This window comes from Mesoplodon densirostris, chromosome X, assembly GCF_025265405.1.
Source record: "Mesoplodon densirostris isolate mMesDen1 chromosome X, mMesDen1 primary haplotype, whole genome shotgun sequence".
Taxonomy (NCBI): domain Eukaryota; kingdom Metazoa; phylum Chordata; class Mammalia; order Artiodactyla; family Ziphiidae; genus Mesoplodon; species Mesoplodon densirostris.
In genome coordinates, this window is record NC_082681.1 from 23,264,411 (window position 1) to 23,325,358 (window position 60,948).

General features: G+C 42.0%; 2 protein-coding genes across 3 annotated transcripts; one reads left to right on the forward strand and one right to left on the reverse strand.

The window, feature by feature from the left end:
* Window positions 1-29,826: 29,826 nt before the first annotated feature.
* On the reverse strand, window positions 29,827-44,103 carry RBMX2 (RNA binding motif protein X-linked 2). Of its 2 annotated transcripts, XM_060086616.1 has the most exons (6): window positions 44,047-44,103; window positions 43,754-43,869; window positions 42,356-42,407; window positions 37,606-37,735; window positions 35,745-35,922; window positions 29,827-35,280 (listed from the first exon to the last, which is right to left on the reverse strand). In XM_060086616.1, the coding sequence occupies exons 1-6, from the start codon at window positions 44,049-44,051 to the stop codon at window positions 34,778-34,780; spliced, it is 984 nt and encodes a 327-aa protein (XP_059942599.1). In that variant the 5' UTR covers window positions 44,052-44,103; the 3' UTR covers window positions 29,827-34,777. The 2 variants fall into 2 exon arrangements, with proteins under 2 accessions (XP_059942599.1, XP_059942600.1); XM_060086617.1 differs by lacking the exons at window positions 43,754-43,869; window positions 44,047-44,103 and adding an exon at window positions 43,548-43,592.
* A 15,238-nt stretch (window positions 44,104-59,341) lies between these two features.
* GPR119 (G protein-coupled receptor 119) lies at window positions 59,342-60,349 on the forward strand. The gene has a single exon (XM_060088098.1). It carries the CDS (start codon window positions 59,342-59,344, stop codon window positions 60,347-60,349), a length of 1,008 nt encoding a protein of 335 aa, XP_059944081.1.
* The last annotated feature ends 599 nt before the right edge of the window (window positions 60,350-60,948 follow it).

Genomic DNA, 60,948 nt, shown 5'->3' on the forward strand with positions numbered 1-60,948 from the left:
CTGAAACCCGTTATTTTAATCTATCATTGTCAGTGGATCATCCATAGATCTTTTCCTACTGTGGGGCAAGGAGAGGAGATTAGGAATTTTGAGGAGATGGGTAGAAAGTGAATTATCAAAAAGCTCTGACCAAGCAGGACAGGCAAAAAGGACTAGCCCATCCCCTCTTTCTCCAACCCCATCTGTGCTCCTCTCAACTCACTACAGAACAAACATGGCTAAGGTGGATCAAGAGTGGTTATATCAGATAGGTGTTAGTTTACTCAGCACCTATTATTCTACTCTTTATGCAGCAATTACTCTACTCCTCTGAGTAATTAATAGAGCATGTCCTACACCCAGGGGCCAATTTCTAAATAAGAGGCTAAATAGGAGGGTTAGATAAAAAAATAAAGCTTATTCTTCTCTGTGAATTGCTGGGGAGGAAAAAAAACTCCCAAGCACAAAGTGGGTAATCTGATTCAATGATTAGGAATTTGGAGGAAAGTTACATAAATTATTAACCATAAGAAATAAAATCAATCTCTTTTTACTTTTTCAGGCAACAAGACTACCATCAAAATCACTGTCAAGAAAAAGTATATACGATGAAACTCACTGATAAAGCAATTAAGGATATTTTCTAATATGTTATTAGAGAAAAATCTGTGAATCAGACAACCAGCAAAATCATCTGCTGATATTAGTCAGTTTCCCTCTTTGCCTTTTTCTCTTCCTTGCCTTTCACTCTCAGTTAATCTTGAGTTTTGCAGAGGTCCAAAATTATTGTTAAAAGAGTTATTGTTAAGGGGGGTACAAAGTTACTGTTATTGGTCTTTTGCCCAGGGAGCTCAGGAGGGTAGACTGGGGGAGGCTTAGGAGGTTTAATCATCACGGGGAAAGCATCAAATACCACAAACCCACTCCATAATGGGAAGACATTAAGGGAAATAACTTTGCAGACCCCTGCAGATCTGGCTCAGGGCTGAGCATCCTGCCCCTCAGGCAGGTGAGCCAGGATGCCTAGATCTGTCTCTTAATTCTCCTTGGAGTAAGAAGAGTCTTAGGATGGCTACTCCATCAAAAGAAGGGACCTGGTCACAAGAGAGCTGCAACTTGGGCCAGGCAGAGAAGAGGGTAAATTTGAAAAGCCCCAACTCTGGGGCTAGACAGAGGAATCATGAACAAGAAAGGGGTTCAGGGGAGTAGCACACTCACACACTCTTTCACACATACACCTGATCAATTCATAGAATGTGCAACAAACACAAAGGCTGAGACATACTGGCACCAAAATGGTATTTCTTGGTTTAACAGTATAGTGAAAATGAGCTGAATAATCAGATTCTACTTATCGCATTTCGCTTCATTAAAAACTTGATGAGGGCCTCCCTGGTGGCGCAAGTGGTTGAGAGTCCGCCTGCCGATGCAGGGGATACGGGTTCGTGCCCCGGTCTGGGAGGATCCCATGTGCCGCGGAGCGGCTGGGCCCGTGAGCCATGGCCGCTGAGCCTGCGCGTCCGGAGCCTGTGCTCCGCAGCGGGGGAGGCCACAGCAGTGAGAGGCCCGCATACCGCAAAAAAAAAAAAAAAAAAAAAAAAAAAAAAACTTGATGAATGTCCCAACTTTATATGTCAAAGTTGGACATGCTTCTTCTCAGCTACGCTAAGAGTAGTAATGTAGGTCTGCTGTACATTATCTCTGGTGATAAGAAAATAATATATATTGAAATTTTTAATTCATATGTATTGGAACGGATTTAGATCAATTTAGACCAAGAAGGTGAGTAACTTACTTATTAATGTTTAAACATTATTCTTAGAAGTGTTTGATTTAGGACATTTTACATAAGTAAAACAAGTCTTTTTCAACCATATGCTGTCATTTCAAACTATGTTTTTCAAACTCAGTAGCCATTTTCTGGTCTGCACAATAGGTGAAAAAAAATACATTACGAGAGCTAGATAGTAGTGATGTTTGTACAACATTGTCAGTGTACCTAATGCTGCTGAACTATACACTTTAAAATGGTAAATTTTACGTTATGTGTATTTTATCACAATAAAAAAATGCATTAGGAGATTTGGGAAATGGACTCGAATAAAACAGCTTTTCCTTGAAGTGTCCCTCAAACCTTCTCTAATGGGTCAGGAGAGAATATGCTACATATGGCAAGGTGTTAATTTTGATTGTTGGCCTATACCTGAACAACATGGGGCTACCTTTGGAGATAATTCTGAGGCAACAACAACATTATAGGGAATCGGGTGCCCAAATGCCAGGACATCAAACAATGCACAGCTAAAATGCCAGGCATCCAGCCTTTGCTGCCACTGACTTGTAGCCACAGCCTTGAGAAATAGAGTTCCTGTGGAAGGTACACACTCCTGGTCTGGCTGTCTTGAGGATAACAACTTTAAAAAGAATACTGTTTTATTATAGGCAAAAGGATTTTTATGATCCCAAAATATATCGGCAATAAGTACACATACATAAACAGTTATAGAGTTTGGCAGGTGCACTTTGCATCTGCCCCTGGTCCAGTCTAAGCTGTAATAGTGAGCATAATTAACCATGAGGAAATGGCCATTCAAGTCTGGTCCCTGGGTTTCTACTTCAGCTCATACTAAAAGAGCCCCAACTTCCCTCCACTGCTTGGCCTTCTGGCTCTCTGAATATGAGTTCTGGCTCAACCTTTTTTCCTTCCGAAATTAATGTGTTTCTTTATTTCTTTTTTTTTTTTTTTTTTTTTCAGTACGCGGGCCTCTCACTGTTGTGGCCTCTCCCGTTGCGGAGCACAGGCTCTGGACGCGCAGGCTCAGCGGCCATGGCTCATGGGCCCAGCCGCTCCGCAGCATGTGGGATCTTCCCAGACCGGGGCACGAACCCTCGTCCCCTGCATCGGCAGGTGGACCCTCAACCACTGCGCCACCAGGGAAGCCCTGTTTCTTTATTTCTTGAGCTGTCCTCTGCCTCCCAATCCAAGACAGTTTGCACTGATAATCTTCTGTTGGACCTAAGCCTGTTCATTTCCCTTAAATAATCAGTGATAACCGTTGCCCACTGATTAAACTTTAACAACTAGCTGTAGTCATTTGCATATACAAACACAGTCAATTGACAGAGGAAGGCAGCAACAGGCCAGCCACAGAACCCACAGGCTGACCCCTCCACTATGGGGCTTCATTTTTTACCCTCATCTCCTAGCTAAATGGATGCCTAAGTAAAAGGAGGCTATATCCACAAAGGCACATAAATGTTTGAACTGCAAATTTGTTTCATGAAATAGTTTGTTAGAGGTAACCTGGTTTGTATTTTTAAGAAATATTGCTTGGGTCATAAACACAGTCTTACTTCTTGCCAGGGCATTTGTTTTCTATGAGCCTAGACACCCACTTGGCTGTTTTTTTTTAACCAGGAAGCCATTTAACCTCAGCAATAAACTTTTTTTTTTCCTTTTTTGCGGTAAGCGGGCCTCTCACTGTTGTGGCCTCTCCCGTTGCAGAGCACAGGCTCCGGACGCGCAGGCCCAGCAGCCATGGCTCACGGGCCCAGCCGCTCTGTGGCATGTGGGATCCTCCCAGACCGGGGCACGAACCCATGTCCCCTGCACTGGCAGGCGGACTCTCAACCACTGCGCCACCAGGGAAGCCCAGCAATAAACTTTTATAGTTCCAAGAGATTTGGAGGTTTTTTTCTGCTTTATTTTATTTTAATGGGTGTACTATTTTATTAACATTTAAATTTCACCAACAGTGAGCTCAAGTATATGCTAGCCATATGTTCAGATTTTTGAAACAAAGATAAAATGGACAGACAGCTTTAAGGGTGCAATGTATTTAACACTACACAATATATTCAACAATTAGACAATCTAGGTGGTGGTATAACTATACACTTAGGAGCACAAGTATAGGGTCCAAGGGATTTTGAATCAAAGAAAATCTTATTCAAAAAATAGATCACGGGGCTTCCCTGGTGGCGCAGTGGTTGAGAGTCCGCCTGCCGATGCAGGGGATACGGGTTCGTGCCCCGGTCTGGGAAGATCCCACATGCCGCGGAGAGGCTGGGCCCGTGAGCCATGGCTGCTGGGCCTGTGCGTCCGGAGCCTGTGCTCCGCAATGGGGGAGGCCACAACAGTGAGAGGCCCGCGTACAGCAAAAAAAAAAAAAAAAAAAAAAAAAATAGATCACGGCCACAGTGAATAAACCAACTTGAAACTAATCCGGTGTTCTAAATAGATTTCCTATGTTCTCTCTATACACTGTGGCTGGATTGTAGTTATGCATTGTTTGATAAAAGGAATTAAAGGTTAGTCCCTGTCCTTAAATAGAGTAAATTCATATGTAATTTCCCTTGTATCCCCGCTCACCTCCTTTCCAGATAACTTCTGAAGAACTGAACAGTATAATTCAAAATATAATGACCTGCGTTGTGGCTGCAGTGACCAGTGTATTATATCCAGCCATCACAAAATATGAAGAAAGGTCGCGAAATATTACATACCCAATGCCTGATGACTCTACCCTCTCTTCTGATAGTGAGAGTTGCTGTAGCACATGCCGTGAAACATTTCTATATGAAACAAGTAAGATGGTTCAGGCAGAGCCCTGTGCAGAGGCAGCTGACAAGTCAATAGGGCAACCAGTGGCACCGTCAAAATCATCTTCTGCCCATAAGGAAAGAACAGATGTAGAAAGAACACATCACAGGAAAGAACACTCAGAAAAGAAACCTAAAACCCCCGAACCTAAATATAATGAGAAATTTGAACCCCACCCCCAAGCTTAAAACCTGTAAATCCAATAGTCACCTTGTTGCACTGATTGAAACAGGCACAGGGAAATGTAAAGATGCTACCACTGGGCTTCCCTGGTGGCGCAGTGGTTGAGAGTTGGCCTGCCGATGCAGGGGACACGGGTTCGTGCCCTGGTCCGGGAAGACCCCACATGCCGCGGAGCGGCTGGGCCCGTGAGCCATGGCCGCTGAGCCTGCACGTCCGGAGCCTGTGCTCCGCAACAGAAGAGGCCACAACAGTGAGAGGCCCGCATAACGCAAAAAAAAAAAAAAAAAAAAAAAAGATGCTACCACTGAAACAGATGGCTTAGAACGCCCACTGTCTCCTGATGAAAAATCAAAAGCTGTAAATGAGATGCAGGAGTTAAATGATGTTTTAGTTAACTTTAAATATCACCTAAAAAAGGAAACTGAGTTGATTTTAGAAAACATTTTTCATGAAATGGTGTCTGAATTAACCCAGACCATCCCCACCCTTTCCTTTGTTACAGCCGAAGCTTTAGTTGACCAAACTGACACTGACAAAGGAGACTTGCTCTCCAGTTTTGATATTTCCTCAGCAGCTGCTGAAATTATGGAAAATGTGCTTGAGAAGCTACAGTCTGCAGTTGAGAAAAAATGTACCGAGGAATTTTCACAAGAAAATGTATCCGTTCACTTTAAATCAAACTTAGTCAGTGGAGAACATTTCATTTCTCCAAAAGAAAAAACTTCAAAAGCTTCACTGCCCTATGCTTTGGAAAACATGAATGATATTGCAGAGAATATGGTTCATGTGATTTTAAAAAAGCTGACGGCTCTTGCATCTTCTAAGCAAAGTGAACTTGTTCATCTTGGAATCACAACTGAACTGGCTTATCAGCAACACAGGGAAGATCCAATATATACATTCCTTCAAAGAGCCAGCAAAAGGAAATCCAGTGTTGAACCTGATGCTGCCAACTTGATTGGCAAGGAAAAAAATACAAAATTTAGTGTCAAATATTTTTTCCCAGTCCTCTCTGGTTGGTTATATAGAGGAAGCAATCAGCACTATACTAGGCTATATACAAATTGGACTTAATAATGAAAGGCTCATTGCAACTGAAGAAACAGTGATCATCCTACTTGATGATACTTGATGATATCTTGGCTCAGCTACATCAGACACCAGTGAAAACAGATGTCCGAAAGAGTAGACACTCCAGAATGAGCAGTCCTTCTGGCACTGAAGAAGAGAACAGACTCACCAGCACTAGAGTAACTAATGCTCCTAGGTATGTGTGCCTATTTCCACCTATTAATGTTCCTGGCATGGTCCTTTATTCTGAAGATGAAAATGAAGAAGTAGACAAAACTGTAGAAAATGTATTGATTTCATCTATCAAAGATGAAAAAGCAAAATTACAAGAACAGGTTCCTGATCACTGGTTAACAAAGGAAAATGCTGGTTTTAAATACAAAAGCAATATGAACTTAACTACAAAGCCTGCTTATCAAGACAAAGTAGCATTTCACGATCAGGGATTAAATACTGACCTTCCAACTTTTAATAATAAGGACCTTTTTAAGGACAAGCCTGGTGTGAATAAAGACATTTTACTTTTCAGCCAAGATGAAACGTATCAAATACAAAAAGCTTCAGAAAATATAGTTAGAAGTCTTTTAGCACAGATGCTCAAAGATATATCTTCTGGGCTCTCTGAACACTTAGATTGTAAAAATGGTAGAGAGGCTTCACTTCTTACCTCAGGAAAACCACAAGATCTGTCACATCAAGAATGGATGGACCAGATGTTCTCTGTGTCAGAAATCCATATGGTAGCTCAAGATATTGTAGATGCTGTATTAAAAATACTTCACATGGCTTCTAGTCACATTATCGGACATTCTTCATCAGTACATCAAACTTCTCTAGATAATGCTGACATACCAAATAAAGAGCCATTAGCAACATGGTTTGATAGTAAAAGGAAGAAATTTTTATCTGCACTTGGTGTAGACTCTACAAAACATACCTAGTTAGAACCTGGAGCAAGTGGCTCGACATCTGAACCTGTAGATCACATTAATGATAAGATCATTAACACAATTTTTAAGAAGTTGAACTCATTTGTTTGTCCAAAATTACAAAACTGCTTCAAACCAGAAAGCCATGCTGCCCATTCAAAGCCTGTGCCTGACAAGAAATCTTTGTCTCGATCTCACCTTAGTGTTTATACAATTAAAGTGATAAAAATTGTTTTGGATGCTATCCAGGAAGAACTACAATATAATAAGAAAAATCTAAATCTTAGGAAGAGTAGCCCTCCCAAGAATTTTAGAGATAGAGGATTTTTCACTGACACCGAAAATAAATTAGACTCTGTTGTCACAAAGCTAAGTAATGACATTATGACAAGTTCATTAGCAACTTGCATTTGTGAGGTGTTAAGTGGAAACACAGATAAAAGCAATATTTTACTCCCTTCAGATAAACTAAGGTCTAAAATCTCATATGGAACTGGTGGCACTGATCAACAAAAACTTTTGCCTTCTCATTGCCAGCACATGCAGGAGGAAGTTCACCAATGTACTAGATTGCAAGTGTTAGGTAGAATTGGAGATACCTTATATGACATGTTATGCAAGCTCATAGGAGACCATCCACATTCTCCCCTACCTGATGAGCAAAATACAGAGGGGATCAATGAGAATTTGAGAACAACCAGTACACTGCAGTCCAATATTAAGCTAATTTCTCATACAATTCTAGAAGGTATTGTTTCAAAATTATGTGGTGTTGAGATAGATTGCATTTTCAAAAATTCAGAATTTAAAGCCATCTCAGAGTATATTGACACTGACAGCCTGTCATTTGCTTTGCTTCTTGAGGAAATGAGCAGAGGCTCTGACATAATCTCCAGCATGGTGCCCAATGTGACCTGGCCAGGTAGCCAAGAGGTGACTAACAAAAAGGGAAAAACTACTGCCCCCAAAACAGGAACCACAAAAGAAAAGCATCTAAATAAACTGAAAATCATGGCTTCAGATATCCCTAAAATGGTTTTTGCTAAATTGGAAGGGTTTGCCAATGGAAATTTAGAAACTCTGGACGCTATAATCAGTGGAAATAAAAAGAACAGCAGGACATACTGGGAAAGTGAAAATACCAACATTTGTGCTAACACACGTGAAAAACGATCGCAGTCGACTTTACACATGCATGCAAAGAAAGTGTCAAGTACTATTTTGAAAGCTATTCAAACTGAATTAAACGTGAGCTTGCCAGATTTGGAAACAGATATAAGCAAGCCACTACAAGAGAAACAAACGCTTAAGAATTTAGTCAATTTCATTTTGGATGCAATTTCTCCAGATATGTTTAATTTAACTGAACCAGAAGAGAGAGGCATTGAAAATTATAGATACAGGCCAAACTATGGAAATTTTCTTCCTAGAGGAGCTGACCCAGAGTCATATCTAGAAGACCCTGCAGAAACAGAGAAAGAAAGTACTGAAGAGGAAAGCCCAACAGAAGAAGAAACTAAATCAGATTCTCTTAAGCAACGGGAACTCGAAAGAACATTAAAAAAATTTGAAGTAGAACTCAAAGAGCTACAAACGTCCCCAGTCGTGCCCATTATAAGAAATATTTTGAATGAAATTTTTCAGAATGATTTAATTGATCAACCAAATGTGCTTCCTCTTCTCCAGTCCCATTTATGTGACATTCCTCATGCTGGTGATGAGCCACTTGCTCAAACATCTGTTAAACCCCTGGATAAAACAATAGGCCCTTTAGTGTCTGAAGCGGATGTAACCATTGTTGCAGATAATGTTGTTAGAACCATATTTCAAAAACTTTATTCTGCTGCTATGACAGATAGAAATGAAAATGAAAATAGGTATAATACTATCACCTTTCCAGCAAATATCTCTTTTACTGAACATACCAGTAGAGGAAAGTCCCATTTATTCTACCATACTGGACAGAAATCCATGTACACTTCAGTCCACATTCAATATTGGTAAACTGACCAAAATAAATGTAGTTGAAGATATTATACAGTCAGTATTAACAAATTTAGAAACATTTGCTAGTACCAAAGTAAAAGCCCTCTTTTGTCCTCTTATCAATTTCACCGTTCCAATGGCTTTACCTTTACAGCAGGATAAGACTGCTTCAAGCCAACCATGCTTATCAACCAAAGATTCATATTCTGATGACCAATTTTCTTGTTGCTCAGTGGATCATAATAAATCAGGGAAGACCACCTCAATATGTCAACTGAGTGACTCTAAATTAAATATATATGCAACAGAAGTGGCTAGACAAATTTTACAAGGAATCAAACGTAAGTTAGATAAAGAAATAAAACGTCCATTCTTAACTCATAATGTTGTGGCTTCTGAAAGTATTCCAAGTCAGGTTGTTAACACAATGTCAGATATTGTGCCTACTAAAGGCAAATATGAAAAGAATATATTTGACAGAGAGACTGATCCAGGTCGGCCAGAAGATATTGTTGAAAAGCTGTTCAATAAAAGTGATTATCGAGAAAAACTTCAATTTCAAATACTAGATACCATTGAAGGTATCTTAATTGACATCTGTTAGGAAACAATAGATGAGAATAATCTCCCACTTGCTGTATCCACTCTTAAATGTAATGTAAGTGAGAGACATTTACAAACAAACTCTGAAAGGGACCCTGAGTATGCAAATAAGGCTATTCTTAGGCTTTTAGTTCCTAAGGAGTATGTTGCTATGATTTCCAACGGTATGGTGGATATTGTTCTTCAAAATCTCACTTCTGCTATCATGCTTGCAGTAAATGCAAAGGATTCTATTTCTCCAAGACTTCCTCTGATATTTTCTGACGCATTTCCCATAGCAGAGGTCAACAATCTCCTGTTATAGACTCAATGAATGAAAGGAAAAGGGAGAGATTTCCATTTGCAAGAAAGGAAAGAGATGTACAGCTGAAATCAGCTTATTCTGATGATAATCAGACAGCTGTACTTAAGAAACAAGATGCCAGGGCCTCCCTGGTGGCGCAGTGGTTAAGAGTCCGCCTGCCGATGCAGGGGATACGGGTTCGTGCCCCGGTCTGGGAGGATCCCATGTGCCGCGGAGCGGCTGGGCCCGTGAGCCATGGCCGATAGGCCTGCGCATCCGGAGCCTGTGCTCCGCAACGGGAGAGGCCACAACGGTGAGAGGCCCGCATACCGCAAAAAAAGAAAAAAAAAAAAAAAAAAAAAAAAAGAAACAAGATGCCGGACTTCCCTGGTGGCGCAGTGGTTAAGAATCCGCCTGCCAATGCAGGGGACACGGGTTCGAGCCCCGGTCGGGGAAGATCCCACATGCCACAGAGGAACTAAGCCCGTGCACCACAACTACTGAGCTTGCGCTCTAGAGCCTGCGTGCCACAACTACCAAAGCCCAGGCACCTAGAGCCTGTGCTCCGCAACAAGAGAAGCCACCACAATGAGAAGCTCATGCACCGCACGGAAGAGCAGCCCCCGCTCGCCACAACTAGAGAAAGCCCGCGTGCATCAGTGAAGACCCAACACAGCCAAAAAATAATAATAAAATAAATTTTTTTTTTTAAAAAAGAAAGAAAGAAACAAGATGCCAAGAAATCTGCTCCTGAGCCATGTGAGGAAAATGCTCATTTCATTACTAAAACTATTTTGAATAGATTAAAATTTTTGCCACAGAAAGAATAGATTTGCTACTTATTCCTGATACGGAGACTAGAGAAAAACCGTATGTTGGATCAGAATTTACAAATTGTAAACAAGATGACAGCGTATTTCTTGAATCAAACCAAATGCCATTAGATATGATTATCCTGAAAATATCAACAGCTAAAACCGTTCTCAGTCAACAAGTCACAAATTACGTATTTGCTAATTTCAGAGGAAAACATGGACCTGCAATTCGTGTATCACAAGCTAGTCTTAAGGAATATGCTGACATAATCGCCAGTACCATTTTGACACATAAAAAATGACATATACCTAGACATCCAAAAGATGTATACATATCAAAACAATACTTCATTCCAAGAAAACATCATTGCAAGTGAAACTGTCAACAACATCTTAAACAGTTTACATGATAAAATATCTTTAAAGGCAAGTAGCTTTTACTCAAAGCAGGACCCTGGTCTTTTTACACAACTAACTGTACAAAATGAAATATTGCCTGGTCAAAGAAAAATGGAAGACAACACTCAACTGCCTCTCTTTTCAAAATGCTCAGATCAAAACCAAATTATATCAGAAGCAGAAAACCAGAGAAGGACTTTGGAAGAAATATTTAGAAATGGAGAATCTGGACAGGAAAAAATAACTTCTTTGTTAAGTGTAGTTAAGGATATTTTAAAGAAGGTATATCAAAGGGTAATGGAAGATACAGACCATTGGCCTCCATTTAATGAACTCCCCCACTTTACATCTGATTCTAAAATTAAAACATCAGCACAAAAAAAAGCCTTCCAGTCACATATAAACAATGTCGCAAATGACATAGTTGAAAGTGTTTTCAGAAAAATGTTCTCAATAATTATGACATCTTTATATGAAAACAGTGAGACCAGGGGAGAACTGGAAGCATCTGGCAATGATGAACTGCTGATGAATCCATCGTGCTTTAGAGAATTGAAACAAGCAGAAAAAAGAAGCGTTCCCCCTGAACCTGTGATACCACAAGTTTATCCTTAGACAGGTATTGGAAGTGTCACTTCATTGGAAAACATTTTATTGCAATTTTCTCCATTGCAACTGGGAGAACAATTGGTCCAAAAGGTTCTCAAAAAGATCACAGATTTTGCTTTGCTGAATCTAGAAGAGAGTTCATCCCTTAAAGGTCAATCTGATGAAATTCAATATCTGAGGCCACGCAGTTCTAAAGCTAGCCCCAAGGGCAGCCCTAAGGCAAGTTTTAAAACAAATTTTAAAACAAAATCAAAAGTTACATCTTTGGCTAAATTTGGAACAAAACCACAGCTAGGACCTGGTGGAGCTAAAGCCAAAAGCAAAACCAAGTTAGGTCTTAGAGAGAAGACTCTAAGAGGCAACCAGTCCAAAACTTCCATTGGGCTACCAGGCCTGCTATCCATAGGGGATGCCAAAAATCCCTCAGTGAGAGCAAAATTCCCCACTGTGGAGCTAAAAATATATTCCAGGGATATAGTAAGTAATATTCTGGAAACAACTGTGAATGAATTTCAAGAGGTGAGGCAAAACAGAGCAATGGTAAATGCAAACACTTTACCTTCTGATCAAATTGAGAGAGCAAGTGAAATAGTTGATGCAGTTTTGCAAGGATTATACGGTATAAAGAATAATTTGGCCCATCCAATAAAAGGCTCATACTCAGATGATCTCAAACTTTCACAGGGATATTTTAGTACAATCTCTTTTGCAAATCCAGAAGCCCATTTCTCTTCGGAGAATGTTCCTTCACAACTAGAAAAAATCTTTCCTAAAGAAAATATTTTTAAACAAATTTTTGATAAATAGCAAACAGAACCAAGTGACATGGATAACGAAAAAAATAAGCTATCGACGATAGCTGAGGCTGCTTTGAATGAAATTTCAATGAAAGCAAAAGAATTAGAACAATCTGTTTCACTTTTAAGTTTGTCAGTTCTTGAGCCTTGTGAAAGCAGGCACCATAATTTTAAAAGAGCTGCTTCTAGAGTTGAGGATTCCCAAACACAAATTAATACATTTGGCCAGGAAATTGTTGAAAAACTATTCGAAAAATTAGAGTTGTGCTTCTTGACTCAGATGTTCACAACAGATAGTAAATAAACACTAGAAAGCAAGAAAGAAACTGCTGCTACAAGTAAACATAGTTCCTTGAGAACAAACAATCTCAATTATGTACCAACTTATAACACAAAGTTGAAAGACAGAAAACTGGGGAGCTCTGGCCACCAAATTGCTCAAGAGATCTTGGAAGGGGTTCTGAACACCTGAGTCATTTGTAGACCTACAGTTTAAACATGTCTCTACATATGCTTTTTCTAAAATTGTGAGAACACCTATTGAAAACTTTTTTGCTGTGCAAAGGAAACCATTAATGAAAACAATATTGCCCAAGTTACAAACACTGAATAAATTTCCTGTTGAATCTAAATCAAGTAGTATGATTTCCCAGGAAAACATACAGAATACCCTTCAACAGCTTTACTCATTCCACTCAGAACTGCTTACTTATACTGTTAATACTGTCAATGACATGCTTAGTATAATTAAGAACAAACTAGACAAAGAAAAATGCCATGAGGAACCATCTTCAATTAGCATGTTTGAAGAAAACATTGTAGCAAGTCAGATCATCAGCACACTGATGGACCAGTGCACTTATTTCTATGAGCTGATGAGCAAAAGCCACCCAAAGGAAAATCTGCTCCAAGGAGCTAAAAATGCCTGCACTGCTAATTGGTCCAGATTTGCAACTGGAATGGGAATGTCCACTTCAAAGTCAAAGGGAATTAGCTTCCGGGATGATCCTCCACAAATCCCTGCCTTGTCTTATTCAGAGAAAGATATGAAAATAAAGGACAAGACTTCCTCAAATATACCTTCAGATGTCAGATACTCTGCAGGAAATTCAACTAAAACCACAGAGCCAATGGAAGGGCTCGAATCAGACCTTAAACCATCATCTTCTAGAAGTGAAGCTCAAGTCTTCAGCCATTTTGATCAAGCTGTGAAAGGATACTGCTCTCTCCTCGAAGGCACTGTCTTACAAAAACCATCTCAGAAATCTAGTGACTCTGCACAAGCAGCACTAGAGCACCCCATGTCCTTCAGAGAAATGGAAGAAGGTGAAAATCAAAGAGTGCTTCACTACGATCCCCCCAAACCAGTTGTTAATCCAAACCAAATACAGACAACCATTTCTCCACTCAAAATATGTTTAGCTGCAGAAAATATTGTCAATACCATGCTGTTGAGTTATGGCCTTTCAAGTCAAACCCCACACACTAACGAAAGTATGGAAAGTATGAAGCCATTTTTTGTATCAAAGGAAACACCTTTCTCTGTGTGAAGAACAAAAGGATGAGAAAAGCTTGCTTAAAATATGGGGAAAAAGAAACAGCTATGGAATTGAAGAAGAAAACAAAAGATGTGTGGCAAGTGGAGAAGATTCCACTTTACTGGAAAAGTGAAAAAATAAGTACCCAAAGTTAGAGAAAATAGCAACTCTCAAAGAGGCTGAGGTCATTGCTTTTGCAGATCAGGAACTGGGACCACATGAAATCCACCTAGTAGCAAGATATGTTACTGTATCTGTGGTCACACATTTCAAGAACTTTGAAACTAGAGGTGAGTGAGGAGTGACTTATAAAGAGTTGGCATCATTTTAGGGAAAAAAACTCATTGATAATTTTAAGAGTTTTATTTTTAACCCTCACATGCAAGAAGCTACATTCACTGCTTCTCTGAAAATAGCCTTAGATTTGGGTTGGCTGTTTATTTACTTGTGTGTTTTTCAACTGGTCAGTATGCTAAAAGAAAAAATGTTACCCATTTACATAATTTTTATATGGAGGAGTGTTTTTCAGTTTTCCCTATCTACAGATGAGATTAAATGGGCATAATTTAAGGTGGGATATTTTGGTTGGGCATGAGGTATGGCTATGAAATGATGTTTTGCTTGGGACATACAACTGCTCTAAAGGCAATTCCCAAACAGAAGTTCCAAGAGGGTTTTTTTAAAGTTCTTTAAAAAAAGACTTCTTACATTATAGTCAGACCTCATGAATAGTTAATTGACTGTAATGATCCAACTTCTTTTTGAGGTATACAGTTAAAAGTCTTTACAATTATTGATGATAGCTTGTAAGAACAGTGGCATTAAACTTCTTGTTCTGTTCATGTTCCAGTGTTCTGACCTAAATCCTTTTTAGGTATAATACTGTAAACCCATGCTTACGAGTATGATATTTGCACTCCCTTTCTGTGAATGCTTACTTGCATATATTGGGTTGAACCATATGAAATAGCCATTTTTATATGTCAAACATCAGCAGTTTCATTCTGTTCTATTTATTATATACTATTTAGTCCCAAATGGGATAATTAGCTGAATAGCCAAAAATGTTTTCAAGAATTATATGAGATCTCTAGATATCACTGGAATCACTCTAGGGCCTTGTAACACTAAAAGCTAGAAGTCATTTCTCTGCCCCAGGATTTCAGCTTCTTAAAGCAACATAGCTATCCAAGGAAGAAACCAGCAATTAGCGATTTGAATTCTAAATGGGCTTCCCAGCAGAAGTAAAGATTCCACAGGTGGGAAATAGAGATTTGAAGAAAACCCAGCTCCTTTCTTGACTAGATTTTCCTATTTTTTGAGTGAGGTACACCCAAAGTGAAATTCATATGTAAAATATTGCCAGTATTTTGAATGGTCAACATTTTTCCTTAATGCATGTTAATAATACCAATGTTTTCTGTTTCAAGGTCCTCTTGATGAAAAAGTGTCTATTATTTCCATGATGTTAAGCAAAAAATACGAATCAAAACAGCCTCTAAGAAGCATAAACAGTGATTCTTCACTTAATCAACTTTGTGAACGTCTCACTGAATTGGTTATTTCCTATATAATTTCAAGCATTTCTGATTGCACCAAAGATGGTGGAACAATACAGAAATCACTGGAAAACCAAGATGCAACTTTTAGCAAGGTTATTTTAGTTCATTCCCAAGTGTTTGAGAGTCTGTCAATTTCTATCAGAGGACTTGCTTTAAGCATTTCTGAAATCATTATTCGAAGCCTTTTAAATAGTGACATTTTAAAGGCAGACGTTACACAAGTGGTTTCTGTAAAAGCAAAATACATTTATTGCCCAAAACCAGCTGTGGCTGACTTCAGCGATCTCTTTCAGGATCTCTTAATAGGAGTAACCCATGTTCTGTCCAAAGAAATAGGAATAAATCATCACCTTGATAGCAAAGGAAGAAACAAATCACCGTCCACACCTAAAAGCCATAGTTTGCCCATTTGCAACAAAACCAAAACTATGAAAAGACAGATAGGTGCCAGAGGTTGGAAATCAGCTCCTACTCACCAAATTAATCAACTAGCACAGAAAAATAAACTAAATTCTCTAGCATGTAAGTTAGACATTCTGGTTGGCAGCCTAAGAACTCATGAATTCAAAGAAGTAGTCAACAAAATTTTCAATATTGTTTTCAATTTGTTTTTGCCAGATGAATGCCCAAATTGGGATACAGATTCTGGTAAAATACCAAGAGAAATGTTCCTATCTTCAAATAACCAGCAAAGTCATAGAATTCCTAGAAATAACCTAGGGCTCTCCCCCAAATCAGCTTTTCTTCTGAATGTTGTGTGTGAGAAACTTATTAGAATACTCTTGGAAGAATGCACAACCAACAACTTCCTTACAGATGGTCCCCTTTCTGATGAAATATCAACAGAATGTCAACTGTTCAACATACTTCAAAATGTAGAGGATTATTACAGGGGAACAATGGACTATGGCTTACCAGTTGAAGGATATGACATATTAGACCTTTTGGAAAATCTGGTGGAAACAGATCAAGAATCTATGCTTAGTATTATTTCCCATAGCTTGGTAAAATCCTTAATGGAAAAATTGTCATGCGGTATACAGCAACCTCCCAGAAGTCTACCACTTACAAACAAGCATTTAGCATATAGGACAAGAGAGAGACCTAGTTTCCCAAAAGCAAAAAGGCCAGAATTAAAAGAATCAGGACAGGGTAAAGACTCTGAGAGATTCATGAGTTATGACAGCAAGCCTCTGACAGGACCATTGAATAATCGTAGGGTGATTCATTCCAAAATGCAAACCCCATTTCATAAGCAATTTTCAGGAAAATTCCCTCTCTACCTCCTCTTCGAAGACCAGGTAAAAAGGAATTGAATGCAACAGACTTTCTTAACATGCAATATCCAGGAGGCATAAACACAGGAGTATACTCTGCCACATTTCTGGAGGAAATAATTGCAGACATTTTTCTTAATGTCACCACCTCAGTGCAGGGCAAAAATGTAAATATCACTGAAGCCCAGCTCAACGAGATGAATATATTAGATGTCAACTCTGTGGTGAATGAGTTTAATAATGCTCAAGTCACTGTTTTACAGGATGTTGAAGAAAGGATATGTTTTCCACCAATCTATAAAGAAACTGTTAGTAAGATTGTTGACTCTTGTTTATAATGATGTATTGTGGGACTATGCATTTCAAGTTACCTGTGGCAATCATCTGGCACATGCTGCCACGTCAATAGCAGAACAGATAACTAATGGCATATTGAAAGAGAGTATAGACTACCAACTCCCATTGTGCTTTGTTGGAAAGCTCATGCCTAATTCATATTACCCTCTCAAAGCTGAAAATATACTACAGAAACTTCAAAACAACCTGAGTGAACTTAATTACCAAGGTCAACATTCAACAGGCTATACTACCATCCTAACACACGCATTTTTAGAAGATGTCATCAGAAGACTATTATCTCAGCTCATTCCTCCACCCAGTGAAGCTTCATGCTTGGGAAAGAAATACTTAATGACTTCAGATTTTAATGAGATGGCCACCTATATAGTAAATAAGGTTTTGTTAGCCATTTCAAAGCATAAGATTTGGCTCACTAAATACGACTGTCAATATCTATATACAGAAAACAACCTTCAAAATATGGTGGAGTCTGTTTATAATAATATTTTGCAGATGTCTGGCTTGCTTGCGTCAATACAGAAAAGTATAGAAAGCCAAAGACCAATAATAGTGGACCAAATGGCCAGTCTTATTATTCAAGAGATTATTGAAAATCATCTTCAACCCTTTTTGTGTGAAGAGGGCTTACCTCATTCAACGACTCCATTGGATGAAATATCAAATATGGTTAAAGAGGTTCTCAGTGAAGTCACAGGGTCACACAGACCCCAGAAGCCATCATCACTAGGTATGGACTTTTATCCTAATGCATTTGTAGAAGAAATTGTTGCCAGACTACTTTCAAAGCTCTTCGATCCAAAATATAACACTGAGTGTGATTTGGATAAAGTGCAACAAAAAATAGTAAACTCAATAAACAACCATTTTAACAAAGCTAAAATCTGCATTCTTCATGAAGACCAAGAGCAGCCATTCCCCACTGTAGATACAGACACTGTGGATGAACTTGTCAATCCAGTTTATGAAAATGTTCTGAAACAGCATGGGCTGGCCCCTGAGGCTGATAATAAAGAACTCAAAGACAGTGATATTTTTACGGAAAACATTACCAATTTAATCATAGCAGCTATTTCTGATTATCTTTTTCACCCACTGTTTTCTGGGGATTTGTCGGCTTCTTCCAATGCTACTTTAACAGCAGAAAACATTATTCAGAACATCTTTAGTGGCATCACCGAACCTACACAGCCAAGCCAGCATTTATCTCCATATAACACCTTGCTGCCATACACATTTTTAGAAGACATAATCAGAGTATTATTATCTAGAATCTTTCCTTCTTCATCTAACATGGTTCTATACAGTGAAACTCCAAAAGATAGATCAGGAACTAATCGCAGTGAAATCTCTTCAAAGTTAATCAGTGATACTAGGATGAAAATTTCCCAACATGAAATTCGATTTTCAAAAGATTGAAGATGAAACCGAATCTGTTTATTCAGAGGATGATGCTCAGCGTCTCGTTGATTCCACATTCAGAAATATCTTGCAAAACTCTGGGTCTCAAGAAGCAGTTGAGCAGGATAACACAAACAGTGACAATATTCTTATTGATAGAGTAGCAGGTTTTATCATTAAAATTATCTGTCAACAACATCTTCATCCATTTGTGTCATTTCCCTCATCATATGCATACTTTGATAGTATGAGAAGAAGGCAATGTTTTTTTTTTTTTTTTTTTTTTTTTTTTTTTTTTGCTGTACGCGGGCCTCTCACTGCTGTGGCCTCTCCCGTTGCGGAGCACAGGCTCCGGACACACAGGCCCCGCGGCCATGGCTCGCGGGCCCAGCCGCTCCGCGGCATGTGGGATCCTCCGGGATCGGGGCACGAACCCGTGTCCCCTGCATCGGCAGGCGGACTCTCAACCACTGCGCCACCAGGGAGGCCCAAGGCAATGTTTTTTTGCCAGTGGTTACTCCTCAGCCTTTTTGGAAGATGTGATCTCTGGGGTTTTAAGCAAAATATTCCACAGGGTATTAGGTATTGTGCAAACAAAATCACTAAGAGATTCAGAAAAAGAACTGTTGGAAACAGCTGAAAAACTCATATATTTGATAATGGAAGAATTCTCAAAAGTTCAAGTTAGCATCCTAGAAAATGCTAAGAAACAACTGTGCTTGCCCCTAGTAGATAGAGACATAGTGATAAAAATTATTGACACGGCATATAGCAAAGTTTTACAAGCATGTGAACTGGAACCTAATAAAGGCCTTCTCGGTCACACCAAGACACTGGCTGAGAGGGTAACTAAAATTATCCTGGCTGAAGTTTTTGATTTCCGAATTCCTCCACATTTCATAGCAAAGCTGCCTTTTAAATCATATTCAAAACTCAATGCTGATGTTTTGATAAAGAGAGTTCATTATGCGATCAGTAAATCAAGACTCTGAAGACAGACTTGTACAATACATACCACCATATTATCATATACACATTTGGAAAAAATAGTCACTCGGGTTTTTTGGGGTTTTTTTCTGTGGTACGCGGGCCTCTCACTGCTGTGGCCTCTCCCGTTGCAGAGCACAGGCTCCGGACACGCAGGCTCAGCGGCCATGGCTCATGGGCCCAGCCGCTCCACGGCTTGTGGGATTCTCCTGGACTGGGACACAAACCCACGTCCCCCGCATCAGCAGGCAGACTCCCAACCACTGCGCCACCAGGGAAACCCAATCACTCGGGTTTTATCTCAGATATGTCCATTGAACTGCCGTGCAGAAGACCCATACCTTTCTCAGTCACACTTCAGCGACACAGCTGTGAGAATGATCGATGAAATCATGTCAATAATTTCTAAACATGCAATATGCATTATTAAAGATGGAAGTGAAAAACAAAATGTGATTTCAGAAAAAGATATCCAGGCTATGGTTGATGCCATTTATAATGACATTTCTCATTCAAATCTATACCAGTCTCTTTCAAAAGATAAAAAAGGCATAAGTAATATACCTGTTACAAAAATAGCAAGTTATATTAAGAGGGAAATATTTAACCATCATCTTGAGTCATTCTTTTTTTTTTTGCGGTACGCGGGCCTCTCACTGTTGTGGCCTCTCCCGTTGCGGAGCACAGGCTCCAGACGTGCAGGCCCAGCAGCCATGGCTCACTGGCCCAGCCACTCTGCAGCATGTGGGATCTTCCTGGACCGAGGCACGAACCCGTGTCCCCTGCATCGGCAGGCGGACTCTCAACCACTGCGCCACCAGGGAAGCCCCCATCTTGAGTCATTCTTATCTGGAGATAAAACTCTTCCTTCAGGTACAGTGGATCAAACTTATCAACAGAGAGCAATAGATCCTAAACAAAGAGAATTATCTTTCATTGTGAATTCGGCCGTCTTTTTGGAGGAAGTAATTTCTGAGATTTTATGCAAAATCCTTTATGTATTCTCACATAATGTCCTGGCTGCCGAAAACCCATGTAAAGCAAAAGCCAATGTTACTGATATTGTTACAAGATTAGTAAAATCTATTGTGCTGGAGTTCACCACATCACAAATTTTAGTTGCAGATCACTTGGATGAAATCTGTATTTTTCAGAAGGATATAAAGAAATGGTTAAAAAACTGTCAACATTATTTATGAAAAAATATTAGATGATTATCAATCTCTGGTTCATGTTTATAGAGCTATACAAAATGATGCTGTCAATTTGGGGAAAAATGTATTATTTGCTGTTAGGAGAAATTTATGATTATCAGGTGGGGCCACTAGTTACAGAAGAATTAGCAACTTCTTCCTATTCCTCCCTCCAAGAGGAGAACATCATCAGAAATGTACTTGACACCATCAATGATGATAGCCATGACTTGCCATCATGCATCACTGTATTGCCTCGTTCTCTTTTAGAAGATATGATTTACGAGCTTCTAGCACATATGTTCCCTTCATCTGAGACTGAAACAGAACCAAATGAGGAAGAGGTACCACCAGATTATGAGTTTGTGAACAGTGCTTCAAAACTGACTGATGATATCATAACAGAAATTTCTGAACATGAGATTAGACTTGCCAAGGCAGAGGAGCATGTGGAGAGTTGGCAATTAGGGGTAATCGATAACTTCGTTGACTCCATATGTAACAATATTATTTAAAAAATTAAGTTTGAAGATGAAGTACAGAAAGATACATGCAAAAGAGGAGGCTCATTTCTCGGGAGAATAGCTGGTTTCATTATGAAGGTAATTGTGGACCACCATCTGCAGCCATTTTTATGTGAGGAAGAATCATTTCCCAGTGACTTACCCCAAAATGACCATGTCACTTAACTCTTGAATCCCATGAAAGAAAAAATACAGTCCTTCCCACAGGTTTCTGTATACTCTGCTGCATTTTTGGAAGATGTTGTAATTGACCTTGTTCGCAAATTTTATACTCTACCAAGTATTGCTGAAAATCCTAAGGACAAAGAGATATCAGAAAGAGGTATCATGGGCCTAGCTATAAAATTTGCAAATGCCCTGATAGGGGAATTTAGGAAAAGTGAAATTAAAGTTCTAGCAAATGCTGAAAAAATGTTTTCATTTCCACCGATAAAGAGACAAGTCGATAAAGTATCTGATTCTGTGTATGATGAGGTCATAGACATATATGGATCTAAAAATGTTCAGAAACATGATAGAAGTAACATTGTTATAGAGATGATTGCTGTTTTGGCCAAGAAGGCAATCTCTGCTTTCCAGATTCAACCACTTTTTTCGGGAAGCTGGTCTTCCACCTTCTTTTCATTTCTAGATGTGGATAGCATCATCCAAAGAGTTCAACACCTACCATATAAAACCTTTACAAAGATAAAGAGAAGCTTGAAGGAGAACCCAGTTTCTTCACTAGAACAATTATCTACACTTATTCCTCTAACCTCAGACCTGAAAGACAAAATGGACACTTTGGAAATAGATGGAAGAGCACTTAATGGAAAAGAGAACTTCAAAAAGGAGAAGACATCAATGAAAACAGGCAGCATCCAGAAGCCAGTATGTACCAATATATTAGCATTATGAAGAGCGAAGTAACTACCCTAGCATCAGGGTGAGTTGGAGGTGTGCCAAAGAAAAAGAAAGAGGATGAAAAGAAAAAGGAAAGTTTAATTGGAAAAGATAATGAGAAGGTATCAAAACTCACTTCAACAACAACCAGTGTGAAAAGTAAAGATACTCAGGGGCCAGATTTGGGTACAGCGCTTACAAAGAATGAAATCAAGAAGAAAGACCGTTTGGCTAGAAAAGATGAGAAAGGGCGAGGTGATGAGGTATACCAAAATCTTTCACCAGCTATCGATGATACAAAAAACAAGGTTGTCCTGGAACCAGATTTTAAAATAGATGATAAAAAGAAGAGTGACAAGAAAAAAGAAAGTTCATTAGGAAAAGGGGATAGACCTTTTGAATTACCATCTCTGAAATCTAAGGTGAGATACAGAGAGATCCAAAAGAAGAGACGAGATTCTCCAGCTTACGCAGTTACAGATGACAAACAGATCTTGCATTCTAAACATGCCCAAAATGTCACTGGAATCATTTACAGAAATGTTTTAGAAATATCTTCTTTCCAAGGACCAGTGGATGACTCAAAATCCCCAAATCCTCTAGGTGATAAAGCAGCATATGTAACTCCAGTGGATGGCAAGGATTTTGCAAAACCTGCTTCAATGAATTCAGCTAAACAGAATGCTCCTGCAAAAGAGGAAGAGAATGAGAAAAGTAAAGATAAAGAGATTAAAAGTACACCTAGTCAACAGGACAATCCTCAGAACCCACCAGAAAATAAGCCCGGGATTTTCCCTGCTAACTTTTTAGAAGATGTTATCTCTGAAATAGTTAACAAATTGATTTTTTCGGATACAGATGATGCATGTCAAAATGTAAGCAAAGGTGTAAATCAAGCTGAGCTCTATGCCACGGCTATGAAACTGATTGATTCCCTGTTAAAGGAGTTTTCAGATTCTCAAATTAAAGTATTAAACCCAGATCAAGGAAGTAGGTTCCTACCATCTGAAGATAACATTTCATCAGTTCATAAAGTACCTCTCAGGCAAAAAGAACTGTCTGTGGAAAAAAGACCTCCCAAGAAAAAGACAATTATGGATAATATAACACCCATGCATGACACGGCACCTGCAACTAAAATACCTTCTTCAGATCAGGCACCTTTTATGGCTAAAATACCATCAATCAATAAAATGTTGGTCAATAAGATTGTTCACTCCTCTATATGCAATATTTTGCAGGAATATAGATCTCAAGACTCCATTTGTGAGGACATAAAGAGTAATAATAAAATAACAGAAATATCAGAAGGTTGGATTGATTTTTTAAAATTCAAATTAGATAGTATTTAAAAAGTGACTTTGTTCATTGAATTGATGAATTTTCCTGTCAAACCTAAAGTTAATATTGAGCCTTCCAGTAGGCTGATCTACACTGGGGGAGTACTGGGTCAGTTAACTAGTTAACATGAGCCAACTAGTTTGCTTTTTCTGAAACACTAATAATATTTCATTAATAATTTTGGTGGAAAGTATGTGGTGTGACTATAATTATGAGCTTACAATTACCAGGCTCCTGTGGGAAATATCTAGGAAATAAGGGTTTATCACATCTATATGTGGACTACAGCCCATGCTACTAGGATTTAATCATCTCTTTAACAGTGTATGTTTGTACTGAAAGTGATGAAATGGAAAAACCTAAAAGCAAGATTACTCTACCCGGCAAGGATCTCATTCAGATTCGACGGAGAAATTAAAACCTTTACAGACAAGCAAAAGCTAAGAGAATTCAGCATCACCAAACCAGCTTTACAACAAATGCTAAAGGAACTCCTCTAGGCAGGAAACACAACAGAAGGAAAAGATTTACAATAAGAAATCCAAAACAATTAAGAAAATAGTAAGAGGAACATACATATCTATAATTGCCTTAAACGTGAATGGATTAAATGCTCCAACCAAAAGACACAGACTGGCTGAATGGATACAAAAACACGACCCATATATATGCTGTCTACAAGAGACCCACTTCAGACCTAGGGACACATACAGACTGAAAGTGAGGGGATGAAAAAAGATATTCCATGCAAATGGAAATCAAAAGAAAGTTGGAGTAGCAATTCTCATATCAGACAAAATAGACTTTAAAATAAAGACTATTACAAGAGGCAAAGAAGGACACTACATAATGATCAAGGGATCAATGCAAGAAGAAGATATAACAATTGTAAATATTTATGCACCCAACATAGGAGCACCTCAATACAAAAGGCAAATGCTAACAGCCATAAAAGGGGAAATCAATAGGAACACAATCATAGTAGGGGACTTTAACACCCCATTTTCACCAATGGACAGATCATCCAAAATGAAAATAAATAAGGAAACACAAACTTTAAATGATACATTAAACAAGATGGACTTAATTGATACTCATAGGACATTCCACCCAAAAACAACAGAATACACTTTCTTCTCAAGTGCTCATGGAACATTCTCCAGGATAGATCAAATCTTGGGTCACAAATCAACCCTTGGTAAATTTAAGAAATTTGAAATCGTGTCAAGCATCTTTTCTGACCACGCTATAAGACTAGATATCAATTACAGGAAAAAATCTGTAAAAAATACAAATACATGGAGGCTAAACAATACACTACTAAATAACCAAGAGATCACTGAAGAAATCAAAGAGTAAATCAGAAAATACCTAGAAACAAATGACAGTGAAAACACGATGACCCAAAACCTATAGGATGCAGCAAAAGCAGTTCTAACAGGGAAGTTTATAGCAATACAATCCTACCTCAAGAATCAAGAAACATCTCAAATAAACAACCTAAACTTACACCTAAAGCAATTAGAGAAAGAAGAACAAGAAAACCCCAAAGTTAGCAGAAGAAATCATAAAGATCTGATCAAAACTCCTGTATTCAAAATGACATAATTGAGAGCTTTATTATAAAATGATAAATATGTTGTACGTGAAGTGCCATGTTTTGAAGAATATAGGCTGGCCAGGGCACTTTCGCATTGATAGAGGGTGATAAACTACATCTCAGAATTGCATCTCAGAGTTGAGCAGTGACCAAGGGCAGCCTGCAGAGTTCAGTGGCAAGTAGAAAAGATCCCATCTAGGTTTCTAACTAGCATGTCCAATCAAAGAGTAAAATCATTCTTCTGTGCCTTTAGTTTGACAGAGACACCTCCTCCCAACCCCTGCATTCTGCATATTGCAGGAACTCGCTGGGAAGCAGTTATAAATTCAAATAACATATTTTTGCTCTGATAAGGGCTTTTGGAGGAAGAAATGCAGAAATGGACACCTTGTGCTAAGATGCTCAAAGTAGTAAAAGCCCCATAGAGGATAATTTATTAGAAATTACAATGATGCCTGTTTATGAAAACCCACAAAAAAGGGGGGACTTCTGGACCAACACATGCCCATTATAGCTTATGGTGTATTTTTTACAGATAGGGTTTTATTGGGAATCTAAATCAGTTCATGGTGAGAAGTGTTATTCTATAGCACTTGGCATGCATCACGGCCCATCCACTTTTGCCATAAACACCCCAGACATGTCTCTCTCTTCAGAGTGACCAGTGCCAACCAGGAGAACTCCACTATGCTGCCCACAAACTGATCTGAGCAACATCAGGGTGTCTTGAAGGAGAGCTGGTCTCACCAACCTGGCTCCATTTTGACGTATCTAACTCCTACTTCCAATACACTAAGAATGCCACACCTACTACTTGATTTCTCTTTTCAGCAGCTTTGCTTTGAAAGGAATATGACTTGTTAGCCAAAGGGTTCATTGTGCCCCTAGGGATGAACTTTGTGTGTGCTGTTATTCTAGCCAGTGCCAATCTTGAACAATATGCAGAATCTATTAGTGACTGCAAACTAGGGGCAGTGTCTCAAAGTGTCATTCAGAGACTGCTTGCACCAGCATCACCCAGGATGCTTATTTGCAGAATCCTGGCCCTTCTCCAGACCCGCACAGTCAGTATCTCAGGGAAATCGTGTCCAGGCATCTGCATTTTTAACAAGACCCACAAATTGCAAAAACAAAGCTTCAGTTTTCCCCTCAACATTTTCAGAATGTGGCTTTGCGGTACACGTCTCAATCCTGTAACTAAGTCTTTGTCTTGCTTTTTCAGAGGAGATCTCTCCATTCAAGCCTTTATCTTTCCCTCTGCAGATTTTGGCTTTTTCCTTATTAATTTCTTCATTGTTCTTATTTTGTTTAAACTACCAGCACATTCCAGTACTGCATTATTAATCTGAAAACCTGAACTATTTTCCCCCTCATTTGGGGGTAAATTTGCTATCTGCTACCTTAGTTTTAATCATAGATCCTTGAGGTTCCTACGGTTATACTGCTGGAGAAGATAAAAACTAGGGAACTGCAAGAGGTATAGGAGAACTTTGTCTTTTACTAGAAATAAGAAGGTATGTGCTTTATTGCCCTGTGTCTTTTCATGACATCCTGTCATGATGCATCAGCAACATAGATAACTGCTCATTTCTGTCCTTACAGATACAACAATCATTTCATTAACATAAACTATGATATACTTTAAATAAGAGCCCTTTGCATAAAACAAGTGGTGCAGAAAAATGGGTCTAAATGGAGACTCTTATTGGCCACACAAGTCCTTTATAGCTCACACAACAAACAGATCACTTGGGGCTAGTCAACTGAAAATTTACCCAAAGTGAGTGAGAAACGATAGCCTTTTTAAATGCACTGCTGCTTCTGCCTGGATATTTTGAAATGGACACCAGTACTGTTGAGAGTTGAAAGTTACCTTTTCATGTGGAATTAGCTCATCAGGCTTTTTTGGATAGTTATCTGCTAGCACGAGGGAGGCAAGGCACTGCTGAGCTGGCTCAAGAAGCATCAGGGTGCAGGGAGTGCAGAGCTGGCCTGCACATCAGAAAGCCTGGGCCCTAGGGCAAATCTGGCCACTTTCTACCCACGTGACCTTAGATGAGGCATCTGACCTCACTGAATTTTTCCTGCTTCCTTCCCAGGGCTGTCAGAAGGAGAAAAATACTCTTTGTGAAAGCACTTTAAAAATCAAAAGCTATTATATAAATACTTCTTTCTGAATCCAAAATTATCACTCCCCTTGCCTGACAGTCTCAATTGGAAAGCCTGATAACTGACCACATTTCTCTTTTGGTTTGTTCACAGACTCTGATAAGCCCAGTACTTCCAAACAGGGGTCTGAAATGATGAGGAAGGTATCATCAGCTCTCTCCAAAGTGTTTTCAAGATCTAATGCCAATGTTCCCAAACCTTCCTCACCCTAACCCTCTCACCAAGACACAAGCTGAGGCTGCTACACCTGATATCAATTAGCATGTTGACCCTCCTCAAAAAATAAATGGTTTCTGAAGCATGACATTGTGTCCTACACGCTGATTTTTATAAATACTGAAAACAAGAGCAAAGAAAGCAAAAAAGGCAGCTGGAGAAAAGGAGGGTTTGATAAATACTTTTGGTAAGCATTTTGGGATGAAAAGAGAAGCTGTGCCTCACATATAGATGCATCTAACAGGCAGTGTGGGGTTTAAGCTCTGCTCTTGAGGGCCCTGCAGCCTTGCTGAGAAGATGAGACTAACTTAGAAGCAACAGTGTGACACCAATAAAACAACGTGTCATCACATATTTCAGGTGCCGTACGGGTTCAAAGAAGGGAGTCATTGCTGTGAGCTGGAGTGGTAAGGATAAGTTTCCTGAAGGAACTAGAATTGAGGCAATCCTCAAAGGACCAGTAGGATTAGACAGGCTTGGAAAGCACCAGGAAGGCTTTTCCCTTAGGTCACATAGCTGCATACAGTGCTGCCAGGCCTGAACGATTTAGTTAGCACTGTCCGATACGATGTTCTACGATGATAGAAATGGCCTATATCTGCTCAGTCTGATATAGGAGGCACTAGCCCCACGTGGCTATTGTCACTAGTATGATTGAGGAACTCAGTTTTTCATTTTGATTTATTTCAATTTAAACAGCCATATGGGGCTATTGGTTCCCTTATTGGACAGTGCAAGTCTAATTGGTACACGGCCTCAGGGCCACAAGCCAATTCTGATTAGGTTGAGGGACTCCCTGGAAGTTCACTTCCAAAGTCTATCCTCAAACACCTAAAGCAGTGTAGAGATCTGACTCCTCAGGGTGGGGGCTTTGAAGCCTCTAGGCATCCTCTTGGTCCCTTTAAGAGACATGAACCACCAATGTGGCCAGAGGGAAGTTCATGGTTTCCAATTATATTTGTGCCCCTGTACTTGCCAAAACTCAACTGATGGAGAAAGGATAGGCCCCACTGAGAACACCAAAGTCAAGGAACCACAAATAGCAAATCGGAACCTCACCTGCCAGCTGGCCTCAAATACTGCTTGGCTAAAAACTGCTTCCATGGGACAGAAACACATGACGAAGATCACTCACTAGTCATTCTCATACCAAGGCTTTATCCAGGAATTTAGGCCAGTGGAAGGTCTCATATTTATACAAAATGCCCAAGGGAAATATTTCAAGGCAAGTAAATGTCTCTTATGCTGTACCTGTAGACCATAAATGTTATGTTAACTGAACTTTAGTAAATAGAATGGCAGGCAGTTCTGCCCAAGTATCACATATACCCAAATTTGGCTGCCTTCATCTACTCGCTCATTTCTGCCCTTACATACTGAAGTTCATCACAGGCAGCAGCATAAGTTTTAAAGTTAGTTTGTAAAGGTCCACAATAATGACCAACACTGGTCTTACATGTGGCTTTGTTTTTATTAAAAAGTAATACCAATCCAGTTTGGAATTCAAAAGTTACAAACGGTAAAGTGCAAAGTAAGGCTCCTTCCCTCTCCTCTCCCAGCTGCTACCTGGTTCTCCTCTCCAGAAGCAATTTCTATTACCAATGGATAGAGTACCCTTCTCAAGATAGTCTATGGATAACAAGTGTATTATCGTATGACTTTAGAAAGAAGTATAATTGAACATCCTCCCTCAAAAAGGCAGAAAACAGAGAGAGAGGAAGAGAGGGAGGGAGGTGAGAATGGAAGGAGAGAGAGAATGTGCACATGCTATCTGACAGCTACTATGTCCTGATGGCACTGCTTGGGTCTGTTTCAATGGCTGCATTCGTAGCTTCAAATAAAGTCAGTCCTCATTTTTTAAAATGCTCTTTTGTTTAATGAACTAAATGTCAAAAGGTGAGCAGCAGAGTGGTAAGAAAGGCACCTACCATAGCTGTTCAAAGGCTGCTGGCCAAAATACATTAAGAATGTATGAGCTTGCAGCTCAATACCAAAAAAACAAACAACCCAATCCAAAAATGGGCAGAAGACCTAAACAGACATTTCTCCAAAGAAGACATACAGATTGTCAACAAACACATGAAAGAATGCTCAATATCATTAATCATTAAAGAAATGCAAATCAAAACTACAATGAGATATCATCTCACAGCAGTCAGAATGGCCATCATCCAAAAATCTACAAACAATAAATGCTGAAGAGGGTGTGGAGAAAAGGGAACCCTCCTGCACTGTTGGTGGGAATGTATACTGATACAGCCACTATGGAGAACAGTATGGAGGTTCCTTAAAAAACTAAAAACAGAACTGCCATACGGCCCAGGAATCCCACTACTGGGCATATACCCTGAGAAAACCATAATTCAAAAATAATTCATAGGGCCTCCCTGGTGGCGCAGTGGTTAAGAGTCCGCCTGCCGATGCAGGGGATATGGGTTCGTGCCCCGGTCTGGGAGGATCCCATATGCCGCGGAGCGGCTGGGCCCGTGAGCCATGGCCGCTGGGCCTGCGCATCCGGAGCCTGTGCTCCGCAACGGGAGAGGCCACAACAGTGAGAGGCCCACATACCGCAAAAAGAAAAATAAATAAATAAATAAATAATTCATAATCCATAATTCACAATGTTCACTGCAGCTCTATTTACAATAGCCAGGACATGGAAGCATCCTAAGTGTCCATTAAGAGACGAATGGATAAAGGAGATGTGACATATATATACAATGGAATATTACTCAGCCATAAAAAGGAACAAAACTGAGTTATTTGTAGTGAGGTGGATGGACTTAGAGTCTGTCATACAGAGTGAAGTAAGTCAGAAAGAGAAAAACAAATACCATATGCTAACACATATATATGGAATCTAAAAAAAAATGGTCACGAAGAACCTAGGGGCAAGACGGGAATAAAGATGCAGACCTACTAGAGAATGGATTTGAGGATATGGGGAGGTGGAAGGGTAAGCTGGGACAAAGTGAGAGAGTGGCATGGACATATATACACTAGCAAATGTAAAATAGCTAGCTAGTGGGAAACAGCCACATAACACAGGGAGATCAGCTTGGTGCTTTGTGACCACCTAGAGGGGTGGGATAGGGAGGGTGGGAGGGAGGGAGATGCAAGAGGGAAGAGATATGGGGATGTATGTATATGTAAAATTGATTCATTTTGTTATAAAGCAGAAACTAACACACCATTGTAAAGCAATTATACTCCAATAAAGATGTTAAAAAATTTAAAAAAAAATTAAAAAAATAAAGACCTTCACCAAGAACAGGCACAGATGCTCAGGGCCCATGGTGGACTGCCTCTCCTGAAAGAAACATTCGCTCTGCAAAATGTTCTTACAACTGCACCTCATAGTCTTAAGAATTTTCCTACCCACCACTCCTTCATCCCCTCTGTCCTCCACTGGGGTTACACCTGCACCTAGTCCGACAGCTCTCCCCTGACTCCCTCCCCATTCTCCTTCACAGGCATTTACCCTAATATATCTCTCATGTGTTTAATCCCATCTTGGCACCTGCTTCTCAGAGAACCTAAACTATCACAAATGGTGCCCGTGGTGGTCCAAGAAAACAGGCTGTGTAAGATGGGGTCTAGGACTGCTTCAGTCACTGCCTGCTGGGAAAAATGGACACTGTCCTGAGGGGGTAGGGGGCATAGACAGTCCCAGGCATGGAGCACCCAACTGCTAAAGATTTCTCTGGATATGACCTGGGAAAACTCAAGAGAACAGACTTACAGATGTAGCGATTCAGACTTTTGAAAACAGGGGAGGCAGGAGCTGGGACAAAGTGAGAGAGTGGTAGTGTATATATGGACATATATACACTACCAAATGTAAAATAGATACCTAGTGTAAAGCAGTTGCATAGCACAGGGAGATCAGCTCGGTGCTTTGTGGCCAGCTAGAAGGGTGGGATAGGGAGGGTGGGAGCGAGGGATATGCAAGAGGGAAGAGATATGGGGATATATGATTCAGTTTGTTATGAAGCAGAAACTAACACACCATTGTAAAGCAATTATACTGCAATAAAAACGTTAAAAATAATAAAATAAAATAAACCCACCCCCCCCAAAAAAAGAAAATAGGGTAGGAATAAGGCCTACAGAAACAGTGGAAATGGCTGGACAGTGTTAAGTTGTACTGATGCCCTGCAGCAGGGTAGTGAGAAATGGATGAGAGTTAATAAGTAGCTAAAGGCCAAGTGTGAGAGCCAGAGGGCCTCTGTGGAGCTTCCAAAAAGGTCCTTAGTTCCTGCAGTGGAGGAGTGGACACAGCAGAGCAACCAAGAGGTCATAAGAGTTGCAGAACTCCAGGGAGATTAAATACTCAATATTTAACATGTGGCAGGTCTGCTTTGCTGCAGTCAGGGCCACATGACTTCATGTGCTTGGAAACCCTGAGGCCCTGAAACATGGGGTAGGAACATCTGGCCAGACATCCCTGAAAGTGTTGGCTCTGCAGACACCCCCATCCAGCCCTCAGTTTGCAGAGGGAGCCACTCTTCCCAAATAAGAGCTAGCGTACCCCATGCTGGAAGATGCTACAGCGGCTGCTCCCCACACCGGGCAATCGGTCCCACCCCCTCCCCCAAGGAGCTGTGTCCAGCCTCTCTCCTGGCTACCAAACTGATAACTAGGATTAAATTCCAGCTTTACCTGGCTGGGGAAGTACCGGGCCTAATAAAGGAGAAAGTATACACCAAAAAGCTGCAAGAATTAACTGGCAGGTACTGACAGGAACCAAGGAAACACTGGGTTTGCCTTTCAAGGGTGCTGTATAAAGAGGGCCAGAAAAGCAAGAATTTAGACTTGGGAGCACTTTCTCAGTATACAGGATTTAACCCCCTCCCTGGCAAGGACTGCTGGGGGTGAGCAGTCTCTACTAAGGTGGCTCTTAGAGGACTGGCGAAAGTGCTGGCCACCACTAAGTAAAGGAGAAACACCTGAGCTGTCCTGGCAAGGGACCAAGGAAGGAATGAAAAGGCCGAGGGGAGTAGGTATGCTGGAGTGAAGAGATTACATGAGGTCAAAAACCTCACCAGAGGGTAGTGTTCCACAGGGGGGCCCAGAAGACATCCCATTCACCGAGGCCATCAGGAACACACTGGTGAAAGGGGCACCAGCATCACTAGGTTCAGAGGTGGCCTCCTCTGCAGGCCAGGGATGGCAGTAAGAGACCATCACAGAGCTGCAGCCCCAGAGTAAGACACCCAGGTAGAGGAGCTTATCCACCAGAAGCCAGGAGGCCACAAATACCAAAATGAACCACACGGTCTGAAGGGCAGCCAAGGGGGCTTTACCCAAAGGGACTTGTGGAGATGGCACGAATGGACCATGGTGTTCCTAGAAGCAATACCGAGAGCCAACAAGGGTATCACTCAAGATCTACAAGCTGAAAAAGACAAGAGTGGAGAAACAGGGGGTTGAGGGAGGGTCCTCAGGCAAAGTGTGAAGATTTCTGCATCACATGTTAACACCCATCAGAAAACATCATAGAAGAGGCACTGAACCACCAAGCAGATACAATGACTCAGCCAGGTGCAGGGGCCTTCCTCAGTTACCACACAATTGGCATGATGGACACATAAGAAGAGTGGCCACAATGGCTGATGGAGGCCCAACAGCAAGGATTCCTGCTTACCAAGGCTCATCTAGCAGGACTCCTCTGACAGGTGTCTTTGTCTCAAGGGCTCACCACTGGTCTTGCTGAAATATTCTTAGAACTCCACAGTGGTGTAAGACTTTTCCTACGCAACTTCCTTCCTTCCTTCCTTCCTTCCCTTTCTTCTCCAAGAAGTTAGACCTACATCATTGTCTGACAGCTTTCCCAGACTCCTCCAGTTCCCTCTCCTTTTTCCTTCATGGGCATCCCAACCCCCAGATTTCTTGCACATCTAATCTAGGACCCGTACTAACACACCACGTAATCTAACTTAGTGCATTCACTATTAAAGCTCTAGTCCTCTGTTTTACAGGGTCACAAATTCCACTTTAATAATTCAGCAGGGGTATTAAGGGCCTGTGAACTACTTACCAAACTCATAAGGGATTGACTGAGAAAAAAGAAAAAGAATCTCAAAATGAGAAAGAACTACCAAGCAGACCAGCTAGATACACAATGGAGCCAACAAAATGTGCCCATCTCATCAAGAGCAGCTACTCGAAAAGCAGACTAAGCCCAGAAGCAGTCTGGTATGTCTGGAACATGAAAAGGGAACTGGCTAGCCAAAAGGTGGAAACAACCCACATGTCCATCCACTCAGGAATGGGTAAACAAAATCTGGAATATCCATACAATGGGACATTATCCATAAAAAGGAATGAAGTACTGATACAATATGGATGAACCTCAAAAACATTATACTAAGTGAAAGGCACCGAACACAAAAGGCCACATGTTATATGATTCCACTTATATGAAATGTCCAGAATAGGTAAATCTACAGAAATGGAAAGCAGACTGGTGGTTGCCAGGGACAAGGAGGAAGAGGGAATGGGGAGTAGCTGCTTAATGGGTACAGGGTTTCATTTTGGGATAATGAAAGTGTTTTGGAAGTAGATAGGGTTGGTGGTTTTACAACACTGTGAATGCACCAAATGCCACTGAATGTTCCCTTTAAAATGGTTAATTTTATGTTAATTTCTTCTCAATAAAATAAAGTTGTAAGGAAAAGATGTGGAGACATATCAACCAAAACAAAAACAAAAACAAAAAAATCTAAAATTTCAAAAAGGCGGGGGGAGGGGAGGTAGGAAGGGAGCAGGCTGATGTTAAGAATCCTTACCACATTCACCGCAAGCTGTCTGAGCCTAGTGAAGCCACACTTCTCTACTCTATGGTTATACCTGCCAACTGGAAAGGTTACTGCAAGGGTTCTAAATATCTCACAAAGACTGGAATTCTAGAATTGCCTGGTATTTCCCCTTCCTGGCCATTTCATCATAAATTGGGGTCACAAATTCAAGGGCCATATTTATGAACCCAAATTTAGGATACATACTCTGGTTAAGTACCAAAAGTACCAAGTATACTCCCAGGGACAATGGATTTTGCTCAAAAATCCAGGACATTTAGCTGTTAAAAACTACAGCTCTCTCAATGATTCTAACACTCAAGGAAGTTAATAAAAGAACTCATCCTCAGATATTTTACGTATAGAAATAGTAAAAGCATAACTGAATTTCATTGCATTTTAAAAACACAGTTCAGGGGCTTCCCTGGTGGCGCAGTGGTTGAGAGTCCGCCTGGCAGGGGACATGGGTTCGTGCCCCGGTCCAGGAGGATCCCACATGCCACGGAGGGGCTGGGCCCGTGAGCCATGGCCGCTGAGCCTGCGCGTCCGGAGCCTGTGCTCCGCAACGGGAGAGGCCACAACAGTGAGAGGCCCATGTACAGAAAACAAACAAACAAAAAAAAAAACCACAATTCATTTCCAATTCTACCATGCAGTTGAACAGGCTGTGGCTTCAGTGATGCCTGTGGTCACTAGGATTAGAGGACTCCCGGTCCCAGGAGTGCCGGGCCCTTTTACGCCTGTGGGATTTATCTTGACTCCTACTTCTACTTCTGTGACTACGCCCCTCAGAGTGCCCACTGTGCCGGCTGCAATGTGCGTCTGAGCTTCGACCTCTGTCTCTATCTCTGTTCTTATCTTCTCTCTCTTCCCTCCTGCTTGATGACTTGTGTTCGTGCTTGGGCTTCTCCTTCCTCGGCTCCCTCTCTCGGTCCTCTGTTCCACCACGGCAGGTCATCCTGATCTCAGGGGAGCTGGGGTGGGGCTTCCATACCTCCCTGGACTCTGACTTCTGACCCCTCTCTGAGTTCTTCCCACTGTGCTTTTTAGAGCCAGGGTCATCCTTTTCCTTTATCATCTTGCTTCTGGGTGATGAAGAGGAGGCTGGCTGCTCTGCCTGTACCTCCTGGTCAGTCTTCTCTTTTTCTTTCTTTCTTTTCTTTTTTTCCTTTCTGTCTGGAGGAAAAGAAGGGAAAAATAAGAAAAGGAAGATGGAAAAGATGGAGGACATGCAAAAGGAAAGCATCCTTGGCAGCAGCGTGAAGCAGTCACAGTCTCTACTTCCAGAAAAGTGCCTCCGAGAAGCCAAGCTGGATGTCTGTCATCCTTGATAAGTCGAGTTGCTGTATAAGGCAGCTCCCACTCTTAATTATCTCTTTAAAGACCCTACCTCCAAATACAGTCACATTCTGAGTTACTGGGTGGGGGGGGCGGTTAGGACTTCAACATATGTATTTTGGTGGACAGAATTCAGCCCATACCATTAGCCTTCTGCTGATACCTCTCCTTTCCCAATTAAAGTAAGCTTCCCCACACCTTCCCCCTTCACACTTAAGAACTGATTATCAACTCTCAGTGAATGCTAAGAAGAGCAAACACTAAGCCTACCCAGAATCTTCTCTTGGGCCTTAATGCTTTACCTTTTTTGTGTTTTCTGGTGGGTTTGCCATCTTCAGAGCCCTCAGATGAACTCAGTGAGGGAGTGTGAGCCCCGCAGCCCCTCTCCTGCAGCTCTTTGGTCACCTCATCCATTTCTTCTGAGTCCTTAGGAGCCCGATAGTTAGACACATGATCCACTCGGATAGTTCTTCCTTTGATCTAAGACAGACAGGCAGTGCTTCAGCAAAGACAGCCCTCCTATCTAACTATTTGAACCCAGCTGCAGAAATCCATGGTTTGAACCATACCCATTACCCTCCCGCTATTCTATTTCTCGGGAAATCTCGAAAGCAGACCTGCCCAACTGGTGTGTCACAGCACATATCCCTACACATTAATTCGCTCAGCCCTTGGGGCAGCCAGGTGGGGCCTGGGGCAGCTGGAGCCCCCAGGGCAGTTGTACTAGGCAGCCTCATCAGTTTACCCCAGAGTGCCATACTAATATCTTCATGTTCTACGTGTGTCATGAAGTGAAAAGAGCCTGGGAAGTACTGCCACAAAGCACAAGCAGCACGGAAAACTGTAAGAGTTCAGACGCACAATGAATTACCCTCAATCTGTAACACCCACAGTGAAACACACCATGAAAAAGCCTGGCAGCAAGAGGGAATTCCTGAAACTGAGCTCAATTGCTACAGCTGCTTTCTCGACACAGCAATTAGGACGAGGCCAAAGCAGACCAATAGTTGGGAGGGGGGAAGGAATCTAGAAAGGACTTTTTTTTTTCTTAAGCCCTCACACCTTGCTCTACCCCCACCATACTGGAACAACTGGCTCACACTGATACTATCGCTGCAAAGCACAACTCTCCAGGTGAACAACAAAAAACTGACCCCTTACTTAAAACAAAAACATTCAGGCAGATACAGACATTCTATAGACAAAGCCATCTGAAATTTGAAATGTCTGGCTTTTACTGTTCCATTCAAGAGCAAGTTTTTACTCTTACCTCTAAGCCTGAGCACTTTCTATCATCTATCCTATTCCCCATTTCAAAACATTTTTGAAAACCTTCCCTTTATGGTGACTCCCTTTGACTGCTGGCTCTCTTAAAAATCAAGCCTAGAACCTTTTCCCACCCTGTCCTATAATCTCCAGTTGTTCCACACTGGTGCAGTCAGTGACAAACTCTCCAAGTCAAGAGTTACCCCTCTGACCTGTGACAATGCTCGTTCAACGGCAGTGCTTTTCCCAAACAAGCAGAGGGACCACGTGGAGCACAGATAAGCCTGACTTGCCCCAGCCCCTTCTCTCAGTCAAACGTCTCACTTACAAGGGTGGAAGAGAGAGGGGAACAGAGGAGGGAAAACTTCAGAATGAGTTACTTTTATAGAATTTGTCATCAGATTTTAACTAGAGAATTTCCAGGGCCCAGTACTGCTAAGTCAGTGGAGACATATGACAGACATACATGGCTATGTCCTCAGCCATGAAACCATGATGGAGTCCCAAATTTCCTGACACAGGACAGCATGGAAGAGCAGCGTTTGCTAGTCTCTTTGTTCTCCAGTATACCAGAAATGAGAGTGGAGTGTGAGGAGGGAAAGGTGAGAAATGGAGGCCTGGTTGGGTGCCGGGTGAAGGGGAGTGGGGGGTCATGGTACCTATGCTCCTGAGGAGATGGTTTGCTAAGAGATGGGTAAAAGGAACAAGTGCTGGAAGAGTCATGAGCCAATGGAATTATTTCCTGGGATCATTTCCTGGTCAATATGTCCCCACACCTCTGCAACCCTCACAACACACCCAGCTGACCAGTACTGCCCTTGAGCCTGTGGCTATCAGGTGGGAAATGAAACTGAAGCCCTACATGAAGGAAAAGTTCTGCTTAGTAAGCATACTCACCTTGATCCCATTAAAATTGTCAACAGCCAGAATTGTGCTCCTCTGGTCTTCATAGCAGAGGAAACAGAATCCTTTGGATTTCCCAGTCTTCTTGTCCCGTACCAAATTAATGTTAACAATTTCGCCATATCTATTTATTTTATAAAAGAGTAAGACACTATTGTTTTAAAACGTAAAAACTTTCAGATTGGATAACAAAACAAAATTCAAATAATATAGTCTGTACGGGAGACACATCTAGAACAAGATGACAAAGAAAGGTTAAAAATAAAAAGTTAGGGCTTCCCTGGTGGTGCAGTGGTTGAGAGTCCGCCTGCCGATGCAGGGGACGCGGGTTCGTGCCCCGGTCCGGGAGGATCCCACATGCCGTGGAGTGGCTGGGCCCGTGAGCCATGGCCGCTGAGCCTGCGTATCCAGAGCCTGTGCTCCGCAACGGGAGAGGCCACAGCAGTGAGAGGCCCACGTAACGCCAAAAAAAAATAAAATTAAAAAATTAAAATAAAAAGTTAGACAAAGATATATCAAGAACACCCAATTAAGAAATGGGTGGTAGGGCTTCCCTGGTGGCACAGTGGTTGAGAGTACGCCTGCCAATGCAGGGGACACAGGTTCGTGCCCCGGTCCGGGAAGATCCCACATGCCACGGAGTGGCTAGGCCCGTGAGCCATGGCCGCTGAGCCTGCACGTCTGGAGCCTGTGCTCCGCAATGGGAGAGGCCACAACGGTGAGAGGCCCGCGTACCGCAAAAAAAAAAAAAAAGAAATGGGTGGTAGTATTAAAATCAAAGATGAATTCAAGGCCAACAAAAAAAAAACATTTACATGTGACTAAGAGGGCTCTTTTGCTCTGAAAAATGTCCTAATACATAACAAAAGTCATGAAATTTTATGCATAAATCAACAAATCAAAAATTATAATTAAAAATAGGATGAGCAAGTAAGAGTGAAAGTTATGAGAGATTTTAACACACCGCTTTGAGTTCATAACACATAAAATTGAGAAAAACAGGCCAGAGGAATTAATTAATATAAAATTATATAATATAAATACAAATAAACATATAACTAATAATATAACAATTATATTGTTAAAAATGTTAACATCAGACTAGTATATGTACAGATATATTTGATTGTACAGAAGGATGAGAATTTCTTCTCAAGAATCCATGAAACACATATTAAACTTGACTGTAGACTAGGTCTCAAAGTAAACCTCAATCATCTCTAAAAACAGCACAGACCATATTCTCCAACCACAATGTTAAACAGCTGGAAATAATATATTAAAACAAAAAATACCCTACCTAGAACTTGAAACCTATTCTCCAAGCTAACAAACTGGATGAAAGAGAAAGTAAAACAAAATAAAGAAAAGAAATCAATGGCAGACTATTTAGAAAATAACAAAAATGGGAATATATACCAAAATTTATGGGATGTGGCTAAAACCACGCTCAAGAAAATCTGTAGGTTGTACATCCCCTAAAAAGTCAATGTTACCATAACATAATTTAAACATATGAATAAATGAATGCATAAAAATTAAAAAATAATAATTTTGCATAGCAAAAAGATCACAATAAGCAAAGTCAAATGACAAACTAGGAGAAAACGTTTGCAATTTATATCACAGGTTAAGGACTAGAAAGCCATTTTTTTCTTTTAGCTATAAAAGACATTATAAGGACAACTGGTGGAGTTGAATAAAGTCTATAGATTAGATAATAATACTGCAACAGTGTTGATTTCCTGAATTTGATCACTATACTGAGGTTAAACAAGAGAATGTACTTGTATTTTGGGAAATACACATTGAAGAATTTAGGAGTAAATGTGCATCATGTCTGCAACTGACTCTCAAAAGGTTAAAAAAATATGTACAGGTGGTGAGAAATAATAACAAAGCATATGTGGTAAAATGCTAACATCTGGGGACTCTGAGTGAAGGGCGTACAGGTATACTTTATACTATTTTATAACTTGCCTGTTTTAAGCCAGAAATTATTTCAAAATAAAAAGTAAAAGAAAAAAAGAATACAGGAGCTGGCTTGAAGGGACTACTACAGACCAAACTGGGACAATTTGAGCATCAAGAAATAATAATAACGGCAATGTAGTATAACACATCAAACAAAAAAAAAAGTCCACAGCAATACAATACATGATAAAGTGTTACAACAATAAGTTAATACCCTTAACACATGAACGGCTCTTGTAAAATCAGTAAGAAAATGAGGAATACACTAATAGGGAAAAAAATAGGCAAATGATATTAATAGACAATTTACAAAGAAAAAGAAATAATAAAGGCCTGTAAATCTATGAAAGGATGTTCAACCTCCCTGATGATGAAATAAAGGCAAAGTAAAATAATACTGAGAGGCTGTATGGCAAATATTTTTTTAAATAACCATTACTGATTTGGATTCAGACAAATGAGCATTCAAGTGAGAGTGGAAATTGATACAACCTTTTCAGTGGAAATTGAAACAACCTTTTCAGAGTAATTTGGCAATGTTTATAAAACATCTTAAAAATACTACCATACTGATCCAGTAATTTCACTAAGGAAGCCATCAGGGATGCATACAAAGATGTATATATTACAATGTATATTGCAGTATAATTTATAACAGCAAAATGTTAGAAATAACACCCAACTCTGAAAAGAAGACAATAAAGAAAAACACCAAGATGTTAACAGCTTTTCCTTAAAGTACATTCTATTTTCTTCTTTATACTTTTTCTTTTTGCCAAATGTTCTTTTTTTTTATAACTATAAATTTTTTAACATCTTTATTGGAGGACAATTGCCCCACAATGGTGTGTTAGCCTCCACCCTACAACAAAGTGAATCAACTACACACACACACACACACACACACACACACACGTCCCCACATCTCCCCACTCCCGCATCTCCCTCCCTCCCACCCTCCCTATCCCACCCCTCTAGGTGGTCACAAAGCACCGAGCTGATCTCCCTGTGCTATGCGGCTACTTCCCACTAGCTAGCTATTTTACATTTGCTAGTGTATATATGTCCATGCCACTCTCTCACTTCGTCCCAGCTTACCCTTCCCCCTCCCCATATCCTTAAGTCCATTCTCTAGTAGGTCTGCGTCTTTATTCCCGTCTTGCCCCTAGGTTCTTCATGATCATTTTTTTTTAGATTCCATATATATGTGTTAGCATACAGTATTTGTTTTTCTCTTTCTGACTTACTTCACTCTGTATGACAGACTGTAGGTCCATCCACCTCACTGCAGATAACTCAATTTCGTTTCTTTCTACGGCTGAGTAATATTCCATTGTATATATGTGCCACATCTCCTTTATCCATTCATCTGTCGATGGACACTTAGGTTGCTTTCATGTCCTGGCTACTTTAAACAGAGCTGCAATGAACATTTTGGTACATGACTCTTTTTGAATTATGGTTTTCTCAGGGTATTGCCAAATGTTCTACAATGACTATACATTACTCTGATAACCAGAAAACAAAGTACTTTTTGAAAGCCACTGTTATCAGTCGCAAAGGCAATCTTCATGGAGAGCAACGTGTATAGCCAGAACAGAGAACTGGAATAAACACACACACTAGCTGTGTGAAATAAACACACTCAATGCAAATAAGACAAAAACAGCTCCCAGATGGAAGGCGGATCAGGTGGAGGTATCGGGTGGTAATTATAGGCTGTACCTGCTGTGAACTTCCCAATACCCAGGAGTTGGAGGAAGCAGCCTCTGTCCCTCTCAGGGCCCTCTACCATGGCCTTCTTCTTGCCCAATTTCTTTCCCATGGCCTTCTGCCCTATATGCTCCCCAACCATTCTGCCAGAACCTGCTGCCCCCTAAGTTGCCCAACCACTCAGCCAGGGCCCTCTGCCCACTGGATGGCCCAACCATGCCCTGCCACGGAAATGACTCTGCCAGGGTGTGCTAGCAGTGTTTGCTTGCCCAACCCCTTTTACCATGGTCCTCTGCCCCTGAGGGCTACACAGCCCAGGGGTCATGGCCCTCTGCTCCTGTGAGCTGCCAAGGCCCTCTGGCCCTATGGACTAACTACTCTATGTAGCTCTGGGGTTGTGCCCAACCCCTCTCCTACCAGCTGCCACTACTAGTGTGAGCTGCCAAGACCCTCTCCCACCCAGTGCTGCTGCTATCATCCCATAGCAGAATGAAGAATATAACATTCTCCTATACATTCTTATTCCTCAGCAGCCTGTGATTCTCAGCCTCCGGTTAAAGAGACTGGCTCTGCTCACTAACCTTACACTAATCTAGAAACAAAGCAAGCAAACTATTGACTAAACCTCTTGCTTTTTTCCCAGTTCCTCTGTGCTTTGCCCTAATCCTACAATGCCACACAGGTGTGGGCCCAGAAGGGCCCCATGATCATGAGTTACCACTAGTTTGTAGGAGCCCGAAGAGATGGGCCAACACAGTACCTTCCTGGGAGTTCCAGCCTGTTGCAGTGTAGGCATCAGTAAAAAAGTAATAAAAATAGACCAGAATCCCCAAGACAGCCTCCTAAATCATCCAACTTCTTGGATCTTGCACATTGGGAGAGTACCAGAACCATGTCCTGGGACTGATCTAAACTAGGGCAGAAGCTCCAGCCCTCCCCATGCAGGAAGGCCAGTCAGCCTAGAAATAAAATAAATGGTTTTTGTGATGCCATAAAATGTGTTATGGAAGCAAACTATTCTGATGACTGAGAAGGCAAAAAATGAAAGGGGACTTACTGTGAGAACACACAGATGATGTCCCCTTCCGTCAGCTCATAAGGAAGCCCTCCTAGAAGAAAAAAAAATCACATTTCAGTTCAGCAAACATTTACCAAGTGTCTACTATGTGCCATGCATGCATCAAGCCAGGCACTGGGGGTGCAAAGAAGAGTAAACAACAGGGCCTGCCCTCAAAGAACTCACAGTCTGATGCAATGACAGAAACACATAGAAGATGTAGCAGTAGTACAGAAAAAACAGTGATTAACTCTGAGTGGAAAGATCGGGGCCACCCCTAACCAAACTAATCCTCCTCACACCCAAAATCTTCTGGACAAAGCAGATAGTTTCCAGCACAAAACTTGGATTCCATAAACATATCTTGAACTCATGTGCTCTTTATCTACAAATTCAACAGCTAAGATCCAAAATCAGTTTAAATATGCAAATATTAACCCCAACTCACACAGACTAAGGATTATAAAGTCAATTGTTAAGCATTTCATAGGAAATAAATTCCCCTGCAAATGTTTCCTTCCTCATCAGTAGAATGGGGATATTAGTATTTACTTCACGGAATTGTTTTAAGAATTAAATAAAACAATGCTTATAAAGTGCTTAGCACAATGTCTGGTGTAATAACCTCTTTGAATAAACTGAAATTACTGGATGTGACACAAGTGAATACAGAGATGGTGATATGACCATGGATAGAAGGCAGGAGCTAATTAGATGAGGAAAATAAATTCTGAGGGAAGGGGAATAGGGCGGGAGGGAGTTGGCAATAATATGGGATAGGGGCTAAGACCATGAGTTCTAGAATCCCATAGTTCTGGCTGTTCCACTTAATAGCTATGTGGAAGGAAGTCCATTAACTTCTCTGCAACTCAGTTTCCTTAGCTGTATAAATGGGGGGACGGTGGGTGATAAAAATGGTCTCTGAGGACTTCCCTGGTGGCGCAGTGGTTGAGAGTCCGCCTGCCGATGCATGGGACACGGGTTCGTGCCCCGGTCCGGGAAGATCCCACATGCCGCGGAGCGGCTGGGCCCGTGAGCCATGACCGCTGAGCCTGCGCGTCCGGAGCCTGTGCTCCGCAACGGGAGAGGCCACAACAGTGAGAGGTCCGCGTACGGCAAAAAAAAAAAAAAAAAAATGGTCTCTGAGAAACCAAGTGGCACGATTCTTAGCATAGTGAATGACAAGCAATACCTATCATGAGCACTGACTTGGCAGAGAGAGAAAACTAGAAATGGGGGAGAAAAAAAGACATGGAAAACGGATTCACAGGCAGAGAGCGGAAGGAAATAAAAGTGAGTGATGAATGTCGGGAGGACTGAAGGGCGGGAACGCTGAAATGTTAGGGAGCAGGTCAGGAGAGAATGAGGAGCCCTACGAGAGAAAGATGTGGGCCTCACCCAAGAAGATCCAGGCGCTGTCCTTGTACTCGGAGTGCCAAGACACCTTCTCCGCTACCCCCAGCTGGACCTCACGCTCATTCAGCTCGTTGATCAGTTTAACTTTAGTTAAAGGGCTGCAGAGGGAGCGGAAAAGCGCACAAGTAAGCGCGGCCCGGCCTGAGGTAAAGGAGAGCAAAACTGGGGGACTAATTTTCTAGTTTCCCCGCCTCTCCCGTCCCTCAGCCCCGGTAGGCCACCTCCGGCTGCCCGTCCCCGACACCTCCCCTCAGAGGGAAGCTCTGGGGCCTTACTTCATCCCTGCAGGTTCACTCTCAGATGCTAGGAACCGACTTCACGCTCAGAACCTAGGAAGCGACTTCCGGGAGAAGCCGTTAGACGCATGCGCAGCCCCGGCGCCGCGCGCCCATTGGTCTCCGCGGAGCTTGCGCCGCCCCGGAAGAGCGCAGCCGCGCGCCCATGGGTCTCCGTGGAGCTTGCGCCGCGCCGGAAAAACGTAGGCGCGCGCCCATTGGTCTCCGCGGAGCTTGCGCCGCGCCGGAAGAGCGCAGCCGTGCTGCGGACGCGGCGCCTGCGCACTAGGTCGAGAAGCGGCTTTCCTGGTTTGGTGAACTCGTTCCTTCGGAGTTTTTCTCTGGTCCCTCCCTTCCTTCCTCTGTGAAATCGAGCAAGAGTGCGAGCCTGGTCTGTTACAGGACTCCTAGCTCTTGGACGACGCCTGGCATTGATTGGGTTAGCTATAAATGTTTGCTGAATTAAGACTGAAAAAGGTGCCTGATACGGCGACTTGAGTCCCAGCCTTCGCTCCCAGGGCTAATTCCCACTCCATCCTTCACTCTAGCCGATTACTCACACGCACACCCCCATCAAATCATCCCTGTTCAGGAGTGACGGCAGAAAAGTGAAGAAGATACGTGAGGGGGTAAATCTTCTTTGTCTCTCAAATCCCAATGTATAGGCAACTGACAAGTGTGCCTCCATAGGCTGAATTGAATACCCAGATTTGTGTGAAAGCTGCTACCCCTTTTCCATAGTCACTCTCCTACTCAAGCGGGAGGTAGAAATTCATATTGTTAAATTAATAGCTAACAGTTGAGCAGAAAATGCTAGATTGTGTGCTAATCAATTTACATGCATTGGCCCTCTATCCTTGTAACAACCCCGTGAAGTCTATAGATACAATTATGCTCCCCATTTTATAGAAGAAACTGAGGTTTAAAGGAGTTAAAGAGCTTGAAAGGTACTCTCTCTCTACCCATCAGGTCTGGCTGATTCATGAGTCCTTACTGAGCACCTGTATTTGTCCTGTACAGAAAGTCTGTAGACAGGATTGTAAGGTTGGGTTCTCTGCCTTCAAAGAGCTATAATATCATCGAGGGGACACGGTATATTTACTTGATAGATTTTACTCCAGAAATAATCAGGAACATGTAGAAGAGGTGGTGGCATATAATGTGTGAATAAACCATATTGAAGACTTGAATCCATCTTGCATATGTGGACATCAGTATCTGGTCTCAGATCATGCATGGTCTAAAAGTGAAATTCCAGAGCTGTGTAGTTCTCTGTGTAGGCCTAGCTCAGAGCCCCAGAAACTAGGCACTTCAAAAAAGTATTTTGGTGACGATGGCGATGATGACAACTGTACCCTCAGTGGTTCAAGATGTACCCAATGACTTGCCAAGAAGCAGAACAGAGGCTGCCCATAAATGACAGTTTCTCTTTATTCATTCTGTGGCTCTTCCCCTCCCCTACTCCAACCCAGCTATTCATTAACTTTGTAGAATTACCTTGGCAATGAAAACTAAACAGTGACAGATTGCATATGGGTTTTATCTGTTCCTAGAAACCTTAGGTTGCTTAGTTGTAGGGTTGAAGTAGTCACTGCAGAGTGGTAAACTAGCATGCAGTATTATCTGGCTGGATTCATCAGGCAACTGTGAAATGAGAGAATTGGAGCAATACCTGGGCCTCAGTCATCAGAGTTCAAAAGGAAGATGAAGCAAAAGAGGAGAACAAGATGAACGAAATAATAGCCACCTTGGATGGCAAACGCTGGTCCTCCTCTCAGACATTAAATTCAGAGGGTCCTCTGGACTCCCATCCCCTTTCCACTCAGACTTATGGAAATCTCTAGGCATATCTTACCTACCAATTCCTACCAATTGGAAGCACATCCATGGAGGTGTCCCAGGTAAACTGGGAAGATTTTTAGCTCTCCCAGCTTCTACTCCTTTCTCCACCAATAACATTCATTTAGCACCCATTGTATGCAGAGCTCATTTCTAGTTTCAGTGGGTAATACTAAGGAAACTGAAGGCAGTCCCCACATTCAAGGAAAAGCTGAACAATATGTCTAGCCAAATTCATCTCTCCACTTCCCACCACCACACCACATCCCAAAACAGCCTTCCCTCACATCAAAACGGTCTTCCCTCCTGGCTTCTCGATTTCAGGCGATGTTATCACCATTTTCCTGGTTGCCCAGGTTCAAAAACAGGGATGTCATGCTTCAGTCTTCCCTATTACTCACCCAAAAATATATATCCAGGGCTTCCCTGGTGGCGCAGTGGTTGAGAGCCTGCCTGCCGATGCAGGGGACACGGGTTCGTGCTCCGGTCCGGGAAGATCCCACATGCCGCGGAGCAACTGGGCCCATGAGCCATGGCCACTGAGCCTGCACGTCCGGAGCCTGTGCTCCACAACAGCAGAGGCCACAACAGTGAGAGGCCCACGTACCTCAAAAAAAAAATATATATATATATATATATACATATATATATATATATATATATATATATATATATATATATATATATATCCAATCACCAATTCCTAATAATTGTGGCACTGCAGTGTCTATAAAATACATTCCGTCTACTCTCAGTGGTGTTCCAAGTCATTGTCACATGGCTCCCAGCTCTTTCAGTACTCTTATAACTGCCCCAGCCCCTATTCTCCAGTCTTTTCTCCCACTGCGCCTCACCATGATGCCTCAACTTCAGCCAGGCTCCACTTCTATCCATTCCCTTAAAGGCCCCTTTCATTATCCAATCCAGATACCTCTTCTGAGAGAGCCCCATATCCCTGGGCCACTCGCCTCTCTCTAACTGAAACCTGCCCAAACTCCAAACTCTCATCAAGGCATCTCTCATGCAGGAAACCTTTCCTGACCTTGCCAGCCTACAGTGATGGCTCTCACTTCTGAACTCTGCAGCACTTCGCCACTCTTTTATGTTCTCCCCCCAGAAAGACTGTGAGATCCTAGAAGGTAAAGACTGCATCTTTAAGCTCTCAGCACCTCAAACCTCAAACACTTTCCTGCACACATAGCAAGCACACAATACACTTATTGGTTAATGAAACTGAAAACACAACTATGGTTACCTTTAGGGAAACAGATGAAGGTAGGGGGAAAGAGGCTTTTATTTTCCCCTTGTTCCTTTCTATACTGTTAGAATTTTCTTACCATTATCCAGCTATCTTACCTTTATCACACTTTTTTTTTTTTTTTCTTTTTGCGGTATGTGGGCCTCTCACTGTTGTGGCCTCTCCCGTTGCGGAGCACAGGCTCCGGATGCACAGGCCCAGCGGCCATGGCTCACGGGCCCAGCCGCTCCGCGGCATATGGGATCCTCCCAGACCGGGGCACGAACCCGTATCCCCTGCATCGGCAGGCGGACTCTTAACCACTGCGCCACCAGGGAGGCCCTATCACACTTTTTTATTGCCATGTTATCTTGGCAGAAAGAGTATGATCTTAATTTTCTTGCTTTTGTCTTTTATTCATTCATTCAACAAATATTTATTGAGCAACTATTATATGCTAGACACTGTTCTAAGTGCTGGGGTTATAACAGTAAACAAGGCAAGTGGAATTCCTGTCCTTACATTCTTGTTGGGGAAGAAGGAAAACAGACATAAATATACATTCGACGTTGATAACTGCTATGAAGGAAAAATAAAGCAGCATTAGGGGGCAGAGAGTGAGAGAGTATTGCTATTTTATAAAGGGTGTCAGTCAAAGAAGCCCCCCCCCCCGATAAAGTGACATGGAGGCGGAGATCTGCAAGAAGATGGGGAGCAAGCCATGGGTGTATCTGGGAGAAGACTGCTCTAGGTAGCAGGAACAGTATGTGCAAAGGTCCTGAGACAGGAGTGTGATTGAGAAACAACAAGGAGGCCAGAGTGACTGGAGAGGAGCAGGCAAAGGAAAGAATGACAGATTTTTGTTTATTTAACAAAATCCAATTAAATACCCACCATGTACCAGACATTGTTCTAGGTACTTTACATATATTAATTCATTTACTTCTGACGACAACCCTATGAAGGAGATACTGTAATCCCCATTTTGCCGATGAGGAAACTGAGGCACAGAGAGGTTAAGTCACTTACCCTAGGTCACACAATGGGAGAGCCAGGATAGTGTGGCTTCAAAGTCTGTACCCTTAGCCACTATGCACAGGATAAGTGGGGGTCAGGGGAGCAAATCAGGCATGGCCATGTTGGGTGGCAACTTTGGATTTTACTCAGTGTGAGGTGAGAAGCCACCGAAGGATTTCAGTCTGACTTACATTTTAGCAGGATCACTTTGGCCACAGATTGGAAGTGGCCAGGGGCGGGGAAGTGGGGGGGGATGCCTAAGGTAGAAGCAGGAAGACTAGTTAGGAAGCTCTGCAATAATTCAGGCAAAAGATGTTGGTGGTTTGTCTCAGAGTGACAGCAAAGGAGGTGGTATTCCATGCTGGTATCTTTTTTTCTTTCTTTCTTTTTTTTTTTTTTTTTTTTTTTTTTTTTTGCGGTACACGGGCCTCTCACTGTTGTGGCCTCTCCCGTTGTGGAGCACAGGCTCTAGACGCACAGGCTCAGCGGCCATGGCTCACGGGCCCAGCCGCTCTGTGGCATGTGGGATCTTCCTGGACTGGGACACGAATCCGTGTCCCCTGCATCGGCAGGCAGACTCTCAACCACTGTGCCACCAGGGAAGCCCCTGGTATCTTTTTAAGCTAAAAAAATATATTAAAAAAATAAATAAGAACACATCTAACACCAACATATAAAGTCATATCCTGTATTTGCGAGTGTTTAGGTGCTGGGCTAGATGCTGGGGATACTACAGTGAACAAGACCACAAGACACCAGCTCACAATGTTGCCAGACAGTTACATATGTGAATAAATATAACACAAAAGGATGAGTGTCATAATGAAGACATGAGTGAAATGCTATTGGAACTAGATAAGGAATCGGTTAATTCTGATTGCTTGGGGTCAGAGGGAGCTGGGGATGGAAAGCAGATTGTCGTGTAAAGATACAGAAAGGCAGGTAACAATTGAGCTGGACCTTGAAGGCAATCACCATGCAGGTGGAAGATAGGGGATGGGTGCCATGCAGAAAGAGCATTTCAAGCAGAGGAACCAGCAGAAGAAGAACCACCAAAGGCAAAAGCATCGAAGTGTGAAAAGTGTATGGTGTACTTACAATGCCAAGACATGGAAGCAACCTAAGTGTTCATCAACAGATGAATGGATAAAGAAGATGTGGTATATATATATATATATATATATATATATATATATATATATATATATATACACAATGGAATACTACTCAGCCATAAAAAGAATGAAATAATTCCAAGTGCAGCAACATGGATGGACCTAGAGATTATCATACTAAGAGATTATCATACTAAGATTATCATACTAAGGGAAGTCATCCAGAAAAAGAAAGACAAATATTATATATGTAAACAACAAGCACAGGGAACTATATTCAATATCTTGTAATAACCTATAATGGAAAAGAATCTGAAAGAGAATATATATATATGTATATCATTAACTTTGCTGTACACCTGAAACTAACACAACGTTGTAAATTAACTACACTTCAATTTTTAAAAAGTGTATGGTGTGACCAGGGGATGGAATGGGGGGCAGGACATCCTATGAAGATGGAAGAGTTCAGGCCATTTTTTGAAGGGCCTTGTAGATGAAGCCAAGAAAGTCAGATTCCATTCTTTTACATGTAGCTGTCCAGTTTTCTCAGCACCACTTATTGAAGAGGCTGTCTTTTCTACATTGTATATTCTTGCCTCCTTTATCAAAGATAAGGTGACCATATGTTCGTGGGTTTATCTCTGGGCTTTCCATTCTGTTCCATTGATCTATATTTCTGTTTCTGTGCCAGTACTATACTGTCTTTATTACTGTAGCTTTGTAGGATAGTCTGAAGTCAGAGAGCTTCATTCCTCCAGCTCCATTTTTCTTTCTCAAGATTGCTTTGGCTATTCGGGGTCTTTTGTGTTTCCATACAAATTGTGAAATGTTTTGTTCTAGTTCTGTGAAAAATGCTGTCCATCGACAGATGAATGGGTAAAGAAGATGTGGCACATATGTACAATGGAATATTACTCAGCCATAAAAAGAAACGAAACTGAGTCATTTGTAGCGAGGTGGATGGACCTAGAGACTGTCATACAGAGTGACGTAAGTCAGAAAGAGAAAAACAAATACCATACGCTAACACATATATGTGGAATCTAAAAAAAAAAGTGGTTCTGAAGAACCTAGGGGCAGAAGAGGAATTAAGATGCAGAGGACATAGAGAATGGACTTGAGGACACGGGGAGGGGGAAGGGTAAGCTGGGACAAAGTGAGAGAGTGGCATGGACATATATACACTACCAAATGTAAAATAGATAGCTAGTGGGAAGCAGCCACATAGCACAGGGAGATCAGCTCGGTGATTTGTGTCCACCTAAAGGGGCGAGATAGGGAGGGTGGGAGGGAGACACAAGAGAGGAGTTATGGGGTTATACGTATATGTATAGCTGATTCACTTTGTTATACAGCAGAAGCTAACACACCATTGTAAAGCAATTATACTCCAATAAAGATGTTAAAAAAAAGTCAGATTCCAGCCTGTAGGCAATGAGAGGTGATCATATGGCTCAGTCATTCAGTCATTCAGCCAACCAACAAGGCAGCTGCTTTTGTTGAGGACCTGCTATACACACATACTGCATTAGGTACTGAGAATACAAAGGTGAACATGCTCGGTCTCAAGGGAAAACACATATGTGGAGGGAAAAAAATACAATCCTGGTATTCTCCCTTAACCCTGGGAATGAAATGGTCAATTTTATTTTTGATCACCTTGGAACCACTATGGAGAATAGACTGAAGGTGCACAAGTTCTTATGTTGGGAGAGCAGTTGGCTGTGATGTGCAGGACCAAAGTCAACAGACTTCCGTGGTACCATATGTTGATTGAAGTAAATGTGGGTGGTGAGGAAACATCTAGGGATGACGCTTAGGTTTCTGGTTCAAGACTAGCTGGGTAGTGACATTCTGCTGAGGCAAGAAAGTCAGGGAGGAAGACTGGTTTTGGAGAAAGATTATGAATTCATTGGTAAACTGTTGAGTCAAAGTGCCTGAGAAGCCAAGAAAGGAGATGAGGAGGAGGATGACAGATGAAGATGAAGCAGCAGGAGAAAGTAGGATTCAAGAAGAGTGAAAGGTGATCAACATTGTCAGACACTACAGAAAAGGTCTCTTGGTAGAAGCACCTTTAATTTTTCAGTGTTTTCATCCACTTATTTCAATTGATCCAAAAACAATGTCACCATCAGGAAGGTGACTCAAGAGGACCCATAAATCTAAGCAGCATGCCATCCTGTACTTACCTGCTCCCACACTGGAGACTTAGGGGCAATGCTGCTTGATGGAAGCAAAACAGAAGCCGAAAACAATGGATGCAGGCCACACTTTTTAAAGAAAGCTGTTTAAATATATTTGTTTAAAAGATCTGGTCTTGATTTGTAGGTTTCCTGGAGGACTAAAGGGAATAAGAAATGATGTATTGTGTTAACAGAGGATCTTATCATCTCCTCCTGGGATATTAACTTGAATCCATGCGTGGGCTTCAGGGAGTCTATGAAGTCCCTGGATTTGTTTGTATGATCTGTATGGACATGAACATGTGCATTTTTTAGAGGGAGGTCCACAGCTTCCATCAGATTTTTAAAAGGTTCTATGATTCAAAAACAACAGCTAGGAGAGGGTATGAAGAAAAGGGACCCCTCCTACACTTTGGGTGGGGATGTAAATTGGTGCAGTCACTATGGAGAACAGTATGGAAGTTCCTTAAAAAGCTAAAAACAGAGTTACCATATGATCCTGCAATCCCACTCCTGGTCATGTACATCCGGAGAAAACCATAATTCAAAAAGATACATGCACCCCAATGTTCACTGCAGCACTGTTTACAATAGCCAAGACATGGAAGCAACCTAAATTTCCATCGACAGATGAATGGATAAAGAAGATGTGGTATATATATACAATGAAATACTACTCAACCATGCAAAAAGAATGAAATAATGCCGTTTGTAGCAACATGGATGGACCTAGAGATTATTACACTAAGTGAAGTAAGTCAGACAGAGAAAGACAAATATCATGTATCACTTATGTGTGGAATCTAAAAAATGATCCAAATGAACTTATTTACAAAACAGAAATAGACTCACAGACATAGAAAAAAAAGTTTACCTTTACCAAAGGGGATAGGTGGGTGGGAGATAAATTAGGAGTTTGGGATTAACATATACACACTGCTATATACAAAATAGGTAAACAACAAGGACCTACTGTATAGCACAGGGAACTGTACTCAATATTTTGTAATAACTTAGAAAAGAATCTGAAAAAGATTACATATGTGTATAAATACATGTATGTATGTATAACTGAATCACTGCGCTCTACAATTGAAACTAACACAACATTGTAAATCAACTATACTTCAGTTTTTAAAAAATACCACAATAACAGCTAAGGATAACTGCCTTAGATAAGCACCTTTGATTATCTGTGAATACCGTCATCCACAGATAATTGAGAGCAGTCTGCAAAGCTTAGCAAGAAGATGTTGCAGGAGAACTGGCATGAGTTTTGTGAGTCAGGTATTGGTGAACTGGAAACACAACTGCACCCCTATGGGCTCCCCGCCAGGCTCAGCACAACTGTTGGCCCCTGGCAATCTGATGCTTTAGGTAGAATCCCAAGTAACTGGACAGAGAATCCCGAACTCTTGAGGAGCAAGAGGCCAAGTTGCTTCCAGGGGTGAGTATGCCTTCTAGAAGACACACAACAGATGTCCTTTTACCACCCGGCTGTCATTTTCCCCTTCCTCCACTGCCCAGAGCAGCAGCTTTCCACACGTCAAGCACCACAAATTTCAGAAGCAACCAAGATTTCTGATAAGCTGACTTTGAAAGCAGAATCCAGTTCCAGAGAAGAAAGTGAGAGAGTAAAGAAGAAATTGCTGGGGGAGTAAATGGCTCTGATCCAAGAGGAGCCCCCTGTAATCACAAATCACATTTACTCTAAATCCATGATGTTAAATCCCCATTGGCATGCAGGCCTATGGAGTGTGTGTGCTGAACTGAACTGAATGGGACAATCATACCAGATGGGGTGAGGAACAGAGCTGGGCCAATCCAACTGGAGCTGAATGGAAAAGCATTTTTGAGAGATGACAGGAGCCTGCCTACTCAGGTCAATCTCCAACCCAATGACTAGTGCTCCACTCCCTATTCTCCAAAATGTTCCCTGCATGATCAGCTTTTACTGCCCTCATTTTCACTATTTGAGCCAGACTTTTTCTGGGGTGTTCTGTTGCTGAGCCATATCACAGAATGACATATCGAGACCAAGGGGAAGAAGCTAGTTAGCAGGAATGATCCAGAAACACTGATCCAGAGAGTAGGAGACAGTCTGCAGATTAGGGAAAGGAGTGGGTGGGCCACAGGGCAGAGAAGCCAGATCACTGAGACACATCATTGAAAAGACTAGATCAGATGGGCGATCAGAGAGACAAGCTGAGGGGCAAGCAAAGCCCTCAGAAAAGAAGCACAGGACGGGCCTGTCTTGGCTCAAGTCACAATGACATTGCATGTAGGCTGGCAGCATTCTTCTTGTATGTGGTGAGGGCTAGCATCCTTCATGAGGCTGGGCACAGGTTTTCAAAGCTTTCAGATGATGCCACACAGCTTTCACCCTTTCTCTGGTCAGCAATTTACATTTCTGTAATAACGTTACAATTCTGAAGAGACCAGCTGACAGAGTTACAAGAATGTAGACTCCGAGGCTTGGCAGACCTGGGTTCAAACCCCAGTTCTACCCCTTGCTAGCTGTGGAACCCTGAGCAGTTTAATTAGCTTCAATGAACTTCCATGTGCGTTGGTGATAATATCATCTCACGGGGATATTATGAGGAATAAATGAGATCACCCATGTAAAGTGTGTGTGATAAAATGTAGGTATTACTAATATTAACAATAATCTTCTCAGATTCCACATACCCCCAGGCATTGTTACAATCCCCCACCCCTCCTGCAACCCCCAAATCTTACCCCCAGATCTTCCTCAGGAAAGAGTTGGAAATGGCTGTCTGAGAATGTGTGTGTGTGCATTTCTGTATAGTCTGAAAAAGGCCTTTGCAAACTAGTGCCTGAGTTGGAATAGGAAGGGGGAGTTTTGAGGAGGTTTTTTCTTTTGAAATTACATGAATACATCCTCACTGTGAGAATATATAACAAGTAAGAAGTACTCAAAGTAAATCGTGATGGTCTCTCTTCACCCCCCATCAATCCCACTCCCCACCTCACAGTTATTCACTCACTGTTAACAATCTCCTCTCTATACATTTAGCTGAGGTTTGGGGTTTTATTTTCATAAGTGGGTTCAGACTCTACATATTGATGTGTGACTTGATTTATCAACCAACACCAAGTCTTGGAGGTCTCTCTGTGTCAGGACAAATAAACCCATCCCATTCTTTTCACACCACTGCATAATATTTCACAGTAATGGATGTACCCGTCTACTCATTCAGGAAGAGATATTAAAGTCCTGGGCAAGATGCAGCTAAACCATCACCGGCAGATGGCTGGTCTAGGTACCATGAGAAATCAGGTGTGACTTGTCTTGAATATCTTCCTAGAGCTCCTCTCCCACGAGTCTGGCTCCAAAGCCAGGCTCTGTTGAAGCCTGGCATCTCCTGCAGTCCCATTCCAGCTGAAACCTGTGGCCCTTTGTTCCATTCCCTCGGGGTGGATAAAGCGCCCTGTTGCATCCTTGGTGACAGCTCACTGTGACCAGCCTTTAATGCATTCATTATAGGATAGTTTGACCAGAGAATAAGCCCTTTCATTCTTCCCTCTCTCAACCCAAGCTTGTTTGCCTTGTCAATGCTCCACACTGGAGACTTAGAGTCCTCAGTCTGCTCCAGGACTCTAAGGACCAGCAACCAACCTCCCAGGAAGGAACCATGTTCTCTGTGGCTATGACCTAGGACACACAGCTGAGACCAGGTGGTGATGTGGGAAAGGGGATGGAAAATACCAAGGGAAACACAGAGATGGGGGTAGCTAAGAATGAAGGGAGAGAGCTAAGGGAGACTCTTGGAGGCCCATCAAAAACAGATTGTGTGGGGAGTGAAAGACAATTCAGCGGGAATAATGATGTTTTGCACCACTGCAGAATCTCCTTCTAAGGCCCTCCTGGCAGGTGGGCATTCATCGTTTACTTGCATACTTCCAATGACAGAGAGCTCACTATTTTCCAAGGATGCCTAAATTAGTTTGAATCAGCGTGTGGGTTCCTGAGACAGAAAACAGGAAAGTGTTAATGGCTAAAAGAAAACAAATAACTGTCTAGGATATGAGCAAAGGAAGAGTAGACTGAGAAGAGCATCTGTTGGGGATGGAGGGAAAAGAGACCTGGGCAGCAGAGAATACTGGTGTGATAGGCAGAATAATGGTCCCCACACCACCAAACATGTGCACATCCTAATCCCCAGAACCTATGAGTATTTTACCTTACATGACAAAAGGCACTTTGCAGATGTGATTAAGGATCTTAATATGGGGAGGATATCATGGATATCTGGGTAGACTCAAAGTAATCACAGGGTCCTTTAAAAGAGGGAGGCAGAAGGGTAAGAGTCAGAGGAGGAGATGTGATTATGGAAGCAGAGGTCTGAGTGATGTGCCATGAGCCAAGGAATGTGCTCAGCTTCTAAAAGCTGAAAAAGACAAGGAAATTATTCCCTGCTAGAGGCTCCCGAAGGAATGCAGCCCTACCAACACCTTGATTTGAGCCTGTGGGACCAGTTTGGGCCTTCTGATCTTGAGAACTAAGATAATAAATTTGTGTGGTTTAAGCCGCTGTGTTTGTGGTAGTTTGTTACAGCAGCAAAATGAAACTAATACAACCAGGCACCTGACAGTAGGAGAGAGGAAAGGACAACTTTAACGTGCCTACAGATCACCTGGAGATCTTGTTCAAATGCAGACTCTGCATCAGTAAGTCTTGGGCAGGGCCTGAGATTTGCATTTCTACCAAGCTGTCAGGTCATACCAATGTTCCTGATCTGATACACCCTTTGATTAACAAGAGGATAGAAGAAAATCAAGAAAAATACCTGTGTAACATTTTACTGTTCATAAAGCCTTTTTGCATCCATCATATCTCATTTTTATCATACCCACAACACTGACAGGTAGGTATTATTGTCCCCATGTCACACATGAGGAAGCCAAAGCTAAATCAGAGAGGTGAAGTCATTTGTCCACACAAAAGCACAGAAATAGCGTCAGGCTGGCCCCCAGGTGCCCTGACTCCAGAGCCTGTGCTTCTGCCATTTGACAGTGGTTCCCACCCCTGGCTGAATATTAGAATCACCTGCAGACCTTTTAAAACTCCAGATGCAGAGGTCAAATCCCAGACTAATGACATCAGAATCCCTTGGTGTGTGACCCAAACATCACTAGTTTTGGAATCAACAAGTGATTCCACTGCTCAGCAAAGGTTAAGAACCGTTTCACTAGAGCATTTCACTAGAGCAGCATCAGCATCAGCATCACCTGGGAACTTGTTAGAAATGCAGATTCTTGGGCCCACCCCAGAACTAACACATTCAGAACTCTGGAGGTGAGGCTCAAGAATCTGGGTGTTAACCAGCCCTCCAGGGGATTCTGATGCACTCTTTGAGTTTTAGCATGGGTTTGAAAAGGGCCACCTTGACTCCACGCATAGAGTCAAGGGCTGGGAAAACAAAAGCACACCTTAGATACAGGTATAAAATTAGGCCAGGTGCTAAGCGACTGAAACCAGCCTCCTAATGGATGCACCAAAGAATAAAAACAGTTCTCAGGTTGGCAACCAGAATACCAAGTCCCCACGCCACAACCTTTCTGATCCTTTGTAAGAGAGACATCTGCCAAAGGCCCTCTCAGACTGTCAAAACATCCTGGAATATAATATTTGCTTCCAACTCTGCACCTTGCTCTTCACTCCCTCACTTAAAACACTAACCTTTCCCATTTGTGCTCTGACCTGAACTGAGTAAACAAGCTTCTAACCACTCTTCTCCCCACCCCTCTCTTCTTGGTATCCAAGATGAGAGTAGCAGGCAAAAGGTTAGTTCTAATGTACCTGAGCAAATGGATATACAATCTAAAATAGCAGTGAGCTACACAGCCGCCCTCCCTGGGCCCATCTCACCTGCCTCAGCAACACTGCCGCCCTTTGGCCTAACTCTATCCCTGGAAAATGGAAAATTCCACAACCAAACATTAGAGTAGATACTTTCCAGAATGGAGCTCACCTCCCCTTCTCCTGTTCCAGAGATACCTCAAGTCTAAAGGATCAAGAAAAACAAGGCTAATATGATCCTGCAATCACACTCCTGGGCATATATCCAGAGAAAACTCTAATTCGAAAAGATACATGGACCCCAATGTTCACTGCAGCACTATTTACAATAGCCAGGACATGGAAGCAACCTAAATGTCCATCGACAGATGAATGGATAAAGAAGCTGTGGTATATACATACAATGGAATATTACTCAGCCATAAAAAAGAATGAAATAATGCCATTTGCAACAACATGGATGGACCTAGGGGTTATCACACTAAGTGAAGTAAGGCAGAAAGAGAAAGACAAATACCATATGATATCACTTATATGTGGAATCTAAAACATGACACAAATGAACTTATCTACAAAACAGAAACAGACTCACAGACATAAAGAACAGACTTGTAGTTGCTAAGGGGGAGGGAAGGTGGGGAAGGGAGGGATTGGGAGTTTGGGATTAGCAGGTGCAAACTATTATATGTAGGATGGATAAACAAGGTCCTACTGTACAGCATAGGGCAATATATTCAATACCCTGCAATAAACCATAATGGAAAAGAATATGAAAAAGAACGTGTGTATATGTATAACTGAATCAATTTGCTGTACTGTAGAAATTAACACAACATTGTAAATCAACTACACTTCAATAAAATAATTTTTTTAAAAAAAAAGAAAGGCAAAGCTACAGGATCGAGAAAGTAGAAGGCAGGGAATTTCCTGGTGGTCCAGTGGTTAGGACTCCATACTTCCACTGCAGGCGGCACAGGTTCAATCCCTGGTCAGGGATCCTGCATGCCTCACGGTGTGGCCTCAAAAAAAGAAAGAAAGAAAGAAAGAAAGTACAAGACTGGCAGCCACAACTCATGACCAGAGACATGGTCCAACATAGTGCAGAGAAAGTTCTCAGTGAGTATACCCAATAGACAGCAGCTCTCGACAGGGAGAAGGCTCTATTCTAAACTGAATAACAGCTAGTAACAATTCTGTTTTGCTTTTCCTGCCCTTCTGAATCCTCAACTAATCAAGTTCTGAGGGATGAGAAATAGGGGACCAGCACACCCTATTTGAAAGAATTAGAATCTGAGGTGTTAGGAAACAACAGGTATAGCTGATTCACTTTGTTATAAAGCAGAAACTAACAGACCATTGTAAAGCAATTATACTCCAATAAAGATGTTTAAAAAAAAAAAAAAGAAACAGCCTAAGCATGTGGTAACTGCCCTGAAAGTATGCTGGACCCTAAAATAGCTTGCCTGCCCCACTTCCCACTTCAACTGATTATGATCATTTTTCTTGATTAAAAGCAGTCATAATAGTAACTGAGAATTCGTTATTAAGCAAATGCTTAATTAAACTGAGATTAGTTGTTAAGCTAGAACTTGAGGCTTAGGAAGAAAAGAAGTGGACATCTAAGATCAAGCTATGGAGAAAGAAAAAGTGTGATTAGAGTCAATTATATATTCTGCCAGACGGAAGACCTGATGAATGTCCGAGTCTCTCCAAACAAAGTCCTTGAAACATCAGTGAAGGGAGAGAGCCTGGCGAGACAACGGGCAGCAGGTACTTGGGAGTTGTCTAGTAACTTGGTGGTGGGAGGAGGGACTAGCTCAGGACCCAGGGAGACGTCTGCGTTTGGATTGCTGCCTTCGGAGAGTTGGAGAGGCAAGAGGCTGAGGACTGAAAACGAGACGGGGAGTGATTCTCAGTGACCAGCAGTACCCCAAAGAAAGGAAGTTGCCGGCCTGGACTGCCAGCGATGGCCGGCACAGCCTTGCAGCTCTGAACCCACTGCTCTGCCGCCCGCCGTGAGAATTTGAGCTGGAGAGCCAGCATGCCTTGGTAAGTGGAAATACTGCCACTTCAAGACATGGAGTCATCTTTCTCATTCGGAGTGATCCTTGCTATCCTGGCCTCCCTCATTATTGCTGCTAATGCCCTAGTGGCCATGGCTGTGCTGTCGTTGATCCACAAGAATGATGGTGTAGGTCTCTGCTTCACCTTGAATCTGGCTGTGGCTGACACCTCGCTTGGCCTGGCCATCTCTGGCCTAGTCACAGACCAGCTCTCCAGCCCGGCTCGGCCCACACAGAAGACCCTGTGCAGCATTCGGATGGCATTTGTCACTTCTTCTGCAGCTGCCTCTGTCCTCACGGTCATGTTGATTGCCTTTGACAGGTACCTTGCCATCAAGCAGCCCCTCCGCTATTTCCAGATCATGAATGGGCTCATGGCCGGGGCCTGCATTGCCGGGCTGTGGTTGGTGTCTTACCTCATTGGCTTCCTCCCACTCGGGGTCCGCGTATTCCAGCAGACCGCCTACAAGGGGCCCTGCAGCTTCTTCGCTGTGTTTCACCCGCGCTTCGTGCTGACCCTCTCCTGCGTTGGCTTCTTCCCAGCCCTGCTCCTCTTTGTCTTCTTCTACTGTGACATGCTCAAGATTGCTTCCATGCACAGCCAGCAGATCCGCAAGACGGAGCATGCAGGAGCCCCGGCTGGGGCTCACCGGCCCCCACGGACCCCCAGTGACTTCAAGGCTGTCCGCACTGTGGCCGTTCTCATTGGCAGCTTCACTCTGTCCTGGACCCCGTTCCTTATCACTAGCATTGTGCAGGTGGCCTGCCAGGAGTGCCACCTCTACCCAGTGCTGGAACGGTACCTGTGGCTGCTTGGTGTGGGCAACTCCCTGCTCAACCCACTCATCTACGCCTATTGGCAGAAGGAGATACGGCAACAGTTCTCCCAGATGGCCCTGGGAATGAAGAAGGGGCTTGCCGCATTCCTCCTCCTTCTCTCGGCCAGGGATGGTGGCCCACAGGGGCCCAGGGAAAGTGCCCGTCACATCACCACCGTCTCCCACTCAGAGCTTAATGGCTAAGATGGTAAGGGCAGACAAGTTTCAAAGTGCCCCCCCTCCCTTCTCAGAGCCCCAGCTAGGAGACCAGGTGGAGCTAGGGAAAAGAGAGCACTTGCTTCCAGCAACTGACCACCCCCTGCACCTCCTTACCTCAGACTGAGAGGTAACGAAGGCAGGGTGCTGACTTCCCTCTATAATCAGCTTCCCCATTTGCAAATCTCCATTCCTCCCTGCCCTTCTTTTGCAATGAGTCTGTTTCTCCTGTAGAGGTATACTTACTTAAAGCAAGAAGTGTACTACTGGAAAGATGCTTAAACTCAAATCTTATTTTTGAATACACTAGAGTAGCACTGTCTAATAGAAGTCTAATGCAAGCCACCTGTGTAATTTTAAATGTTCTAGTAGTCATATTAAAAAGGTAAAAAAAAAGGAAGCAGGTGAAAATAATGTTTCATTTAACTCAATATATCCAAAACATTAATTCAACATGTAATCAATATAAAAGATTGTTACCCTATTTTTTAATGCTAAATCTTTGAAGTCTGGTGTGTATTTTACCCTTACAGAATACCTCAATTCAAACTAGCCATGTGCCAAATGCTCAAGAGCCACACGTGGCC

Bases quoted from the DNA above. Each gene is read 5' to 3' on its own strand.
- RBMX2 (XM_060086616.1), bottom strand. The intron at 37,736-42,355 runs GTAAGTCCCCTT...TAAAATAAATAG, and splicing joins ATCATCTGTGTGTTCTCACA to ATATGGCGAAATTGTTAACA. The intron at 35,923-37,605 runs GTGAGTATGCTT...TGTCTGTCTTAG, and splicing joins ACAATTTTAATGGGATCAAG to ATCAAAGGAAGAACTATCCG.
- GPR119 (XM_060088098.1), top strand. From the start codon at position 59,342: ATGGAGTCATCTTTCTCATTCGGAGTGATCCTTGCTATCCTGGCCTCC.